The 72,089-nt window shown below is 33.2% G+C and overlaps 7 protein-coding genes across 7 annotated transcripts; 2 read left to right on the top strand and 5 right to left on the bottom strand.

The window, feature by feature from the left end:
• Positions 1-14,553: 14,553 nt before the first annotated feature.
• Positions 14,554-20,247, bottom strand: LOC133297977 (probable beta-D-xylosidase 2). Its single transcript, XM_061497215.1, has 7 exons — positions 19,840-20,247; positions 17,753-18,031; positions 16,547-16,716; positions 16,337-16,434; positions 15,817-16,167; positions 15,275-15,688; positions 14,554-15,177 (listed from the first exon to the last, which is right to left on the bottom strand). The coding sequence occupies exons 1-7, from the start codon at positions 20,245-20,247 to the stop codon at positions 14,567-14,569; spliced, it is 2,331 nt and encodes a 776-aa protein (XP_061353199.1). The 3' UTR covers positions 14,554-14,566.
• A 7,778-nt stretch (positions 20,248-28,025) lies between these two features.
• LOC133297970 (uncharacterized) lies at positions 28,026-28,631 on the bottom strand. Its single transcript, XM_061497208.1, has one exon. It carries the CDS (start codon positions 28,629-28,631, stop codon positions 28,026-28,028), a length of 606 nt encoding a protein of 201 aa, XP_061353192.1.
• Positions 28,632-30,668: 2,037 nt separating this feature from the next.
• LOC133297988 (uncharacterized) lies at positions 30,669-31,615 on the bottom strand. The gene has a single exon (XM_061497228.1). The coding sequence runs from the start codon at positions 31,434-31,436 to the stop codon at positions 30,927-30,929; it is 510 nt and encodes a 169-aa protein (XP_061353212.1). The 5' UTR covers positions 31,437-31,615; the 3' UTR covers positions 30,669-30,926.
• A 6,731-nt stretch (positions 31,616-38,346) lies between these two features.
• On the bottom strand, positions 38,347-39,379 carry LOC133297986 (universal stress protein A-like protein). Its single transcript, XM_061497226.1, has 4 exons — positions 39,156-39,379; positions 38,928-39,037; positions 38,729-38,847; positions 38,347-38,608 (listed from the first exon to the last, which is right to left on the bottom strand). Exons 1-4 carry the CDS (start codon positions 39,325-39,327, stop codon positions 38,533-38,535), a joined length of 477 nt encoding a protein of 158 aa, XP_061353210.1. The 5' UTR covers positions 39,328-39,379; the 3' UTR covers positions 38,347-38,532.
• Positions 39,380-46,739: 7,360 nt separating this feature from the next.
• Positions 46,740-48,946, top strand: LOC133297985 (uncharacterized). The gene is made up of 6 exons (XM_061497224.1): positions 46,740-46,975; positions 47,097-47,168; positions 47,565-47,632; positions 47,804-47,933; positions 48,363-48,443; positions 48,534-48,946. The coding sequence occupies exons 1-6, from the start codon at positions 46,841-46,843 to the stop codon at positions 48,708-48,710; spliced, it is 663 nt and encodes a 220-aa protein (XP_061353208.1). The 5' UTR covers positions 46,740-46,840; the 3' UTR covers positions 48,711-48,946.
• Positions 48,947-49,333: 387 nt separating this feature from the next.
• LOC133297984 (DNA mismatch repair protein MSH6) lies at positions 49,334-58,535 on the bottom strand. The gene is made up of 22 exons (XM_061497223.1): positions 57,708-58,535; positions 57,094-57,190; positions 56,786-56,888; positions 56,650-56,703; positions 56,491-56,565; positions 56,315-56,383; positions 56,115-56,198; positions 55,710-55,904; positions 54,800-55,302; positions 54,541-54,707; positions 53,989-54,036; positions 53,822-53,924; positions 53,542-53,720; positions 53,260-53,462; positions 53,064-53,165; positions 52,584-52,746; positions 51,811-52,100; positions 51,056-51,193; positions 50,496-50,575; positions 50,268-50,367; positions 49,870-49,999; positions 49,334-49,578 (listed from the first exon to the last, which is right to left on the bottom strand). Exons 1-22 carry the CDS (start codon positions 58,507-58,509, stop codon positions 49,334-49,336), a joined length of 3,930 nt encoding a protein of 1,309 aa, XP_061353207.1. The 5' UTR covers positions 58,510-58,535.
• Positions 58,536-65,407: 6,872 nt separating this feature from the next.
• LOC133297971 (histidine kinase CKI1-like) lies at positions 65,408-71,688 on the top strand. Its single transcript, XM_061497209.1, has 7 exons — positions 65,408-65,443; positions 65,936-66,163; positions 66,259-66,921; positions 68,173-68,497; positions 69,148-69,710; positions 69,933-71,003; positions 71,479-71,688. The coding sequence occupies exons 1-7, from the start codon at positions 65,408-65,410 to the stop codon at positions 71,686-71,688; spliced, it is 3,096 nt and encodes a 1,031-aa protein (XP_061353193.1).
• Positions 71,689-72,089: the final 401 nt, after the last annotated feature.

Here is a 72,089-nt window from a genome sequence, read left to right as displayed (position 1 = left end):
ATCATATAAAGGAGCCACACGGAAAAAATAAAGGGAAAAATAAATAAATTAGACCTTCACATGAGTAAAACAAATTCAAGATCAAAATTTTTAATTTGAATCGTCATCTCCAACAAAGGGTATAAGGCAAAAATCACTAAAAAAGTGACACAAATAAAATATACCAAAAAACAATAATTTAACAAGAGTAACCTTGAAAATTTTTAACTTGAAAATAATCATTAATTCAACACACATACTCAAAAAATCCCAAAATCTAAAATAAGCGTTGAATACGGAAAAGAACACGAAAATGATCAAGTTCAACATAAAGGGTGGGTTATGTTGTGCAAGAGTTGACGTTTGGAGGGAAAGAAGACAAAAAGGTCGTTAAAAACATAAACACAAAGGATGGAAATCACAGAACCACAAGCTTCAGAAAATAGAGATACACATCTAAATCTACAAAATCCAATACAAATACAATGCTTACAAATGTTTCTCCTCCTCCTATTTTCGGAGCTGTGTAGTGTTGTGTTTTGCGTTCTCTCTCTTCCTTTACAACGATAAAGAAAAAGGCTACGACGCATCAGATGAAGACAAGGCGACGCAAGTCGTAGCCACGGGACATTAAGAGTTCCTCGATGTTATTTTTTTTGTTTTAATTTATGGGTAGTTAAGGTAATCTTTTTTTAAAAAAAAGACAAGCAGTAATAAGCAAATATTAATATCTGCACATAGTATATAACAAGACGATTAGAAAAATGAGCATAAAATATGGAAGATCAAAACTCAAGTAGTAATTAACATTGTCGTAGTGAGCATGAATCACACATTTGCAAAATAAGCTTAGGGGAAACTCCAACGCTCAAATTAGCATAGGATTCAAAAATTGATCAAAAGCATAAATCGCAAATACACTTTAACAATTAGGACGACTCAATAGTTCAATAGGTTTAGCTAACAGATCTACTCTATCATCTGGATTAGGAATCTCTTTCCACACGAGTTTCTTTTTCAACCATTGGCTAACATTTTTTGACAATTTGCATCGAGTTTATCGAATCAAGTGGTATAGTATACTAGACACAAAAAAAGGAGGGAAGAACCAGATAGTGATCTTCGATTGTGATTTTCAAGTGGTTATTACAACAATATTTTTTATATTAGGATTGTATTATATTTTAAGTACTTTTATTTATAATATAATACTTTTTATTTTCGCCCCTCCCCTCTTTCACCTAAATTCCTGGCTCTGTCCCTGGTTAAAAGAGAATTTTTTTATCCTTTTAAAAAAAAGATAGGATATTGTTACTACCGATTAATGTTACTACCAATGTCACTACTAATTTATTTCACCGTTAGATTGATTATGTGGATCTAACGGTTCTGGTTTAACTTTCTAAAAACCTTATTTCTTCTCCCTATATTTAATATTTAATATTTTTTTATTTTTGTATGGTTATGATTCCACATATTTAATGTTTTTAAATTAAATATGGGGAATTATAACCATACAAAGGTTGAAGTATATATATTCGTTGGATCAACATAATCAATCTAACGAAGAAGCAAACTAATAGTGGCATTGGTAATAACACTAATTAGTAGTAAGAATATTCTATCTCTTTAAAAAGTTAAGGGTTTAATATTTTTCCTTTAAATAGGAGATAATTTTATCTTTTGTACGTGAATGGACGTTACTTTTTTTTCTTTTTCTATTCTCCTCACAAAATTCACCTACTTACATATATATGTAGAAGATGAAATTATCTATGTTTATAGTAAAAACATTGAACGCTTAAATTAAATTATATTCTTTTATAAAGACTCAATCTCTCAATATATTATTATTTAAAGAATAGCCCATGTTATTTTATATTTATTTCATTTTAAACTCTGAATTCAAATTTTTAAAAATTTATTATGCATATCTCCTTCATAATTTTAAATAATTTTTCTATTAATAATGTTTTTTAAATTTACCTAAATTTTAAAAAATCCACGGCAGAATACTTACTAATTATACTTATTTACTTGATAAATTCACACTATTCATGAAAATGAGTTAATTTGACCCCGAAAAGGATAAAATACAAAATATTTCCTATAAACTTTGGAATTATTGATGTACTCTTCTTAAAATGATTAATAAACAATTTTTTTAAAAGAATGATTAATATATATATATATATATATATATATATATATATATATATATATATATTATTTTGTATGTGCTCGTGACGCTGTTTTGTAGTAAAAAATATTTGTGTTGAGGTGTAAAAATTAAGATACATATAAATTTTCTATTGACACTACAATAATTTAAAGAATTAATCTAACTTTTATCCATTAACATTTGAGTTTATTAGTTAAAGGAAAAAAGATGGTTTAAAAATATGTGGATAAGCTTTTACATTCATCATTTGCTACAGTAATTTGTTTCATCCATTTACTTTTTATCAATGTCATTATTCTATTTGTGCATCTGCAGTGTTTGTGTGTATCCCGAAACAACTCATTAATTAAATTTATCATATTGTATCTACTTAATTAATTTAGACTACCATCTTAAAAAATAAAAATGAAAAGACAAGATAAAAAAAAAGTTGAGAGTTCTCCTATTTTGCTCCAATTTAATGCCAAAGAATCTTTGTGTAGCTCACTCGTAGGAGTCTGTCTATGTTGCACCGACACTGATATGAGATACGATACGACACTTCGACATGTTAATTCTAAAAAATATTAGATTTTGACACGTTAGGACACGTTTTGATATTAAATAATATTTTTAATTTATGTAGTGTATATTATATTTAATATTTAATATTTTAATAAAAAATAAATCTAAATTATAATACCTAGCAATTTTGCAAAGAAATATAAGATATCTCATATACTTATATTAAACTCAATAAAATAGTAATCGTAAATCAACTAATCTAATAGTTTGAACTAAAAACGCAACGTAACGCAAATTTTGAACCCTTTTTTTAGTCTATACAATGCGTGTTAGAGTGTCGAAAAGTTTTAGACACGATACGTCAGAGTTTTAGAAGTGTTGGTACATTACAAATAGGAATAGCACAGTGTCTATTGGGTCCTAAATTGTATAATGTACAACATTATTAAATCAAATAAAACTCTAAAATTAAAACCTATAAGGTTTGAGGAACTTTGAAGTATAAGACTAATCTTAACTTTGTTAGCATATCATTGATCAGCTATATTTTATTTACTTAATAATAATAATTTTTTCCTTATTTACATGTGACAATAACACTCTTAAATTTTTATCCCGACATTGCTGTTTTTTTAATTCATGATTAACTTGTCTCGTATCGATGCTAATTGCTAAGTCTCCAAACCAGAAAGTTATTTTTTCATTTAATATTTTTCTTTTTTCTTTTAAACCAATTTTTATGGTAAAAAAAATTCACTGTTTTTTTTCCTCTCACCTTAAAAAAAAATTTAAAAATCAAATGTTTTTCTTCTCACCTTAACAAAATTGTAAAAATCAAATCGATACTAGTTTTTGGTGTAAGATATTCGATTGCGACCCAATGAGTGCAGCTCAGTTGGTTCCTTGGCGCTGAGTTAGTGGGGTTGGACATGTGTTCGATTCTCGCTGAATGCATTCTTGGGGAGGGGGCTGAACCTTTAGTCATCGCTGACCCCCGCACTCCGGATTAGTTCCATAGCCGGCTCAAAGAGTCGAAGCTTGTGGGGATACCGGAGGGAGCCAACTCGCCTCAAAGAGGTAATTAGGGTTGGGTAACTCCAAAAAAAAAAAAAAAATATTGGATTGCGGGCATTGCTTGTTGAACATGATGCCCGCCTTCAAGTGAACGATCGTAACACCAACTACTAAGTCAAAACACCTTCTAAATTATAATGCAACTTTTAATAAATTTATTATATTTTTTATGATTTCTTTTTTTCTCATGTTGTAGAATATTTTTTTCTATTATTATAGACATAAGATGTGGTGGATTCCATCACCCATTAAAAAAAGGATTATTACATATAATTCGATGTCTCACTAGTAGAAAAAAGAATTAATTCTCCTATAATACGAGAATATTTTCCCTTTATTTTTTTATATATATTTAGTTCAATTGGTGTAACTAAGACTTTGGCTGAGTCAATGACCGCTGAAGTTAAATAATACGGTTCTTGTTATCAAAAATAAAATAAGATAATATTACAGTTCTAAACTAAAATACGAAATGAATAGTTATAGAAAAATTTGTGTGTCCTTTTAAAGGATAAACACTGTTACACTTATATCCTTTTAAGAAAGACAAAGGAATAAAACATGGGAGGAAAAGTGGAGGAAAATATTTTTAATTTAAATTTCAAAAAAAAGATACACTACTTTAATTTAAAAGACCATCTTTTTAAATGATACACATTTTTCCTATAGTTATATATGTCAAAACTCTTAATAGTAACACAACTTATTTACTTACGTTAATTAACACGACATAGCATAAATAATCCACCAATAATATGATCACAAATAGCCCAAATACCAACCCCAAGGTGTAGGTCACTTGATAAGTGAGTTGTATCTCAAGGGTCGGGCTCTTGTGACTGATGAAGTCATGAGTTCGATTACTAGGAGAAGCACTTTGGATCAGTGGTGAAAAATTTCGCACTCTAAGCCACAAAGTGATTAATCTCATTCTTCAGGTGGAGACACTCTGAGTTTACTCAAAAAAAAAAAAAAAAAAGTCCAAATACCAACATATATCATATTCGGATCAGGTTAATTAGTGTGACATATGCATGTTGAATTTTCATGAGTCTCCGGAAATTCTATTGCAAGGGATCAAACTTAGAACATGAGGTTTGACACATGCAATACTTATGACTGTATTAATTTTATTTTTATGTCATAATATTTCTAATTTTATATTTATTATATATTATTATATAAATTTATTTCAATCAGTTCAACTAATTAATAATCCACTTATTGATCCAATATATCGACGGAATAGATGTACAGTCAAAGTTTAATAAAAGTGAACTAAAGTAATAATATTTTATATTATTGAAGGATTAAATTAATAAAAAACTTTTTAAGGATCTCAATCATCCGTTTTCTTTTCTTTTTTAATAACAATAGGTCTTTTTTTTTTTTTTTTTTGGAGGTTACAAGGAATTGAACACAACACCCTACACTACACTACACACACTCCTAACACACACACCCCACACCACTAGGCTAACCCTAGTGGTAACAATAGGTCTTCTACACCCGTAGATACCCGGACTCAGTGTTTTTTTTTGACAAAAATGGGTGTTGGACACCCACACGTTTCGACACGTTCCGACACACGTCTGTTATGCGGTCAATATTTTGAGATACGTGGTTAACTCTCCGACACGTTTTTCCGACACGCGATCAGCGTTTCGACACGCTCCAATACGTTTTTTTTAGTCTTAATTTTATTTTATTAACTAAAAATAAAAAAATCATTTATAAATCAATTTTTTTCTTTTATGAAATTTGACATGAAAAATTAACAACGTACAATTTTTTTTTTTTTATATTTATGTTATGAAATTTGAATATTTGATTGGTTATATGACTTATTATGAGATGTTATATGTATTAAATATAAATTATTATATATATTAAAAATATTATTTAATATCAAAACGTGTCCCAATGTATTAACATATGTCATTTTTTAGAATTAACGTGTCGGCGTGTCGTGTCGTATTGTGTCTCGTATCAGTGACCGCGCGTCATGTAGCATTTGTATTACCGTTGTTCACTCGGGCTCGGAATTGAGATCACTTAAGCGAAAATATTTTGGGTAGATGTACCGAATATTTGTACATTTTTTATTAAATATGAAAAAAGTAATATATTTACACTATTTCTATTTACATGATTATATATTTCCTTTCATAACCTTTTTTCCTTTTTGGGACCAAAATTGTGCTCCACTTGAGCCCCCAAGGTCAAGGACATGGGTCTACAAAGTTTTGTTTCTTCCATACATGGCTGCAACTCTGCTACGCTGGAACAGCTAAGGGGATCAAGGTTGTGTAAGGAAACTGGGGACCCTTCTTTTTGATGGGGACGATCCATTTTATTGGTAAAAGTCATCAATGGAGGAAAATAAGGCATGGCAATGAGAGGGTCCACTTGTTTTATGTGATACAAACCCCCTTGAAGCCCTATATCACAAAAATCAATTTTATGTATTATACTCCTACCCATCCTTGGTGTGTGTTATTGAATACCTCCTTTCTATATATGTCCCCCTCGTTCCTCTCTATCATATAGCAATAATTTATTTTTATTTTTCGAGTTAATTTAACCCTAATCTGAAACGCGTGGCGGATAAGAAATGAAGATATTTAAATTCCTCTCAAAAGTGATATGTGAGGATCGAACCAATATCTTTTTATTTTCACGTACTCAGTTCCTTTGTTAACAACACCATTTAGTCATGGAAAGAAATAGTTAATTCCAACTTGAAAGGGTCCTTTCCTTTTTCCGCTTCTTTTTCTCTATTTCCGTTAGGAGAGAAGGTGCGAGGGAGACATTAATATAAGAGGGATATTTGTAATTTCCTCGTTAGGCCTTACGAAGTCCCTGTTTGTTTGTTTGTATGAAACTGGGAGCAAGGCATTATTCAAAAGACTTTTTTAGATCACAGGCTAGCAAACATATCAAGCACTCATTTATGTTTAGTTCTGCATACAACACATGCAGTGTCTGAATTTCCTTATATTAATGAAAAGATTGGTTATACAAAGTGGCATCTAGATAACTACCCAACGCCGAGTATAGGCCCTTCTTTTTGGACAATGTTTCATTGGCGCAGTCATAATTTATCCTTTTTTCTTTATCATTGGACCTACCCTTATTTCATTGTCATTCTCCCGTTTTTGCCAAGTATTTTCATCCACAATTCCGCAGGGAAGGTCCATGGCCCTTAATTTGGATGCAACTTTCTGAGTGCCTAAAATTGGTCTTTGAATTCTCATTTTCTCTTTTTATCATTTTCTTTCTCACTCTTTTATTTTTTTTCAAATATGCATACGGTTATAATGACCCACTATGTTAATATAGGTGATCCAAATAATAGGTGAATATGTTCGGTTCAAACAAACAAGAAAATGTAAATTGAAGGTTTCTACCGTTTTATTATTATTATTAGGAAAAAATAGCTATCATTATAAAGGATATAAGTTTGTGTTATTTTAAGTAAAACTAGATGTTTTAATGATTTTTTATCTTCTCTTTCATTCACAATACTTTCACTTTCTCTCTTCTTCTAGAAGAGAAAATATAGAAAAAGTGATTAATGTTTTTCATATTATATGAGATAATATTATCTCTTACATACACATAAATGTACGTATTACATACACATAAAAGTACGTAGGGCCCATGTGAAAAAAAATAAAAAATAAAATAAAACATAAGCTCACATACTTTTATCTATGAGTAGGAGATAATTTTATTTCCTACAATGTGAGAAACACTAATCCCAATAAAATAACTAAATATGGATCAAAACACATTAATTTCACTTAAAATAACACAAACTAATGTCTTTTAAAATGACAAATATTTGTTTCATTTTATTATTATTATTATTATTATTATTATTATTTTGTGTGTGTACGCTTAGAATTTAAATTTAAGGAGAGAAGACACTCACTTATCAAGTGCTCATATATATATATAATAGAGTTATACCAAATTGTGGTAACTCAGTTGGTAGCAGTAACTTGAGTAAGAGAAAATGAAAGAGTTTCAATTTGATCCTCACATGTCATCTTTGGGAGGAATTTAAATATCTTCATCTCTGACCCGCTCAAGTACATTTGTCCCATAGCCGGCTCAAAGATCAAAGCTTATGGCGATACTGGGGAAACCAACTCACCTCAAAGAGATAATTAGAGTTAAATTAACTCAAAATAAAATAAAATAGAGTTATTCCGAATTTTTAGAGGAAGTCTTTTTCTTCCTCAAAGACTACATCAGTTAGTGAATATCTGTGTTTTACGTTATTTTTGGGTCTCATGCAAACATTTATGATTTTAGAAGAAGAAAAAATCTTACTGAAAGAGCATATCAAAATTTCTTCACCAAAGAGAATGGATGCAGAGTATGGGCATATGCCCCCACTCAATTTTCAATTTTTTATTAATATATTATTGATTTTTCATTTTTGCTCTCAATGTCTACTAAAATTTGTCCCGTCAAATTTGTCAATCGCTCAGAAGTCCAAATTTTTCCGCATTATCAGTGGACTAATTAATTTTGGCTAGCCATATCTACTTTTAATGCCAAATTGTAAAATTCTCTCATTGTCTATTATCTCAAACTGATAAAATTGCCCTTCTCCCCATTACTTAAGTGTTTTGGGTTTATTGCTCCTCACCCCCATTTCTTAATTGTTTTGAGTATGTCACTTATCAAGTGGATGACCATCACGTCAGAGACTTTACAGTGGTAGATGTTGTTCGGCAATTAAATCTTTTAATTTAAAAGGAGTATACTTTAAAGAATATAATGTAAAGTTAATAACTATAAATGAAATAATTAATAATCTAAAAAATTTATAATAAAGATACATAATGATATCAGGTCGTGGGTATGCGAGAATCAACTTTTTTTTTCTTTTTATCTGATATAATTGTGTTGATGTTAAAGGGTTTTAAGGGGGACCATTTTCTGTTATTGATGGAGTACTACTATGGTTGTGGTACCTAACTGCATGCATGCTATATTAGAATTGTAGGAATCCCTCAATATTTATTGGTGAAATGAAGACAGCTTTAATTTAGTTGTAATTCTAACAATCGCCAAACATTCCTCTTGTTAATTAGCGAAAATAACATGAAAACCTAACTACTTAATTATTGCGTAACTGCACCACAAGATTCGCCCAATAACTGAAACCAATTAATATTTTAGAACCTAATTCGCTCCAGAATATTGGATGTTAAAGCTCTCTTTCTATATATCATAGTGGAAACTTAGGATTCTCATAAAAGTGTCCCTTTGCAAGGGTGGACATTAATTAAATATTTCTTATAAAATAAGCTCTTAATACATATAAATATAACCAATGAAGGAGTCGTACCCTTGGCAATCTTAGTAGTTGAAGAGTAATTAATATATATATATATTGATTAAACAATTAACTTGGGATTAAAAAATTAGATAGGGTTCACGGGAAACGCTTCCATTATCTAAGACATGTTTATACACAAGGAAGCAAAGCGTGACGTGAAGCCCTAAAGATTCTCTAATTAAAACCGCCTTTCATGGATAAGGTTTTTTCTATACTGCACGATGCACATTTGCATATGCTCTTTCCTTTGGCGGCACAATACGTCAGTGACTCTAATATTTTAACTTCATAGTAATATTTTTTCATTATTTTGAGTTATAACTCATATATGCAGCTATTTCATTTGCCTATCGTTTTCGCCACATTTTTTCATATGTTGTTATCTTATCAAAGCTTCTGTGCAAAAGTTAAGGACACCTCTGTGGGATGCACGTGCTTTGTGGATGGAATTTCACGATGACATGGTGACCCATGTGCAGCTTTGGCTTGCGAACTAATAGTAATCCGGTTTTGTGCGGGTTGAATGAAATTATGCCAGCAAGGCCAGCTTGATCAGGGTGTTGTCTGCTCATAACTCAGGTGCTTAGCTGAAAAGTTTGACAATAATGCATCTCACTCATCAAATTCAAATTTTAGCATGCACAAACTGCTGTGTAATTTAATTTTGGTTTCAGATTATATACGTTCCAAGATATTTTTGAGTAATGTGATCCCAAGCTCAAGTATATGGGTGGAGCTAATTAATAATAATCTGTTGGCAAAAGGACTGAACAATTATTCACAGGAAGTTGACAAACTAGAGAAGAATCAATCAATGAAGCGTTTTCTGTAAAAATTGATGAATAAATAGTTTGTTAATCAAATCGATTGCTAAGTTAATTGTCTACATTATTATTTTTATTATTATTATATTGAAAGAAACACCTTCATATATGTAAATTGCAATCATATTCTTCTCGGAGGAACTAGGCAGGGGGTGAGGTTTTTAGAGTACATATTTATTTGGATAATTAGTAAAATAATGTTGCCGGTTAACCAATCAACCTTGACATCCAAACAAATTAGAACAAGGAGCATTAATGAAAACTTAATTGATCAATTAACCACTTCCAAGTAAATAAGACGTATTATGATGCTGATGATGAAATCAATGCATAGATTAACAAGGTGGCTAATAACATATGTCCAGAATTAAAATACCACGAATAATGAGGATTAGACTTGCAAAAGGCGGCCTAGCTATAGTTTCGCTCCAGGTCATCAAATAAAAAACGAACACATTTATAAGATTCAAAGAAGGAGAGCTGTGACCAAAAAATAGTAGCTCACTTGGCGTAAAAAACTGAGCAGATGAGATGAGAGCATATATATTCGATTATTTTCGATATTGTCTTTATCTTTGAGAAGAATTTAAAACTTTAATCTCAAAACTTGTCCTGAATTGAATTAGTCATAAAGCAATGAATTGATTGAGGGATGTGTTAAAAATATGGTATGGAGATGTTGTAATTCTGATTGGTTCGAATTTGATTAGTGAAATAATTGATGAATTGATCATTACATTAAAAAAATAAAATAAGACGCGGGCAGCCAGGATGTAAAAGTGAAGTCAACCAAGAAAACTAAAGCAAAGCACTTGCCATAACATTAATTGCATATGTACTACAATGTATGTAAAAGGAACAGAGGCACACCATCCTGTGTGCATGCGGTTTGATATTCTCTCATAGGCCAAAGCCAAAGTCAAAACTCAAGATGATTGATGGCAGCAGGCCAACCGAGTCAACTCATTTTTCAGAGCCATTGACAACTCACTTGGCAATCTTAACTGTGTTTGAACTTTTAATTACGGTCAATAAAATAACTTCCAAAATGTTGTTGGTCGTACTTGTTCCATAACTGAAATAAACATAAAAAGGGAAAAGCAAAGAAGTATCCCATGTTCCCAATAATTGGAAACATGCAGTGGAAAAAGTAGGCGTGAAGATTAAGAGAGTGATGCGGTGCTTCATGGGCTGTACTACCATGTCCATGAGAACCTTCTCTTTTTTTCCATAATTTATTTTGGGTATTTTCAAACCTACCCATTAAGTCAGCCTTTGCCCTTTGAATAGTGAATAATAGTGGCACGGAAAAAAGAAAAGCTCTTTCTCACACCTACCTAGTTTGCTTGCTCTGTTTATTCTTTTTGTTTACGGGAAAGAAAGATACTCTCCCTCTTAAAGCCATCGCCACTACCACCAATGACGGATCGATGGAGCTTGAAGTATAGGGGTGTTGAAAAAGAGAAACTTGAATTCAAAGTCAAGCATCCGTTTCAATATTTGATTAAGTAAACATTCTGCTGGCCAATCCATGACATGATAGTAATGCACTTGTGCCCTGCCCTGCATGGTTCAGAATTCAGATGAGAATATTTTTCCAAAAGCAAAAGTAAAACGTAATACATACAGATTAATTAGTGCGCTATGTTTCAAACTTTCAATTCATAATATGTATGGCGTTTGCTAATTGCTAATATATATATTGCAGATACTTCAGTCGGCAGCAATTCAAACGTGCAAGTTCATTTTTCGGCTACAATCCAACTATTACTCCAGACTATTCCTTTTATTTTATTTTAAATCCCATTTCTATTCCTTTTTCACCATTACTCCAGCTGAATTATACGATCGAGTGTGGAATTTGTGAATCCATATTGTGAAACATGGGCACATTGATGCTTTACTGTGGTTGATTTATAAAAGCCCATCAACCATTCTTGTCAATGCACCATCATATACTATCTATATGTCCACGTTAAGGACATTTACAGTTCACAAAGCCTTCTTGGGTTTAATGTCTTTTATGTTATAGAAGATAAAATTATCTTCTTCACACATATAAAAATATGTGAGACCCGTATTTTCTCTTTATTTCTCTTCCTCTCATATAATCCCATATACTTTTTTGTACATATAGAGAAGATAAAATTCAAACCGTTTGTTTTTATTTGGTTGTATTTTTGTTGGGTGATGTCTTTTATTGGCCCAGCACATGTAAGCTTCGGTCATAAGATGGATCATTGTAGCACGTGAATGCCTTCATAGCTCATCCCTCTAATGTCCAAAAAACACATAAAACTATTGGAGGCTCACCTTCTTGTTTTTTACGAAGCCCAAGTCCTGGCACCCTCATTTCTCTTCTGGTTATCCGTTCTCGATTTGGAAAAACTACTAACTAGAAAGCTGGTCCATGAATCATGATTCGTTAACGTGTACTTATACATACATCAATTTATTTCATTTTTCTTAATTAACTGTTAAATATATTCAACTAGAAATTTACTTATATTTAATCATTAATTTAAAAGGCGCGAGAATTGTGATTAACTGTGGGTAGCTAAGTATTTAAATATAAGTAAGATTAAATAAATTTGGTAGTTGTATAATAAAATTGATATAAGTTTATACGTGTGTGAGTGTATGTGAGCAAGATTATTATAAATAATTTTCAACGCACCCCGGTTTATATATTAAAATTTAATTTTAAATTCAGTCAAATATAATAATTTCGTCTAATAATATGTTTTTCTGCTTTCTTGCACTGTGTTCATAAGGGGATGATATTTTAATAAATTCTATCGTTTCACTTGTAAAAAAAGTTAGTATTGCTAAAAGCATAATTTTATCATTTTATCAGTAATTGTATGTCTATATTTACAAATAAAAAAGTACGAGAATGATATTAGATTTATCAAGATATTTAACCTACAATGAAAACTTTAACATACTTAATTTTAAATAAGTTGTATCTTTTTTATAAATAATTTGGAAGAAAATATTTTATTTCATAAACTTTTTATTATAAAAAGCAAAATTTCTTTTTAGTGTCTTAAACATATCAAAATGAAAAAAAAAAAAAAAAAAACTCTAACAGTGTTATATTTTTTATTTTTTGGTGCTTTAGGTCTCATCTAGTCCTTCAACTCAGGAGATGACATTGGACAAAAAAGAATTTTTTTTAATAATTATATGATTTTAATTGATCCGACCATTGAGTTAATGGTGATTGGGACCGAAATTCTTCTCTCCTCTAGAGAATTCGAGCAACGTAATTATAACTCCAAATGTTATGAGGAACCGTGAAGATTGGTTATTTATAATCATTACCAACGTGGTTTCGCTATTGTAGGAAATCATAACAATCCCGCACCTTTACTGACGTGGGCTATCTCTGTTGTGCATATATAATTACAAGAGCGTGTTAGGGTTTATCATATTTGTTCTCACATTCCACGTTTTCCTAATAGCTTGGGCCAAATTGGAAGCTGAAATATAATAACTGTAGCTATACAAGTCAATTCCATACTTGGATTGCGACATGGGTTGTTTATTTAAATTTTTATAAAAGTCGGAGCCGAAGGGCGAAGGCCCAAAAACAGGGGGAAATTGCAAGGAATTAAAGCTGGGATTAGAGACTTCCATGGTTTTATGACGTCTGTTGATTTAAATTTTGCGCCACGCAAAAATCAATTTCACCAATATGAAATTATTGAGTTGACCCCTTATGTCTTTAGTTTTATTCAAGCATACTCTCAAGCCCAAAAAAAAAAATATATATTCTCTCTTTTTCCCAGTAGGAACTACTAATACATGAGGAAAACAAATCAACAAGTAATTGACCAACGTAATCTAAGTATGGGTTTGAATATTATAAGTAACGATGTATAGAAATAATGCATGAGAAACTCCCAACCAAAAGGGGAAAAAAAGCAATGGTAAGAAAAAGTATTGATATCTGATAAGAGATTATTTTAACTTAAGAGTGGTTTCGAGTTTAAGAAGTTGTATTAAAAATTTGATAAAGATTGTTTTGCCGCCCTTTGGTCCTTTTACTTGGCTCGATCGGATTAATTGATTAATAAATGAACCAGTTGACAAATCTTAAAAAAAAAAAAAAAAGTATTAATATGTAGGGAGAAGAAGCAAGACAAGACCCATGTAAGTTATTCTTGGAGTAAGTTGCCGGCACAGTCATATTAAAAGGGAGGAAAAAGCGAAAAAGAAATAAACAAAAACAGATAGTGATGGTCATGGATGTAAGCCCAATCTTATTACCAATCTCGTACAAATGATAAAAAGGAGGAGCTACAATTACAATTACGTTTCCTTAATCTCCTCTCACAAATTGCAATGAAACCTATTATGTTATTTGACTATGATAGATGAATCAATCTAACATGTCTTGTCTTTAAGCCATAAATATCAACAATTTGCGCTTTGAATAGATGGTTCCTTTGAACAAATGCATGTAGTTGAAAGTTATAAAATTTCAAATCTTCCTGGCATACTAATATATACTTTGCTCCCTTAGATGTTGTTTATCAGAACCTCCACGTTGGTTTTGGGGCAGGAAAAGGTAGGGACACAGAGGCCATGAACTTGAGTAAAAGGCACATAGATATTCCCCCACCTTGGATTAAAAATTCAGGACTTGATAATCCCAAGTGTTGCTGCTTGAAGTGATACGGAGTGTTTAACATCGCCAATGTGAAGACTGTGATCCCCCATTGGGATTCTCCTAATCCCAGACCTGTCCACTACACTTAGGAGCTTGCAGACATGAATATTGACTCTGACTCTCTGCTGAGCCTTTGCAGGAACATGAACTTTCTCAAAAGCCACCAGTTGCTTCTGTAGTCCCCATTGGCCACCCCCTGCAGGCGGAGCAGAGAACACTAACAATGTGTGAGTGCCGTCTTTGGAGCCCACATTTTTAACGTCTACCTGAAGGGTTATGGAGAGCTTTCCACATCGTGCATGTGTCACTCTAATTGCCTTGTTTGAAAAGTTGGTGCTATTGGTACGGCGGTGGCCATTCAAGGGAACTGACACCACTGTGGGCGCAGTAGCTAATGTATGAACAAAATGGGTGTAAGTTAATCCGTGTCCAAATGGATACACCACTGGACCCTTATAGAATCGATACGTTCTTCCTGGGTACCCTGCTGCTGATCCGCTTGGTCGCATTGCCATATTTGTCATTGGCAGGTTTTTTAGGTACTCTTGTGGGTACCATGTCACAGGTAGTTTCCCTCCTGATAGTAAAACATACTAATGCATCGTATTAATTTATCTTATGAGACCATTTAGGAGTTGAGAAGAAGTGGGAAATTTAATGATAAAGAGACAAACCTGGGTTTGTGGTTCCAAACAGTATATCTGCAATGGCAGCACCACCTTCTTGGCCCGGATAACCAGCCCACAAGATGCCAACAACTCGATTATTATTCTTTGCAAACGTAATATCCATAGGCCCACCAGACATCAAGACCAAAATAGTTGGTCCCCTTGAGGAAGCTGCCACCTTTGAAACAAGATCTTGTTGACGCCCAGGTAAAAGCAAGCCAACCCTGTCCACAGTTTCAGCTTCGATAGATTGGTCCAACCCCATCACTAGAATGGTTGCATCTGCTTGACGGGCTGCATCTACAGCAGGCCCAAAATCCTTGTCATCAGCACAAGCTACATTTTCACAGCCCCGCTGATGAATAATCCTGGCATATCTTCCTATTCCTTGTAATGGGGTGGTATATCCACAAGCAATACCTACAAGCAAGTAAAGAGACAATTAGAGGCCGTTTTTTTTTTGTTTTTTTTTTATAACAAGAGGCCGTTTTTAGTCATAAAGAAAGAACTTCAAGTATACAATTTGTTTGAACATGGGGCTTCCTTACCTGCATAGTTTCCAATCATTGTAACAGTGACATCAGAATTGGGCCCAATAACAGCCACGGTGCGGTGACGCTGTGGGGAGAGAGGCAAATTGGGACCACTGTTCTTAAGGAGCACTATTCCTTGTCTGGCAGCTTCAAGGGCGAGCTCTTTGTGAGCCGGTTTGCATACATCTCTTGGACCCAAGTTGCCATATGCATGAGCTGATGGTTCTCCATCAAACATCCCTAACCTCATTTGGACTGCTAGTGTATTCACCAAAGCACCATTCACATCAGCTTCGCTTAACAAGCCTTTTTTGACCGCATCCTGCGTGTGCAATCCAAGAAAAGGCCCACAGTCTAAATCCAAACCTGAAACATGATAAAAATATATAAATATAAATTACATTGTGTCTAAACATTCATCAATTGTTCCTCAACACCAAAATAACAACTTATTGGTCTCCAATTTCTCTTTTAATAATATTAATGTATTAATGGTGAAGGAATCAACCAATTTGGTTCTATGTCAGTGACTAGCCTGCTTTAATGGCATCGGCAGCAGCTGCTTCTGGCGTTGATGTATAATGTTGGTTACTGTAAAACACCCCTACAGAGTCACAGTCTGCTACAATGTACCTAAACCACAGTAAAACAAAAGATACAAAAATGTTTAGTTTGACATGATTCTTTCGGAAAGAAGGTGACAATCTAGTTAATGAACATTTGGTAATAGTATTTGTAAGCTTACCCATCAAGACCCCACACCCCACGTACTGTTCTCTTTAGGAGGTTGGGGTCCGCACAGGTAGGGACCCCATTGACCTGATTGTACGAACACATTACACTCGCTACTTTACCTTCCATCACACACATCCTGAATGGCACATCGAATGTGTCCTCTACGTCCTGCTTACTAACCTGCGCATTAAGCTCAAAGTGAGGTTTTACTCAAAAGAATACTAACTAATACAATGATATTAGGGGGACGCTTTGTCTTGTTTGGATAAGGGCCACGGAAAGTTGTCAACAAAAGGCATCCATGGCCTACAACATCATAAATCCTCTGTAAAAATATGATGCAACAACACTCCAAATTAGCAAAGCCAGCTCCCATTAATTAAAGAGCTATAATTTGATGAACTGTCACCCTGCCAAGGTTGTGCTATCCATTTTTCTCCCATCATGTTCTGTTTCCCACAATTAAATACTCTACTTCTTATGTAAGTAGAAAATAATAAAGAAATTATACATTAAGAATTTTAAGTATTTAATACGTCAAGCATGTTTGTTTATTTTTGAGGATACAATTGAACTCGTACAATGTGTAGGACACATTTGATCAAACCTATACCATTTTGCTTTCCAAACTCCGCATAATTAAGTTGATGAGGCCAGAATTGAGTCACGTGAATTCATTACACTATGGTTAGCATTTAAAAGATGATTAAGCTCTAAGCAAGAGCATTTAAAAACAAACAATATTATTATCCTTTAAATTTATTTAAAGTATCCAAAGACGCAAAACAATTAAGAAAAAGGTATACATAGAGGACCCACAAATCCTATATTAGGATTGGTTTAATAGTGAAGGGTTTGATAGTTTAAACACCCAATTGTATCAAATAAAATAAAATCCTACGAGTCATCTTGAGAACTTTCAACAAGCAGGTATATAACTCGTGAATGACTGGCACCATTAATAAGATTTCCAATTTCCCAATAACAAAAATTTTAATTTTCAAATGTTCTATAAATCACCGATCAAAACCTATAATCAAAGTCACGTGCATTCGCTTTAAGGTACGGAGGCGCCCTTTTTTTTTTTTTTTTAGGAAACATGGAGGCGCCCTTTTCATGTCATAAAAGATTCAATAAAATTTTACAGTGAGCACTGAGCAGCGCCACGCTCCATATAAATAATATAATAGTTCAAATTAAATTAAATAAGGCGCACCTGTGCGTTAAAGTGGAAGCGATCCACGCCGTTCCAATTATCGAGGTCATAAGCGGTAAAGTGTTTGCAACAAGCAGCCACCTTCAACCGGTTACCGTCCGTTCCCTGTAGCCCCTTCACGTAACTAGCAGCATATCTACCGGCTAGCACAGGATCCTCACCGGGAGTTTCCTGTCCACGGCCCCACCGTGGGTCCCTGAAAATGTTCACGTTTGGGCTCCAATAAGTTAGCCCAGCTGTTCCTCCGTTGTACATTGCCCTCGCTTCATCCGATACAACCTGCACATTAAATGTTCTCTTTCTTTTTGTTATAAAAAAGAACCAAGAGTTCGCAACTCCATACTTCACAAACTTCGTAAATGTTTTTTTTCGGTGATTCTCATATTTGGAAAATTGTGACTGGCATGATGTGCAAGTTGCATAGAAAAGGGAGCAATAAACAGTCTCCACTGACAATGATAATGCAAGTTGACAAGTGAACCAATCAGGAAGCAAAACAAAATCAAAAGAAAGAAAGAAATGAACTAATCATGATTTGCTTTAAGATAATTAAGTTTGTTAGATAAGTTCTAAAAAGATATATTTAAAGGGGAAGAATTCATTTATCAACTTTTTTTTATTTTTTATAAACTTACAAATTATGACCGATAATACTCTACTCAATAATGTATTATAAGTCAGATATAATATAATTTATAAAAATTTGAAAACAAAATTTTTGTAAATATAACCTTCTTCATATTTATATGACATTTTTTTTCCAAAAATAATTTTTATTAACTTCAAAAGAAAAGCTAACTTTTTTTTTTTAGATATTTAGCTTTTCTAAAAAAAATTATCTAATTATAATAAATTTTTGAAAATATTTTTAAAAATGCAAACAAATGGATTCTTCTTGGTTTCAAAAGAAAAAGATAAAAGTCAACCTTGTGTATGGGATAATTGGATGCCCCCGGTCTAATAAATCTACTAGTTCTTCTTTTCAATTTTATATTTTCTTGAGAATCATTTTTAGAGCCATTGATTTACAAAGATTCTTTCCACCCCCAGTCCATGAGCAGAAAAGTCAGGCTCCATAAACATAATTGAATGAATGGCTCCTCCCCGTGCACAATAATTGAATGAATGGCTACATAAACATAATTGAATGAAATGTGCGGTGATCATAACTAGGTATTAGTGCAAGCGCTGCCCAGTTAGTTGTAGATACTTTCAATAACATTATATTTCTATTACATTTAATTAAATGATAGGTTAATAAAAGACTGTTAACGAATATCGAATGGCAAACATATACTTTTTATTGTTAAAAAATATGTGGTTACGTAACTAACATGATAAATGATAATAACTAATAATTAATTCATCAATAACCAAATATAAATTAACTATGCCTTTCAATTATTTTATTTGAAATATGCTCTAAGTGTAAATTTTCTCACTTATAAATTGCTAAATAGTTAGCAGTGTTACAAAGCGGACTGAGTTGATAACACAAGCAAACAAAACTCCAGCAAAAAGAAAATCAAATCTTAACATAAAGAGACAAAAATAAAAGGGAAGCACTAGTTGGGGAGATAACATAAAAAGATGAAGATTGCAATGCATTTTATATTTCCATTTTGACATTAGCTTTAACTTAATTACATGTTTAACCTCTAAAGCATTTCAGATAATGATGAGAAATTTGTATGATAAAAATCACTTATTTAATTTAATACTATTTTCTTAAAAGATGCATCATATATATATGAAGCGATTGTGAGAGGATAAATATTTTTTCTATTTACCAAATTTTTTCTGTTTTGATTTATGAGTAAATATCTTTTTTGTTTCTCGTTAGATTTTACGATGTACACTTTAATTTTTAGTAAATAAAAAAGTTATTACATATTTAGTTGATTTGTGATCCTCACAAATTCAAAAAAGACTCACATTAATCTCTTAAAAATATTAAAATAAATTTACTTTGAATTTTTTAAGAACCACATATAAACTTTTATTTGTTAGGGACTAAAGCGGACATAGTAAAATTTGGTGAGAGCATATTTATCCTTGATTTATTTGTAGGCAAGAGAAAATCTCACCCGTCCGATTGCCTCCCACAAAGTTACATTGAAGGTAGCAGCGGTTGTGATGACTTGAGGGAAGCTAGTAGCGCCAGGAAACTGGGGTCCAAACTTGGTTCCAGGGCCCACATTTGAAACCCCATGGAGTGCCTCAGACCACCACTCATAGCCTTTGATCCCAAGCCTTGGAACCGCCGCGGCACTATTCACTAGCATGTTAACCTTCTCTTGTAGTGTCAACCTTCCAATGAGGTCCTTCACCCTCTCCGGTATCGCCAATGACACCTTGCAAAATGGCATGTTCTTTGCGGTGCTATCTTTTGGGTCACATGCGAATGGGTCACGTGCCTCCCCGGTGTGCCGGACGACACCCAAAAGGATGAGGAAGAGGAAGACAGTAATGAGGGGTGAGAATGTGGAAGCCATTTAGGAAAAAGAGAAAATAAACGTATGCTGCTTTGAAAAGTTAAGGAATGAGGGAACATTTTATATAGAAAAGGAGATGTCCAAATGACACTGTTCGATGATGATGATGACGACGTAATAGAGCGAGATATCTAGGTAGCTGGCCCTTTTATTGATTGGACTTTTCAAATATTTTTTTTTTGTTGCTTAACTAATTTAAGGAAATGAAGCAACTTGGCCTGGCTGGTGGTGAGATAAGATTTCAATAAAGTTGGTGACTAACAAATAAGATCACCCATTGCTGATAATTTAACAAATTAAAAATCATGGAATTGATGTGACATTATTTGTTTTAGTTTTAATTTTTTTTATTCATAACAAGTGCACCTTCATAATCTTTCATAAGATTCACATTAAGTAATTCTTAGGTTTTAAATGATCGTCTCTTTTATTTAGTTCGCCATGTTTCTCATAATATATTTCGTTAAAAAAAATATAGGGACATTTTAGCATTTTCTTTTTATCATATGTGTGCTTAAAAGTTAGATTTTGCACACTACTCATATGTTTGTGTGAGCCTTCAGTAATTTTTAATCTTTGATTATTCATATTAATCCAACAGTTTTAATCCTTTCGTTGGCGTCTTAGTTGATCCAGCATTTGGGAGGGGAACATTGGTGGTTCTGTTTTCACATATCGTTGGTCCTACTTATTAAACATATTAGGATATATGGATTATATTGGATACATCAGATTGACTTTCCTTGCTTTGGAGGTAATATTTTTTGGTTGCTTGTCTGGTCTTATTGTTATATGCCTGTCTAGCACAAATTTTTTTGCCTAAGAAAATGATTAGGTGACACAAAGTTCAATGATAATGCTTTAGAGGTCGAAAGGTGGCCCAAGAAAAGAAAAAAAAGAGTCCAATGGAGCAGCATTTATCACCTAAGCTAATGTTTATTGAAAGTGTTATTAACCGAATCATTTATTTCTTGAGGATTGTTATTAGTGGAAATTACATGAAATTAATCCAAGAATATGTTAGTAATATTTTTTTTCTATGCCAAATATCTCGAATTTGGAAAGAACAATTTCAACATCTTGCTGAAATTCCATCAAATGTAACAAAGTGTGAGTCAAGTCATTGTTAAGCTAGTTACCTAGATTCAGCTGCTTGATAGTTTTACCCTTTAAGTTAAGATGTTAAAGTTGTGCGAAGCTTTTGTAAAATGGGTTGAGTACAGCACACATTATTATTCACGGGAGTTAACTTAAAAAATCAGATACAAAAAATAAAAATAAAAATGGAGTCACTGGTCGATAGTAACGGAGATTATAGATCAAGAAAGCAATGATTGAATTAGGAAAAGTTAAATAGAGACCAATAAAGCACTGGTTGAATTATAGAAGTTACTGGCCCCTCCCCAATTTTAGATATCTGCATTAGTGCTCGCTGGTTGAGAGTAGCTTCACTTAGAAGTGAGGTTAGGGATAGAGCTTTTCTGGCTAAGATATTCAAACCCAGAGCTATATAGCCAGGGTGTAAATATAACATCTGGATGGTGAAAACTCAATATAACGACATAGGCAAAAGATAGAAAAAGGAAAGCGTTATTTACGAAAACACAAGATAGGCATTAGCACTAATGAACCTCGTTCTTTCTTTCTTACTTTTTATGAATAAATATTGGCCTGGTAAGCTAAGAATGTAGAAACAGAGGAGGACATTACCATTATCACCTTTCGTCGTTGGCGACAAATAAGAATCTCCCTTGGATAGGTAAAGGCCAATTTCTATTAAAATACAATGTCTCTAATAGTTGATCATAGCCTCCTAGGTCGAATTGATTCCTATAATTTTTCTAGGTGTTCATAAAATTTTTACTGTCATACTTATAGATTGATATCAATAGGTATTTACTCAATCCGACCAGAGATTTTTTATTTACGGCATCATTTTTGTTGTTTTTAAATTTTCCAATTGTGTAGGGGTATCAAAGTTCAAGATGAATGTTGTGTTATAGTCCGCACGTGTTGTGATGGCTTGACAGAGAAAGAGAAGAAATTAAGAAACCATCCACTTGTGTGTTTGTGGTTAGTTTCTGACAAAGGAGCATTAATGAAAAGCTTTGTTAGGTTTTGTTTGCAAGTCGCCCATAATGTATAGCAGAAGTTTTGTCTGCTTTCTTCTGCCATAGGACTCATTTTTCATGCTTTTAAACTTTTGTTCCGAATCTAACAATTCTTTCATCTGATCTTTAATATAGAATATGATCGAATCCTGTTTTGGGTTATTAAATCTAACACAACAACATAAAGAAATGATTTATGAAGCTTTTTGCCACATTCTGAAAGAATGATCTCACAATATATGTGTAAGGAATATTTTGCTGTGGTTCAAGTGGTCCACAACTACAACACATTTTTATATTGATTGCATTTGACTGCCTCTGCCTCGGTTCACTGCACCTATGTTAAAGGTGACACAAGTCGCTCTGTATCAATGTTTTACATAAGGGTTTATTATTTGTCATTATACCGTAAATAAATTTTATTTTCTATACATATATTTTTGAATCTATATTTTTATATTTTCTTTTCTTCTCATATTGACTTATACGGATATTACACACTTTTATGTGCGTACAAGAGATAAATTATCTAACAAGAAAAACATTAATCCCTTTAGTTAACTCTTCTCATACAAAACCTAACTGTGACCAATTGGAAGTGAAAAAGAAAATAATACAAAAAGAGAAACTCCGGAAATCAAAGACCACTACATCATGGTTCAGGGTCAGGTTCAACAGGGCTAATTATTGGCCTGGTGGACCAATTCCTTAAGAATGGGCTAGTTTAGTTAAGGTCATATACCTTTAATTTAAATGATATAGAAATACGTGCACAATTTGGTAGTATTGTGTGTGTTAATTTTTACTAACTAGTGACCTACAAGTATACCTGACGATCTTTTCTGGGACACCAAATAGAGATCAAGTAAAATAAAATAAAAAATTACCAAGAATTTCATCATATTGGTATAAATAAATGCCAGAGATTTTGAACAAAACTTCATAATTGAAATGATGGTTAATGAATCGCAATATAATTAAGGGCTACGTTTTTTTTTTTTTGATTGTTCCACTGGTTTCTGGGGCTTCGTCCCGACTATGTCCAGTCCGACCCAGGTAGGTATTGGCAGGTGAGTCTCCCAGCGAGAATTTTCTGCATACACAAGATCTCGAACTCGAGTCCTTGCTTAAGCGATTAAGGGCTACGTTTAACCGGACACTTAACAGATCATGCTTGTAAAGATGCCTGCGCAATCATGGCTATATGTACCAATAAGAGCTTATCCTTTTTTTTTTTTTTTTTTATTTTATTTTTTTGACGTTCACCAACAAGACTTGTAAATGTAATCAACCAGCATCGTTTGTTATATATAAATGGAGAAAGGTGTTTATCATTTTAAATGACATAAAATTATGTCATTTTAAGAGAGAGATAGACACAAAATTATTTTTTATTTAAAATTTAAATTTAAAAAACCATTTACTTTCCCCCATGATCTTCACTTATTGTGTCTATCTCTCTCCTAAAATGACATAATTTATGTCATTTAAAATGATAAACATCAAACCCAATAAATGAATTATGAATAAGAAGGTGAAAGAGTGTCTTTTCGTTTCTGAAAATTCATATCTCTTCATTTGCGAAAAGTCTCATTTCTATATTATCAAAAAAAAAAAGTCTCATTTCTTTGTTTTCGAAAAGTCGCGCCTTTTCGCAATTGAAGAGTCATGTCTCTTTATTTCTTAATAGTCATAATTTTTCTCCTATATGTATATATATGTTCAGTGAATTAAAAAATATAAAAATTGACTCCTTTCAAAAACTTCGTCAAAATTAATCCCCACATATTGACTTTATTTGCGATTGGTCAATATTTGTTGTGTTCGCCGGTGCTCTTTCTTCTGATAGTGTCACCATCGTCGTTCTATTCTGCAAAGCATTTGTCCACAAACACGGTTGAGGAGGCAAAATTGTCATAAGGATGTCTGATTGCAAATTTTGTGTAAACATTTAATATTTGGTAATTTAAAGCCAAATTTGAGAAAAAAAAATAAATAGGCTCAAGGGATCACATTCTTGCTTTCATTTCTTTTAGGGCTATGATTATGGCGTATATTCCATATTGACTTCCATTGTTGATAGAATGGAAGACGCAAAATAACTCATTTTTTTCTCGTCTTTATGCTCTAAACCTCCACAGCATTATTAAATTAGAAATCCAAACGTACATGCTTTCGTCACTCTAAATTTTACGTTGAAGTGCATTACGGACATGTGTTTCATTGGTTTGCGGTTCTAATATTTGGCTTTTGACTAGGATAGTGGAATTCCAGTAGTAAATAGGGGTTGCTGATGGTTTAGAAAATGATGAGGTCAATTAACGACCAATTATGGGGGGTATATATGATAAGTTGTTCATGTGGGAGAACCTTGTACCTAATTGTATTATGATGGATGTGAACTTTTATTCTTGAGTAAAAATGAAGCAGAGTTAATGGTTCCCCTTCCCTACTGCTTTTGGGATGGGAAAGGCAGTTTGCACTTGCAGAGAAAAGTCCACACAAGATGAATATCTTTTGAATCGTCGTTTTTAATTTGTCCATGATGACTAACTTACCAAGAACATTATCAAGTGCCAACAATTTTTTTGGGTGTTCTGTCTCTTATATTTGTTGGTAAAAATAAGAGAGATTTTCTACTAGGGTGGATTGTTTTTCCTCATGTTGGATAGTTTCAAAAATCATGTTGACGTACCCATTAGGCCATTCTGTTTGGGTGTTATTATCTCGAGGCTCATCATTCTTCCATTAAATGATAAAGCTTTGTGGGCCGTTAAAAATGTTAGTGGATCGGTCCAGATTATGATCATGCATAGACTTCTCTAGGCATTTTTTTATACTATAAAAACGGGTATTGTCAAAGTCATCTAAACCCGGAAGCTTATCCCTATAATTTGCTTGATCTAGGACAGATCGTGTTGGACCAAAAATAGTAACAATAAACAATAAATGCTTCCAAAAAATTTAAGTTGCTTTTTGCAATTGTTCTGGATCCATCTTATAACCCAGATCTCAATAATCTAACTGAGCAGCAACAACAGATAAGATACTTATCCCATCTTTTTCAACGGTACCACTCGCACCAAGACTCTACTATAGCTATAGGTAATTCATTTATATATAAAGGATTCAGCCTATCAAATGCATATTTTTGGCTCATTTGCTCTTTAGCTTGTACTCTGCACACATTTCACGCTCTCGCTACATTGTCTCTATTCATGCACAGTAAAATGCGATTCTTTGTTATTTCTCTTCTGTAGACTTCCGTTGTACCGGTTGTGTAACGCTCGGCCGCTTCAATAATCAACGACTATTTCCACATACTAACACGAGACGAGACTTTTCAAGGTACTTTTTCTTCACTCGCACACTTTTCGGGAAAACTTCCCAGGAGGTCACCCATCCCAGAATTGCTCCAAGTCAAGCACGCTTATCTGTGGAGTTCTTCCGATCCGCGCTACCGAAAAGCAGATGAATCTTGTTAGTATAGGTAATACCAATTAATTCTTATAAGCTATTCCCAAACTATGCAGTCTCATACATATACAGTCTTTGGAATCCCTCTCTTTCGGGTGTCGATTCGATTCATTCATACATGTAACCCCACGCTGGAAAGCCTGTCAGGAGCCGCTCCTTGTCCGTGCCTCTTTGCACCGGCGATCACTCCCCGCCCTCATCAGCGCTCGGGATGTTACAGATTGAAGATACAAATATCAACCCTCTGGTTGGATAATCTCTATCCTCGCGAATCGATCAGAAATATAATTTTTTATAAAGTGAATTCAATAGAATAAGTATCAATTATTCATTCTATCCTTTCTTTAAGACAAGTGACTCTTCCCTATTCTCACAAGCTTTAATTTTTTAAACTGATTATGAGACTAATCCAGAATGTAGGGTGGATCAAGATGAAGATATTTAAACTCCTCCCAAAGGTGATATGTGAGAATTGAACTGAGGTCTTTTCATTTCCGTTTACTCAGTTCCTTTACTACCAACTGAGGCACCATCATTTGATATTGATATTATGCATCTAAAAATGATTTGAAGAGGATATGATTTATTGATGCAATTTTAGATATAGATACATGACTAAATAAGTTTAGGGACATTAATTAGGGTAGAGTTATGTTTTCAAAATTTTTATTTATAAACTCTTATAAATCATATTATGTACTCCAGAGAGTACACTCAGTTATGAATGTACTCTCAAGAGTAAATAGTATAATATGTAAATAAAAAATTTGTAAATATAACTTATTCTCATTAATTATATATAATTTATTTATTTAAAAAAAAACACATTAATCATACATAATTTAAACATATAAAATTTCATCAAGTTTTGATTCAACGCAGATGAGATACAAGTTATCCTTAATGACAGCAATGAAGAATTACACAACTCAAAACATAAGTTGTAACAAAAAAGCAAGAGGTAATACACAATACAAGGTAGGAGAGAGCTACAAGATAGGACGACCCAACAGCTAATCAAAAACATATTCCTATTTGAATATCACTCCCCAAAACAGGACAAAAATATTGATGATTTCTGTTCTCAATTGAATAAAACCTTCCTAGGAACTCCAATCGAAAATCCGAACTGCAAAACTCTAGATACCAATGTGATAAAACGTCTTTCCAAGTTTGAGTTTCATCCAATGGTTCATTTGAGAGATGTTTCTCTCGTAACACCGTTGCTTGCTGTAGAGTTTTGCAACAAAAAATAAAAATAAAAAATAAACACGATTCAATTGTGGAATTTCTGAAACTTGTACAAATCTGTGATTAACTAATCCACCCTGCCTCTCAATTTTCGGAGCAAAAATTGGTGTGGCCTTTTCTTGGTTTTTCTCAACCATGTGGCGCTCACTTCTTGTTTACAATGGCTTCTACAAGTGTGCATTATAAGGAAACACTATATCTATACTTTTTTGGGCTGAAATTTGTAACATCTCGAGCGCTGACGAGGGCGGAGAGTGATCGTCAGTGCAAAAGGTCATGGACAAGGAGTGGCTCCTGACAGGTTTTCAGCGGAAGTTACATGAATGAATGAATCGAAGCGTCACCCGAAAGAGAGATTCCAAAGACTGTGCAGGTATGAGACTGCACAATTTGAGATAGTTTATAAGAATTAATTGGTACTACCTATACTAACAAGATGCATCTACTCTTCGATCGCCCGAAACGAAAAAACTTAATAGTTAAGCGTATTTGACTTGTAGTAATTCTGTGATTGGTGACCTCTTAGAAAGTTTTACTAGGAAATGTGAGGAAAAAGCACACTGAAAAAAGGAGTGTCGTGTTAATATGTGGGGATAGTATTGATTCTTGAAGGACTCGAACGTTACAAAATTTTAATTTTTTTTTTTACGATAAAAACCGAGTACATGCCCTTAGAAATCGCTTGTTTTATGATGTCTTATATAAAAACAGTGCCGGTAAAAACTTTTGATTTTGCTAAATTCAATGACATCAAACACAAGAACTGGCTTCATGACATTCTTTCACTTTGGCAGCTTTACTCCCTGTAAGATAAGTTCTAACAAAAAAAACAAACAATCATCTTAGACCTAAGATATCATACATAAGACACGCCTCAACTCTCCTACACACAAAATTAAATACCTATGCAAAGCAACATTTTCACTAATTTGACCATATCTAAATTTTTGTACCGCTAAAACTTCTGAGGAACAACCAGTGAGATAGTTTTCTCTTAACCTTCTTCTCTTTAATGGTGTCCAAGCTAGGCTTCCACCCCTTCCCTGACAATTGCCTACTTAGATATTCTGGCCTCCCTTCTATCACTTCTTCCAAAAGCTCAGAAAAATCATACCTCTCTTCCGTATTCTCCATGTCTTCCTTTCTCTGCAACATTTTAGCCTCTCCAATTGTAGTGTTACGGTTCTGCCATAACCGGGCAAGCCAAGGAAGAAAACCTGTAGAACGCATGAGATACTTTGAATTCAGAGCAGAATTAACGATGAAAAGAATGCGTCGACTATCTTCGCCGCTCAATCCTACGGGCTTCCCTCGCTTCACCGGAAGCATTACATATATCTTTCTCATCTCGAGTTTTTTGTCAGCTGGCAATGGAGTTGGCTTTCTCTGGTTCATAGCTGAATGGAACTCAACAACCACCTTTTGTGGGTTCTCCAACATGAGCTCTGCCACCGTTATTGGCTGGTCAAACTCTTGAACGGAGCCATCCCAGTGAACAACTTTCCCAGTGGCATCTGCGGCATGAAGTGATATATGGTTTCCCATGAGAGGCTATTAGGTTTCAATTCAAGTTATTATTGTTCACGAAGAAACAGATGGGGAAGATTAGTTGTGAAGTTCTGGCGACGGAGGATGTGAATTGAGTTATATTAGTACTTGGGTAATGTACGTATTGGGAATTGATGTTTGTTAAACAGCTCCATGTTGAGAAGGTTACGATGGTGGACTTGGTAGTTTGATTTGGCTGGGTCGTTAGCTTTGGGGTGAGTTACAAGTACATTAGTTCATAATTTTGACTTAGGAATTGGACTGTCTCCCACATTTATTAATTCATTTCCTTAAAAAAATAATATCCTCTAAAATTTTAGATATGTTGTAATCTTTATTTAGAGTGGGTTTGATCTGGAATGGGCTTGAGTTAGATTCGTGGTGACCGCATTAGAATGTTCTTAATCATGCCAAGTCCATTTACCTAACAGGAACTTGAATTCAAGGAACCGTTCAACTACAACTTTATTAACTAATTTGATTAGATTATTATTGGTGGTATGTGATGCAGTACAATTATATTGAACTCTCCAATTTGTCTGTCTTTTTCCTGTATTTCCCTTCCTCTGTTGCTAATGATGGCCCAACTCAATTTATAGTAAATTTAGGTTGCTTGTAAGCCACTAGGTTGGTCTAGTAGTGAGAAATTTAGGTAATTTGTATTAGCTAGATTATATGTTCAATTTTCATATATGCATTAAAAAAAAAATTAGGTTGCTTGTCGGTAGTATATTTTTAACTTCATGACCTTTTCTCTGGGGTGGTTGTAATCAAAAGAAAGAAAGAAAAATGGAGGGGGAACAGAAAGTACGTTCATTCACAGCTTGGACACCCTCCATTGAACGGTATCATTAATCTGATGTACCATAATGTGAGCAATGTGACTTATGAGGAGTTGATTTGTTCACCTTGGCTTCATGGAAGGGAGAACGATTTGTATGGCATAATTCATTGGAATTTTATGCTCTAACAATGGATAATAGTAAGATGTAAAAGGGCATAAAGATTTAGCTTGATATTTAGGTTCCATTCTCAAAAGAAGAAAAAGCATTATCAAAGTACGCTTCAGAAAATTTGAAAAAAAATAAAATAATCATCTTTATTTTTTCTATCCATCAAATTACTCGCTTTTCTTCCATTTTTCAGAGAGAAACTTTTGCTTTAGAAAAAATTTATTTAAAAGAAAAACTATGTGATGTGATTCAGTTGATAAATAATCTTGATATTAATTAATAAACTTTACTTACAATGAAATCCATTTAAAATACCTTGTTATCAAGGTCAAGTTAACATATGAATAAAAATTAATCCCACACTCAAAATAATATATGGGTATCTTGTGATTTTATTAAAAGAATTATTAAAAAAGAAGAAATGTTACTAAATATTATTGTCGTATATGCTTCAAACATTATAAAATAAGAAATTGTTTTCCTAAACAAAAAGGGTGGGGGACAAGATGATGTATATTGTTTTTATTAGGCTTTGGGGTCAAATGAAGCAACTGAAGAATGATGATAATCATTGCAAAATGACGGCCATAAGGACATGCCACAATATAATAATTCCAGTTTTGTTAGATCATTCGATTGATATAATTAAGAATAAAACTATTAGAAACGGGGAAATAAACCCAAAGGAATTTTTTATTAGTCTATTTGGATACATTAAATAACATGTACAGATTAACTTATATTTCTCTACAAACTTAATGCACCAAATTAGATATGAACAAAAAAAATTAGTAACAAAACTATTCTTAAAGAGTATGATTGTAAATAATTAATTCCTTATTTATAAAATAAATATTTAATAAAAAATTCAATTTTCATTAGCAGAGATAAATATCTTTTAATGATTATTAAGTGTGTGTCTCGCTATTATTTAGATGCTGGTACGGTGAGATTTTTTATGATGGAAATTACATCTAGTATGGGCCGGAAACTGATGTGATTGGTAATTGCTGGAGTCGTACAAGTTAACCCAAAAATGACAATAGGGCTTTTCTCAAGCTTTGTGTAATATTTTGGGCCGTTGAGGTGAATTCTCAACTCAATTTTCTTAAATACATATATATTCTGCCCCAATACATCTTTAATTGGCATAGGGTTTATGAACTTCAACCAGCTTGAGACTCCTTGAATACACTTACCCGCGACAATTTAAAAATATTAAACTCGATCCATCATCCATGTATCTGTTTCAGTGTAAAAAGTTAAAATAACAATATAAATGAACACGATCTAGGTGTGTGATGATTTTAAGGTTAAAATTGTTGGTCAAATTGTGAACTCAGGAGAATTCGGAAATAGGTTCCAGAACAGGATTCCATCGTCCTTGGTTCCCCCGCTTTCGACAGACAGTGAAAATGGCAACCTCGTTTTCTTCGTCGCTTTCCCTTAACCTCGAAGCCGGTGACGGTGAAACCTTCGCCGTGTTATTTCCACTCGGTCTCTTTCTTTGGCCATTCTCTTTCTCAGCAATCGCCATCTCAAACTCCGAAGCCTTGGAATGGACCCTACTCGCAGGCACCAGCAGGTAAACCTTCCCCGCCACAAGCTCCTCATCGGCCCGTAAGGCCGAAATCCGTCGTGTTCTCCAGAGTTCGTCCACCGGAGTGATGACGTGGCCGATTTCTTCGATCATGAGCTCCGCGGATTTCACGGGTAGCTTGATCTCCCGAATGTTCCCACCAGTGTCAACGAGCATCGCTGTTTTAGTACCCTTTCCTCTCTTTTTCAAAAACCCAATACTAACAGCAATACTATTAGAGACATAAGAACAAGAAGTACAGTTCCCCATAGAGTGTGTTACTTTATAACAACTATAATAATTATGGGACGATGAAGAAGCTCGCTCTTGTGTAGGCTGTGCGGTGGAGAATGGGAATGTTGTGTTTATATATATAGGTTTTTAGGTTGGGTCAAAGAAAGGAAGGGATCCCTCTATGCAAACCACGCAATTGTTTGGGTGCAAACTAGTGTCAAAAACGCGGACCTTTCTTGTCTTGCTGGTTTATTAGGGACTCTGTGAATCTATCATGGTTCTATAACTAATGAATTATTGAATTCCTGATTTTGTCAGTGAGTGGTGAGGTGACTATGTGGGACCTTTCTTGGTTTCCACTATGGTTTACGCGTCAGATTCCAATTTCCAACGAATACCGACTTGTGGTTACTAAAATTCAGAATGACGCCAAAATTCACCAATTAATCTTATGTAGCCTTTTGATTTGGTCACTAGTGCGCTTTACAGTAACATTGGAGTGGCCTTTTGCTCTGCCCGCCACTTGAAGGATTAGATTAGACGCCTAAACAATGAAATTACAACTGGAAGAATCTATTATGTCTCAAAGGTGGACTTAAGTGAATTTGCTTTAAAGAAAAGCTAAACTTCTTGCCATTATACTCATGACTCGTGAGAAGATAATTAAAGATTCTTGATTTTATTTGGAATCAGTTTTATAGCGCTTTGCTAATTTTCTCATTGAGAAAACTTTGTTTTGCTCTCAAATATATGTTATATTTGTGGACAATCCCTTTTACTGATCTTTTAAACTTCAGCATCCATTTGTCTTTCTGTCTAGTGGATATTAACAGTAAATTTTCCTTCGACCTTCTTCATTGTCTCCGTTAAAAAATGGATAGTGATTTTGCATGGTAAGTTTTTGTAGAAATAGAACTCTAAATTACTTAGTCACAAAGCTATGATATCATATCAAATAATTAGCTTTCCCAAAAGTTTAGGTAAAGGTATATGAATAATTTTATATTTATATTATATTTCTAACAAAATTTAGGTTACTGTGCTTTCTAATCTTGCTATCTGTTGTCTTTCTTAGGGGTGGCAAAAACGAGCCAACCCGCCGGGTTGGGTTGGCATAAATGAGGGATACTGACCAAAATGCCACTGTTCACCAACTTTTTTACTTAAATGCCACGCGAACAGTGTTATTTCCCAATCTGCCACGGAGGCAAGTTCGCTTCTGACACAAGCGACCTCGGTTTGCTGACGTGTCACATTTTTAGTGGATAACAAGTATTAAATTTAAAAAAAAAAAATAAAAAAAAATGAAGTTCGCCTACCATGTAGGCGAACTTGATTAAAATATTGTTGGAACCGAGGTCGCCTGTGTCAGAAGCGAACTCTGACACCACTAGGGAGTTGACACGTCAGCAAACCGAGGTCGCTTGTGTCAGAAGCGAACTTGCCTCCGTGGCAGATTGGGAAATAACACTGTTCGCGTGGCATTTAGGTAAAAAAGTTGGTGAACAGTGGCACAATGGTCACTGTTCCCATAAATGAGCTGCCAACCCGACCCGACTCAACCCGAACAAAAATGAGCCAGCTTGCCGGTCAAACGAGCCAGTTCGCGGGTTGGAATTTTTTATTATTATTTAAAATAGTAATATAAAAAACTGCCCTAGTACGCGTACCCATTGTTCTCACTTTCTTTTCTTTCATCGTACCCATCCATCTCTTTTTTCTTCGCTCGTCTTCGCTGCCATATTCTTCGCTCGTCTTCGTACTCAGAGTGCCGGCAGGTAAACGACTTTTCCCTACCATGCTATTTCTTTTCTTTGCTTGTCTTCTGTCTTCTGACTTCTGATTTCTTCTTCTTGGGGCCCGTTTGGATGAGATTTTTTTTTAAAAGCTGTTTTTTTTCAAGAAAAAAAGCACTTCTCGTTTTTAGTTCATTAAAAAAAGCAGAAGTCACAAAAAAAGTCAAAAACCTACTTTTTCCAGAAGCTAAAAATTTTAACTTCTAAGAAAAGCAAAAGTCAAAAGCCAAATATTTTTATAAAAATATAAATAGCTTTAACTTTTATAAAAAGCACTTCTAAAATAAGGAAGAGATAAAAGTTACTTTTTTAGAAGGCGAAACAAACGGGCTCTTGGTAATCACTGTCGTCAGTTTCTATTATGTACTCTTTAGTTTAACTTAAGATCCATTCATGCTATAATACAATTGTTAAGGTAAAGGGAACATAACCCATTAAAAATTGATTATTTTAAGAGGAGAGATATTCTTACTACTAAAATCTTCTACTACCAGCTCACTACCTATCTAATCACCATTGGATCAACATTTTCTCTTTTTCAAAAACTTTTTAGCATTCTCTCTCTTTGATTCAATTGTGATTAGATAGGTAGTAAGTTAGTAGTAGAAAATTTTGGTAGTAAAAATATTCTACCTTTTATTTTAAATAGTCAAATATCAATACAATTAGTCCTCTGTGACTGGCCCATTAGATGTTCCTATTCGTTCACTCACAAAATGGTTATTTAAAAAAAACAAAAGGTAAAAAGTTAAATCACTTTTGATTTCGTCACGCAATGCCACCTGGATGTCCTGAAAGATTTAAAAAACAAAAACGAAGTTAAAGTACATTACAAAATTACAACATTCAAGCTCTTAACAAGTACTGAATATACACGCTAAAAGGTAATATTTCGAGCCAACCCGCAAACCTATGAGTTTTTTTTGAGTAAACTCATGAGTTTTTTTTCGAGCCAACCCGCGAGTTTATTTCCGAGCCAACCCTAACCCGGCTCGGGTCGAGCTGGGTTGGATTTTTTGGCTCGTTTTATTTTTCGAGTCAACCCTAACCTGACTCGTTTTTTACAGGTTGAACACGGGTTGGATCGGGTCGAGCCGGATTGGCCCGTTTTGCCAACCCTAGTCTTTCTGTCATTCTCCCGTGGGTTCCAAACTGCTTATGACTTTTCTAGACACCCAAGCATTTGTATCCTAGAAAAATTGTTTGCAACTACATGCCATAGTCGACGTATTACCTTCCTCTGGATTTCGTTTGTAATGCCATCTAGTTTTCACCTATGTTTAATAGCAGTATAAATTTCATATATACAGATATGAAGGAAAGCCTGATGGGGTGTGGAGCTGGTGCCACCAGGCATTTGGAGATCCCTTATATAACAAATAGTATAAAATGATAAACTCATGTATTAAATGGGCTAAAATGTAATTAACCTTCAAAAATTGCTTAAAGCATGAAAATTTAGACTAAATTGGTTAAAATGTCATAATCATGTCCCTCTAACTTATATGAGTAATCTTTGCTAATTTTGTAAGAAAATTGAAATGAATTGAAATCAGGATGAATCCAAAAGATTTAGAGAACCAAATGGAGAACAACAAAACTAATGGGAACACGTGCTAAGAGCGTCCATCAGCATGCAAATACAATAAAGAAGAGCAATATCAAAACGTACTATCATATATATTCAAAAGCTCTTTGGAAGAGCGCGCTCCAATATCCAATTTTACAATGTTTCAATGCGCTTTAGCACCCTATTTGAGAGCAAAAAGGCCTAAAACGGCATGAGGATCCAAATTAGGGCCCTCCCTATATATAAGAAGTGCCTAGGGCTTAGAAAACACTCTTTCTGGATATTTTTGGTGTAACACCCCGTCTGCAGCCGGTTAATTAATATTCATATGATACTTAGCGCAGTAAAAATTAACTTAACAAATGCAGAAGTTAATTGGTTAACTTTTTATTTTTCCTTATGTATTACAAACTTTATCACTTTCATGACCAAAATAAAATGGACAACATTTTGTCTGTATTTTGGACCACTGGGGACATTTCTCACCTTGATAACTTTCACCTGATTAATAGTTTAAACATATCCCAATCACAACACAACATAGATGAAACATATTGCTCAGTCATCCTTGGCCTGGGTTATCTCATAACCATCGGATCTCAAAATAATGTTCATGATGTTACTCTTGGCATTCTGGGATCACGAGTTGCCAATGTTTCATGTTTTTGAGAGCCGGAGACGCTTTAGAGGCAAGATTAAATTGGAATTTATAGAGATTCACCATGCACCTCATTGAGATGGAGTTTGGGGAAGCATCTATGTTTTATTTTGTTTTTGTTATTGCCATGTCTAGCTAAATTCTTATATGGTTAGGGTTAGATGAAACCTAATCAGATCTATATGTTTTCGAGTTAATCTTTTAATGCAACTTTCTCTTTTTATATTATATGAATATGGCTATTGTTCATGTGTCTATAAGTTCTTCCTCTTGTAGATTGATCTAGGGTTCATGTATGACAATAGGGGCATGGGTATGTGAATCGGGATTGATAAATTCGTCATCGATTTGTATGAATATAGGAATAGACATATGAATCGTGCAATCTTTATAATTCTTATTTTTAATGCTTTAAGTCCTTTTAAGAAACACCAAGGAATTAATTTTCTTTTAAAGGCATAAAGGGTTAGAATACCAAAAGGTTGTGTTTTAACTAAATTAGGGGAATTGGTTGACAATATAAAAAGGACAATTAATTAGGGTTTAACTTAGGGCATATAATGAATATTAGGAGAAATCGAATCTGTAATGTCCCACATCGGTTGGAGAGGGGAACGAAGCATGCCTTAAATAAGGGTGTGGATACCTTTCCTTGTAGGAGGCCTTTTGGGGGTAACCCGAAACGTAAAACCGTGAGCTCGACGGTGCTTGTGTGCGGGGCAAAGCGGACAATATCCTGCTACAGGGTTTAGGGCTGTTACATTTGGTATCAGAGCCTGGCCCTGGACCGGTGTGTACAGCGGGGACCCAGTGGGGGAGGATGTAATGTCCCACATCGGTTGGAGAGGGGAACAAAGCATGCCTTAAATAAGGGTGTGGATACCTTTCCTTGTAGGAGGCCTTTTGGGGGTAACCCGAAACGTAAAACCGTGAGCTCGATGGTGCTTGTGCGCGGGGCAAACCGGACAATATCCTGCTACAGGGTTTGGGGCTGTTACAGAATCCCTAGTTACGCTTTTTTTGATTGCGTATATCCTTTTTATTGTGTTATTTGTTATTGTTTTTATTTAAATTGTTCTTTAATTCTTGTTTAAATCCTTCATTCGAATTGTCCAACTTAAGCGATATAGTGAACTAGTTCTTAAAATATTAATCTTTATGGGAATGATATTCTATTCATCACTTTATTACTTGTATGGTTTATTGTGGGGGGGGTTTAGTTTATTTTAACATAGTAATAGTTACATATACTTTTAATTGAATTTTTATTTTCGGTTATTTTAGTTTAGTTTTTATTTTAGTTTATTTTATTCCAATAATTAAATCACACTCTTATATAAGAAATGAGAGTGCATCCTCTCATGTTAAAATTTCACATGACCTGGTTATATAAATTTTTTGTATCTATCTCTCTTTTCACATGTATTAAATAATGAGGTCTAATTATCGTTAATGAAAAAAAAGATAGACAAAAAAATTTCACATGATCAATTCATATAAAATTTTATTTCCATAAGAAATAGTACAAAACTAACATTATCTAATTAGATAGGCATATTGTAATTGAACTAATAACTGGGATTATTCCAATGAATTATTGAAGTTTTGTTGTCAAAGTTGTTCTAGAAGTTTGATAAATTTATATGCTCTGATGAAGCATGCTGAAAGAAACATGCCAGTTAGGATTATGTTTGTTGATAGTGTATCTCTCTTCCCGGTTCTGAAACAAGTGATTAATGAACATGGAAAATACTGCTCGCAAGTTGCTTGATTGAAGTTATTATATTATTACTTAACGCATTAAATACACTGGTCCTGAAGGCCTCTTCTTCTCTCCTTTCTTGGTTAGGTGAGCAAGTGTTTCCAATTACTGAAAATTTATCCCCTTTATCGGTGGCTCCCTCTCTTGTCTCTATCCGCTTCATACGATTGGTACTGATCAAGCAAATCTAGTTTTAATCCGTATTAAGATGCGGATTATTTTAGTGGTTTCTACTTTCCAGTCAGAATGTTCAGCGACTTCTTTGTGCTACATGATGCGCTGTTGGTTCTTTTAGGACCTGGAATTTTGCTGCTTTCGGGGTGAACATAGTTGATTGTTTCATTTTGAAAATATCTAAATCTCATATTCTTTTATGTGTTAAATAATATGACTAAGTCCTCAATATATAAATAGTGATGATTATATAATTTTTTATTTTAATATTTTGTTACTTTCATGTCTTATTGTAATTAATTCACCATTATACGATCACAATAGTTGTTCTGACATTTCATCCGAGTACCATCAATGATTTAGCAATGTTCAGGCCTTGAGAATGCCGGTGAAGGTATCTGTTAGTTGACATTGTCACATTGACTCGTAGTTCTGATTTCTAAGTAAATATGGCCGGTACTATCTAGGAAAGGACATAAATTTAGATCCTAGTAAAAATGAAAAAAATAATACCTATATCTTTATTTTTTTCGTTTTCATTTTTTTCAATGAAATCCACACTTTTTTATGTTTATCTTTATCTTAAAAGGACAAAAATTTATATCTTTTAAAAATACACATACATTACCCATCCAATCTAGGATAATTCATTATATCACAGACCATAAGCAGAATATAATCACGGAAGTTTGAGTTCAGTCTAATTGGTGTTCATCAATTGCCCGGGGTTCGATCAGAATCTGTGTCCCCTAACTAATGGCTAGTACTTGCAAACTGTTGGTGACTCAGGGAATCAACCCATGACCCTGTTCCCGTTTTGATCAATTTTCTTGCACATGTGAAGTATTAGTTCACTTACTAGTTCATACAAATTTTTTTTTTCTTTACACATGTCTCAACTGCTGAAATTTAGTTAAGGCGCCTCTGAAAGTGTGAATCAGTAAGAGTTGCTGCTATTTCATAACTTCAAATGAAACACAGGTCATTTCCCCTAATAAAAGGACTAAGAATTCCAACACATCTTTCCCTTTCACACAAAAAACAAACTGTCCAATTTGTACGGAAAAACAGAGTTAATGCTTAGTAGCTAAAGATATGCCCTAAAACCTGCTTCCCGTGAAGCCAAAAACAAAGAAGATAAGAAGAAAAAAATAAAAATAAAATAAAATCGTTTATGGGTGCTTCACGATTACAACAGCACAGCTGGCATGCTTGGCACAATAATCACTGACACTTCCAAGGAGCGCCCTGCAAGTTGGCAAGACACCAAAGTTATTTTTAATGATATTATTACGTCTTTTACTTAAATTATATAATAAAGGTGCCCACAAGCTCCATAAGTCTGAAGAATATGTCAGCGATCGATACCTCTTAAAGAATCCATAGCCATGGGTTCCCATAACCAAGGTATCAGCCTCTAGTTTCTGCACTGCACTGCATATCACATCCTTGGCATCTCCACTCCCAACTAGTCTCTCCAAATTGATCTGCATAAACCCTTTATGAGCGGGTGTAACGTTGAGATAGACACTTGAATAGAAGAGAAGAGAAAAATAAGGAGGCTTACATTGGTGTTCAACCTATTGCAAATTGCTTCAGCTCCTTCCATTATTGAATTAGCCAAATCCTTGCCATACTTTTCCATAGCAAAAATAGCATCACTGGAAAATATGCATCCTGTAAAACATCAAATCACAACAATACTGGAATTAGCCAAACTTGGAAACAAACCTCAAATAATTACAATAACAAATCAACGAGTGTTTCATATTTGGAATTGGGAAGAAAGTAAAACCTGAAGCATCGAAGGAGTAGACAGCAAGAGGTGGCTTGACATAGAGCAGCACTAGTTTAACGTTGGTGGTGTCAGAAATAAGGTTGGTGATGCACCACGACAGTGCATACATGCTCTCTTCACCCTCATCCACAGCCACTATAATCTTTCGCTCTTTTTTCTCCGTTATCATTGGTCCAAATGAACCTGCTATTTTCTTTCAACTTCTACGCTTGTCTTGAGTAATCCTCTGGCCTTAAAACGCAGATATCGGTAGCAAATGAGTTTGGAATATATACTCTTTATTTCTATTAAAAAAAAAGAAAATATTAATGTGCAAATAACACCAGCATTTAAGATTCCAGCTGTATCAACTGTCCATTCTAATGACAGTGACTGATATCTACTTGAAAAGGGAAATCATGAAGTCCATTTAAATTACTAAATAAAATTTGTGATAATGTATTTATCAAAAAAAATTAATCGTTTTCCATAAAATCAGTACATAGTACATACTTTGTGCACATAATATAATAATCACGGTGTGTTTATTCGTTGGCTGTATTTTAATTAAGAAATATTTTAAGCAATTTTTTTTTTCAGAAATAGGATCTTTTCATATCAATGTCAAATTTATAATTTGACACTTCATATGAGAGTCAATAGATCAAAAAAGATCAATAATTCTGATTTGTAAGCATGTGATACTATTGATCTTTTTTGATCTAAGAACTCTCAGGTGAAGTGTCAAATTTCAAATTTAATACTGATATTAAAGAATCTTACCTCATTTTCTCAGTACCTTTTTAGCACTCTATCTCCCTCCCTAATCTTAAGTCTTCTTGTTTTTTAATATACTAAGTTACTACAATAATCTCAACTTATAATTTTATTTAAATATGTATTTTTTAATTAAGTGAATTATACATAGTATTATAGACTCATATACGAGACTCATGTTCTATCTCGAATTTACAATTGAAGCGATAAGAATTAATATGAGAAAAACAAACTTGATTTATTTAGAGTCAAAACATAAGAAATGATGTAATGACTAAGAACTGAGGTTAACAAAGAATGCAGTAGAGATTATGGATTGATAATCTGTTTAGCCTATAGTAATCCGGATTAGGGAAAACTTATGATAAGAAATATTCTCATTGATTATAACTTGAATTGAAAGAAATATAAATATAATATGAACTATTTTTCTGGTAAGATTGACACATTCAATTTTTCCGGATAGGAAACATATGAATTATTTCTTGGAATTAATGTGATACAATAAATTCAGGTAAATCTTAAAGAAAATTTGAATCATTTTTAAGATTATGAACTTATATATACTCCAGCAGCCCGAATATCTAGATTATCTGACTAAAGGGCAACTGTTATGGACTTACATGTGAGGTCCATTTAGTATATGGCCCCACTAAGAGATAATTCAAATAAGAATATGATATAATTAAAGAAAAATATTAATCTAAGATATTAATTCTAATATGACAAAATTATATTTGGACTTGGATTTCTAGAGGAGGCACAAAGGATCCAAAATTCTTATACACACATATAAATTCTATAAATAAAAGACAAAAACTACAAATATGATTCATTCTCTCTTATTGGCGAAAGATGTTTTTCTTATTACTTATATACAGTAATCTATGATATTAAAGAAATTTCATGTATAAATATCTTAAAGAGAACACTTAATCTACTGAACGAGACTCCTCTGACACGTACAAAATAAAAGGTAAAAGATAAGATTTGATGTTCGATCATTGTGCTAAGGTGACAAATGTTATAAAAACAGAACTGGTGAGTTTCATATAAGATAAGAAGAGAAATAAAATATTATTGCGAGTTTCATATTATTTCAGTTTGTCCATTATATAGTATTTTAAATAAAATATTAAAATAATTTGAAACTTTTAATGAAACTAAACAAATAAAAAGCAATTTCTTATTTTTTTTATTGGATAGTATTGAATAAAGAAGTTGTAATCCTTACCTTTTTTTTCTTTCATGATAGTAATCAGACGCTGACAGATATGCATTCCGATCAGGTGTAGTTTTCTAGTCCGCACTTCTTCGTTTATCCTTAATTGTCCATGTTTACTTTTAATATTTTATTATAAAACAAAATATTTTGCAAGGGTTAGCCATTAGCATCTTGAAGTGACATCTACTATCTTTCATGTAGGGCCGCAACATAATTTAAATTTTAAGGGAGAGCGTCATTCGAGAGAACATTATCACCGTAGAATTTAATTATTAATAAGAAAACAACCAAAAGATGACGAATTCTTTTGTATCAATGCCTCTTAAAATGATATTTTTGGTAGGAGATTTCTTTTAGATATCCATAAAAGTGAGGATGAGTTTTCAATATGTTTAATATTATATTTCAAAAAAATTATCGGAAAAAATAATTTATTTGAGAATTCGTTTTGTGTATAAATTATAAATGAAAAGTTGATCCAAGAATACCATTCAAAGAAAGGTATTCATAAATAGAAAAAAGTATGAAAAAAAGTTGACAACAAGGGGGTGATAGGAGGTGGAAAAAAAATTCTTAGAAAAATGAGATGGAAAAAATTATTTGTCTATATTTGATAGAAAGTGAAGTAAAAATATGACTGAGAAAATTATTTTCCCTTCATTTGTTTTATTACGTAAAATAGTTGAGGAAAATTATCATTAAAAAGGTGGAATTGTTTTCATGTGGTGGAAAAATCAATTCAACATTCCCGGAATAGTAACTTACCCAGAAAAAAAAATTCCCATCATTTTCCCGAAAATTATTTTTTCTCGGTAAAAAAAATCCCATCTACCAAACATCCTCTAATAGGAAACTTATGTAATATTTTCAGTATTATTTCTTATTTATCAAATAATTTTTTGGTAATATTCTCAAAAAATTCACTTTCTTATCATATTCTTAGGAATCATGATTTTCATATAAAATTATTTTTTCCTCTACCAAACGCCTTGAACCAATGTTATTAAAACCGACTCAGTCATTGACCCGGTCGAGGTACTGGGTCACTGATTCAACCAATGGATCACTAGTTGAACTGTATAACTCGGTGATTATATATAAATCTATAATTTATATTAAAAAAATTATAAACATACTCAAATAGCTACAAATATTTAAAAAATGGAAAATTTGAAAAAAAAAATATGTAAAATTACTTCATATTACTTAAAATTTTCATATATGTAATTACTTAGTTGCTTGATAAATATATTGATTGATTGATACTTATATTAATCATATGAATCTGTTCGAATAATATTACAAAGCATGTGGATTGATAACAGAATTAAAGTCAGAAGAAACTGGCCCAGGCCTGATTTGTTGTTCATAGGAATCAAACTGATCCGTAAACCTAAATGTTATTTTAAAATTTTAAATATTTTGATAAAAATTAATTTTAAGCTTTTTAATACGAGTTAATTAAATGTTTATTTAAAATTAACATATTTAACTTTAATTGCATAAGATTGGGTTGGGTTAACAATTTATCTGTCTAGTATGCTAGGCTTGTTAGGGATCTACCTGCATTTAGCCCATTCCACAGTGAGGTGGTCTGAATGGGCCAGGTTAGCTCAAATTGACTCTTATATGATGTGGTGTGAATTTTTTCTTGATATTTGCAATGTTATATTATAATGTGTAAGTGTATACCTAAACATGGAATTGCTACTGGTCAAATGCCATAAAATTAGGGTGGAGGAAAAGCGAGTTCGAAGGAAAGAATTTTCTTGAATCCAATGTTCTTTACATCCATCTCCTAGCCTCGTAGGTATGTCTGGTATGCCAATTATAAGTGGAAAATAAAGAAAAGGCCGAAGAATTGAACTTATTCCTTATTTTGAATGTAGAAAATATTATAAAAAGACTTGGATGTATGCATTTTCTGTGGGCCCGCATAGTTGTGGGACGAGAAGCATCTATTCTTTTCCATTCAAAGATATCAAACAAGGGAAGTGGTATTCCTTTTTTTCATATCTCTCATATGATACCAAACAACCCTTCAGGTTTGTTTGTTATGAAGTTTTTGAGAAAAAAGAAAAAGGAAAGGAACCAAAAGATTACATCCATCCCTTGTTTATTATGCGTTTGTGGATGCAAATAAAATGATTTAAAGGAGTGACATTTCCATGGGTCTCACTATTTTTTTCATCCTTCCCTTATTGGATGGAAACGAAAGGAAGAGAAAAAATTTGTGATCCATCATCATACATTTCTCTCTTACTTTATTTTATTTTATTTTCTATCATACTCATTTCCTTTGCTTTCCCTCCATGATACGAAACAGACCTTTATGGGAAACATTGGGAGGAAAAGAAAAATGTTTTTGTGGATCTCACTTTTTTTTCTCACTTAATCCATTTTATGTCTTTCATGTAAACTAATCTTATTAGATAACAAATAATAAAGTAACTTAATATTTTTCTGCACATATTTTCATTCTTTTCCTTATGAAACCAAACAAGGAAAAGAAAGCATCCACACTGACTCCCCCACTTCCCTCTTCCATTATTTTCTCTTATTTTCTATGGTATTTTTCTTTTCTTTTCTTTTCTCCTGTGTGCTAACATAGAACTTAAATTTTTTATTTTGGAATGTGGTTTAATTAGATTTAAGTAAAAAAAAAATTTGTAGAAGGAGGGTAGGGTGAGACTGAGAAATTGGTCAATGCATGATGTGAAATGAGATTTGGGATGGAACTGTAGGGTAGGGAAATTGAGTGAGGGAATATCACCTTGACACCTTTGAATCAATAAACCGAACGAGACCTACCCCAAACATATATAGCTGCTTCTAATTTGTGGGGAATGGAGAGGGATGGTACTAAATAACATAGCCCAGACAGCAATGAGCCAACAGAACTTTGATATTGGCCCATATTCTCCTTTGCTCTTAAAGGGAATAAATTATTAAGTGTTATTCTAAAGAGCTTTTGTTTATGGGCCATTTTATCTCAAAAGCTCTATCTTTCCCATATCTATCGTACATGACCTCAGTCTGAATGATATTTATCCATACAAATGCATGAACTTTGAAGCTAAGACATCAGCATTCAACAACTAAGGACACCTTTCTAGTTTGCACTCCTTATCAAAAGAGTTAAATTTGCAAACTTTGGGTAAGTGATTGCTTTGCTCCCTCCTTTATTTAGTTCATTGGAGGACATTTTAAAGTTATACTACAAAAAAGTTAGCTTAAACCGAACTCAACAGTGACAGCATTTGTTTGATCTAACAGAAAAAACGTCCTTATCAAACCACAACCACATGTCTCCAACCTTTTATAAATATAATTAATAATTAGCATGGAAGTTAATTTACCCTTTTTTATTTTTAATAAGTTGGGTTCTCTTACGCGGATGTGGGTACTTAACTAGTAGCTAATAGAAGGATTGTTAGGTGCCAAATTAGATTTTTAGGATCGATGGGTGAGGTCCACTTTTCTCAATGTTAGGCTAGTGTCCCCACATATGCAAGTTAGTGCCTACCACTTGCTACAGAAAAGCTCCCATAAAGAAGTGCAAATTCAATCTATATTTCTTGTGAGTTGTGATTTGTGATTCGATAGAGGTTACTCATAATTGTTGGATAAAACCAGAAAAAATTGAGATAGACGATAAGAACAAATGAGAAAGGATAAGCACATGCGTCAGCTTCTCATATATAATACAAATAAATTGTGTTGCTTTCTTTTCTTCTCACAGCAGACAATTTTGAAATTGATTTTTGTGGAGTAATTGCATACAAACATATCCAAAAGAATATTAATAATAAGATGTGATTTGTCGTATAACTTATAGATGTTTTATTTACATGTCTTCATGTATTTTTTATGAATTACATAAATGGAAATTTTCAAGAATTTTTTTTTTAAATATTCCAATCAGTTTATCATTTCGCTACTAATTCAATTCAAAACAGATCTAGAATTAAAACTTTAAACTCTTTCAAAAAAAAAAATCGTAGAATATGTTTATTAATGTATCATTCGTTACCTAAGAGATCCAATGATTTTTAAACGTGAACGCGAACAGCTTGGCGTGTGAAGGAGCACTAAACATGGTACGGTGAGCGCGTTTCTCATTAATCTAATAATTTAGCGGGGCCCATAATTTCAAATTTCAGTTTGTTTTGGATGTTTGTTACCGTTGGTGAAGGATCTAGGGCCCAGATTTAAGCTTGGAAAGGGAAATTTCGAACTATATGCGGAGGGACACAAGAAAAAAAAGGTATCTCCGTTTCATAAATATCGGTTTGATAGATTCAATAATTTGCAATCGTGCACCCAACCAAAAATAAATAAATTAAAAGGTGCACAGGATGTTTCATCCCGTTTGTTTCTACAGTTATTCTTTTTATTAAATTAAAAATCATTCATATATTTCTTTATCTTTTTTTTTTTATAAATAATATTTCTTTATCTTTTTAAGCATAGATAGATGTGAATTCGTTAACAAATCAGATAAAATTGAGTTACTAATTTGGCAGTAGCATCCATTATATGTAGAACATTTTCTCATATGTTATTTTCTTTGTTTTTTGCAACTAGAAATGTGGGTGGGGGGAAGAAGTGATGAACGGACAACCGGTGTGCACATTGTAATTATTTGTCAACGCAAGTACATTTGACCAAAAAACAGGAGAATTTTAAAAATCACCTCATAAATGAAACATATTATAAGATGTCAGTGGATATTTATATATATTGTGATAGGGTTTTATTAATATTACGTTACATAACTTAAGTTTTGTTTCCAACACACACAATAAACGGGAGAGAGAAAATACAATGATGAAAGAGAAAGAAAAATATAATCTCACATCTTTAATGTGTGTAGGAAAGTGAAGTTGTGTTATGCTATATAATAAACATAAAATCCATTGTGATATGATAAATCTCTTTTTCACCTTGTCACTGACTGTTATTTTATATATAGGCAAGAAATCTGAGAAGAAAAGTTATTGTAATCCAGGTGCAAGTGCACCTTTTTCAAAAGTAAAAAAAATCACTACATGAAAGGAAATAAACAAAATGATAAGAATAAAAATATCATAAAAAAAAATTATTTTAGGAAAATAGAACACCTAATAATGGTGCACCCGATCCATAATAACTTTTCTCAAATCTGAGAGTAAAATTACTCTGTTAGTTTAACAAACATTCCTACTTCAAGACTAAAGGAAGGTTAAACAATCTTTAAAAAAAAAAAGGAAGGTTAAACAAAGTTTTTATTTAATACCGCATTGCAAGCGACTATTTTTTGCAAATTTATAATGGGGTTTACTTTTGTTATTTAACATGATCACAAAATTTTATTTATACACACAATATTTTGTGGGAATCATTGAAGAAAAAAAAAATTACGGCACGCAGAATAAATTTCTATAACATAACACAATCATTTTTTCTACAACATAATATGATGATTAGGTTGTTCTGAAAATGGTTCATATTAATATATTTTTTCCCTGAAAAATCATACAGGGGTAATATTGGAACTTCGAGAGTTGTTTCTTTTTATATATAAAGTCCAGAGATCCCTGAGAAAAGGGGGAGAGAGAGAAAGACATAGCATTGAAAGAAAAGAAAAACAGAGCACAGGACAGAATTTGAAAACAAAGGCTCAAGTTTTAAGAAGCAAAGATCATCGGGTGTGAGAAATATGGTAGAGGTTGTCTTGCTAGTCGATGATTTGAAATTACTTTCTGGGATATCTCGCTGTAGAATATGTCACGAAGAAGAGTTTGAGAGCTCAAAAAGCTTGGAAGCACCTTGTGCTTGTTCTGGGACCGTTAAGGTGAATACATAATATCTTAAGCAGCTATTGTAAGCTTCTTTTTTTTTTTTTTTTTTTTTTTCTATTTTGGTTTCGGGAGTTTTCTCAATTCTCTTTAGTAACTGCGTTTTTTATTGTTCAGTTTGCTCATAGAGATTGCATACAGAGATGGTGCAACGAGAAAGGAAATACAATCTGTGAAATATGTCTCCAGGTATGAACTTCGATCATCCATTTTCTTTCTTGGTTTTGCACTCTGCATAACGTTTTTTTCGTTTTGTTTTAAGATGTTATAGTCAAATTTTGTTCTTTTTTATTTTTTATTTATTTATTTTTAGTAGGAAAGAGTTATTCGTGTGTACTTATCTTTGGCTGTCGTTATTATGCAATTGGGTGGGCTTCCCTATCTGATTTTGACTTATGGAAACGATGATGGTTTCCTTTCCTCTTTGTTTATTTCGGATTGTGGACTGGTGGGTACTTCTGTATTTGTCTTTAGCTTAGCTTTGCTCAATATTAAAGTCTGTCGGTATTATCATACTATATCTATATCAATGCTTATTTATGAACACAAATTGATAGGTTCTTTTCTTCTTCTTTTTGTTTCCAGAAATATGAACCTGGATTTACAGCAAGCCCAAAGAAGGCTCAGATAATTGATGAAGCAATGTCCATTAGGTAGTTTCCCATAAAATATATATATATGCCGCGTTCAATTCAATAAAAGTGGACTTACAACTAATTATTTAATCAATTATTTATGTGAAGTCTTGACAACGTTGGAGCGACTAATGATATATATATTATTCAGAAAAGCTGACGATATTAAAATTGATAATGTTTTTTAAGGAGAGAGCAAGAAGCGTCAAACGCAAGAATAGAGGCTGTGGTTGAAGGAGTTGCAATAGAAAGAGATTACTCTGAATGCAGCTCTGCCACTGACAGAAACGCGTCTTGCTGTCGATCACTGGCATTAGCTGTAAGCATTATGCATATTTACTTCTTCTTCTTTTTCCCCCATTTTGCGCTGCGATTCTTAAACAAATTCATATTATTTTTAATGGTAGTGAAGGCAACTGGTAGTGTGGTCGGTACAAACATGCCTTTTGTTGAGAATAACGAGTCAAAGTCGACTCAGGTTGAATGCCATTATTGCCCATTGGATTGCCAGTTGCGTTCAATGGGGGTGCCAAACACTATATTTCCCTTTAACCTATTGAGTAGGAAGACTTTTCTTTTGAGTGCTATTTTCAACTGCGGTTGCGGATTTCTCCCAACCTATAATGAATTCGCCACTCGTTCGATGGTTGGCAGATATTGAACTTGAGCACTCTTGAAGTAGTTAAATTCAAATTGTATGTGATCATATAGAGATGTCGAAAAATAACGAGCTACTTTACTTCTGCAGTTTACAGTTGTATTACTTGTAAGACATCTTTTCGCAGCGCTTACAAATGGAACGGAAGATTACCCGTTTACACTTCTTACAGTAAGAACTTATTTTACAATTTTAAAACATTACATAATCTTTGCCTTCGACCAACCGAGCTAATGGAACTTCATATACTAATTGATGCAGGTCATTATACTAAAGGCTAGCGGAATTATTATACCCATGTACATAATTATCAGGACGATCGCAGCCATTCAGAACAGTGTTCGGCGCCACTATCAGGATTCTGGCCACGACACATCAATGTCTGATGAAGATGACGATAGTGAGACAGTGCATAATGCAAATTTGAGACATTCATAGGTTATTTGCTTCAATGGGTATCAGAGCATTATGATGATACTCGTCAAATTCCAACATTTTGCGGCAAACATGAAAATGGAAATCAGATCGAAATACATCTTCCCCGACCGCCGACCCGCCCAAGAATGACAGATTAAATCTTCAGTCTAAGAATCAGCTTCACCCATATATTTCAGAAGAATCAATATTCACTCTCTTGAAATAATTACATATTTTGTAAATTCTCTCCTAAAAAATCAAACATTTAAATTTTAAATTTAAATTCCTTAATGTTATTCATTTTTTTTAAAATATAATCGGACTTTTTCTTTTAACTATTTCTCTCTTTTAATTTACATATAACTTGCAAAACAAGTATTCCACAACCTGCTAAATGAGTACAGCGGGCCAGCATTCAATTTGTTAGTTGAACTCATACCAACACATTCACTTAACTTATTTACAAGCACAGGGACAACAAAACAGATGTGTTGGACAACAAAACAGATGTGTTGGACAACCAACAAAGAAAGCAAGACACGGCCATATCCTATCAGGATTTGATATCAACTTTGAATATGGCCATAAAAGTAATCTTGCTTTCTGAAAAAATGAAATACCATTTCTATGGATTCTCAATTAGTTTAACATCGCTGCAGTAGTTCTCTTGCTTTACTCTGAAGCTCACTTAGGGAACTAATGTAAATGGTTTCCTCGCAACTCGAATTTGTAGCGGCATTATTCAATTTTTGTATGATCACTTTTATCTCATCAACCCAATTTTGATTGGGAGAGTTTGTTTCAGAAGACGCCTTTCTGCATTTACCATAAGTGACCTCAAATTCTCTGGACTTGGCAGCAGCCTTCTGAAGCACAGAAGTTGGAAGTCCTGAAACAAAATTATTTTGCTTTATTACAATAATATTTGGCTAATAATGGATTTGCATGAAACATGGCAACCCATATTGATATATATTTTGCGAGATTGTCAGCCTCAAGTTTAAGCTTTCAATATAGCATGGCTGGAAAAAGACTCAAATATATAGAAAGCATCAAGTTTAAGGTCCTAGAGTTCAACATTCAATAAACCAAAAATTAATGTAATCCACAGATGTATGGATGTTGGTGAACATGTTGACTGTCAATGTTTGTGATAGTTTAAAACGACAAAGAAACATACCTGCTAACCGAGCAACATTAACACCATAGCTCTTGGGGCAAGCACCACGGGTCAGCCTGTAAAGAAAGGTGACTTCGTCCAAACCTGCAGTTCCACCACCGACTTGACATCCCATGTGGCAGAGACAGACCTTTACAACAAAATGCATGAAAAGCTAACTCAGAAATATAATTAAGTTTCTTGAAATTGAAACACTAACCAAAATGGCAGGTAGAAGAAATTACAACACTAGAATGTAAACTTTCTATAGTATATCATATCTAAATAGGTCGTGACTGGTGATCTGGTAGGCCATCAAGTATAGCAACAAATATGAGCTAAAAATGTTTTTTACAAGCATCAGAGGATGAATTCAGCATACCACTGATAATTATCCTGGATAAAAATGTTGGGTATACCTTGGGATCTTTGAGATAATCTATAGCTAATCGATGATAGTGTGTAGAAAACAATCCACGACACTGCACCTTCCGCACAAGATGTTCTAATACTGATTCCCTGACAAATATTTGAAATACACAAAGCAGAATCTGAGAAGGACTGACCAGACGTTGGAAAATCAATCATGAATACTGAAACCATTGGGGACAAAAGCATGTCCAACTAATCCCAAAACAAACACTTACGCAATGGCTTGCCCATCAGAAGTTGAGGTCCCACGCCCAAGCTCATCCAGAGCCACCAATGAATTACGAGTGGCTGACGACTGCATTTACAGTCAAAAGTACATATTCAGATGGAACACTATACAAGCAAAAAAGTGTTCATATACATCTATAATGCATAACAAACAAAATAAAGGGGGTTTAAACAGCTGCATGATACAAAGACATGAAACACACAACCATCGCATTACAGATGGAACACTATACAACTGAGTAAGCTCTAAAGAAAAAAAGATCAAGCCAAAAGTTTTCTTCCACCATGTTGTGGCGTTGCTGGTTATGTTTTCGAGAAAAGATGTTTATCATAAACCACACAGAATCCAATCATGTTCAACAGAAGAAACAGACCATGAAATATAACTTTTTTTTCAGTTTCTGTTAGTAATTTATTAAGCAGCCTATAATAAATGGACAAATTGATTTAAATCAATAAAGATAAGATCCTAAATCTGTCTATTGTTATATGCCTACTTAACCCAAATTACATGTTATACAGATTGATACTCAAAGAGGCATCTTACCAGCATTGTTGCAGTTTCTGAGAGCTCGGTTAAAAATGTACTTTGGCCAGCCATGATATTATCTTTGGCACCCATTCGAACAAAGATTCGGTCCACAGGTGACAAATCAAAACTTTCTGCTGGGACATCAGCCCCTACCTGCATAAGAAATTAAATGAGTAACTCCAAAGGTAAAACTTAAAAGAAAAGCTCACTTAAGACAAGTCTCCGAGGGCTGAGGCCAACCCATCTTCCACACAACTGCCCAATACTAGAGGTGTCAAAACGGGTCGACACGACACGAATTCGACACGACACGAATACATCAACACTAACACGACACGAATTTTTATTCGTGTCAAAATCTTCAACACTGACACGACATGAATTTTTTACGGGTTGACACGGCACGACACGAATAACACGCAAAATAGGGGTCAAAATGATAGTTGACAAAAAATTTAAAAAAATGGATCGATATTAAAAAAAATTAAAATAATAATAATAAAAAATTAAAAATAAAATAATTTAAAAAAATACGGGTCGACACGAACACGAATACATCAACACGAACACGACACGAATTTTTTACGTGTCATTTTTCCAAACACGAACACGACACGAATTTTTTTGCGGTTCAACCCAAACACGAATTTTTGTGTCGTGTCGCGGGTCGACCCGCGTGTCAAAACCTATATTGACACCCCTACCCAGTACCCCTCAGCCAAAGAATATATAAACAATGAGAAAAGTAAGCAACGTGACTTAAGCTTCACCTGGGCCAAAATCACAGCCAAGCAAACTTGGCGAAGAAGAGTTGACTTCCCACCCATGTTAGGACCTGTTAGAAGAATAAAGCCAGCATCATGTGGACCACCAATAGTTATATCATTGGGTACAAATGCACCCTTGCCCAAGGAATCACTCCTAAGGACTGGGTGTCCCAAACTTTTAGCATGGAGGAATGGAGCTTCTTTTGAACATAATGTGCCTACAAAACTTGGTCTGCATGTTGATCCTTCATAGTAGTCACTGGCAATAGCTAAACTGATCAAAACATCCAGTTCTGCAACATGTGAATGTGTCATCCAGTTGAAGCCATATAAAAGAAAAGCTTTTGATTTTCAATTTAAATGCAGGAAAAATTCATCTTGTAAAAATTCGTAAGGAAACACGTATTGAATCAAGGTAAAAGGCCAAAAAAAGAGAAATTGATTTCAGCTGAAGAAATATAGTTTGTTAACAACAGGCATTATACAAGAGTAAAAGGAGAGCATACACTGCTGACAAGCATCTTCCCCAATTATGCATTTTTTCTTTTAATCTGGTAGTTACCTTAATATTGAGTAGAAGATACTTGGTTGAAGTTTATGTATATTAGATTCCCTTCATGGGCAACTGGAAAATCATTATTTTGAAAATAAGGTTTTACTATATTTCAATTTATACATTTGATTGCAATACAATACATCAACGATCTTAATAACCACTTATGAGTTTTAGGGGAAGTATTAGTAAGTAGTAACTGGCTAATTGCACAGGCATGTACCAGCAGTTGCAGCCACCAACTGCTTCCATTTAGTGTGATGTTCACAAAAGCGCCCAATTAATCTCTGCAATGTACTTTTCAATAAGGACTCTTTTTCAGATTCGGCTTGGGAGAGCTCTCTCAAAAACTTTTTAATATCTGGAGTCCAGTACCTAAAGAAGCCCTGCATGTGGCAGATGGGAAAAATGAGAAAAAATCACAAATGTTGACAGACATAATTGCTGACAATAATGTATCACGGACTAACTAAAAATTTCACAGGGATTAATTTTTTAATAGTTAACAACATAACATATTTGTATACACTAATGTACAAAAATAGCTTGGGATGAAAAATATGCAGGACTACTTAAAGTAGAAGCCAACAAACAACGTAATATTACTGAAGACTCAATCACAGAAATATAGGAACCAAATTAAATAATACTGCATAGTTGTGTATTTAATTCACATAAATTTTTCAGACCATTATCTTCTTACTTTTCTGGATGAACGCAGCTCATAATCCCGAGGAATATTCCCAGACAAATTTTCTGGCACTTCCAATAGGTATGCCTCCTTTCCAATATTAACGTAAGTGATCTGTAATAGACAAATAAGAACATTCAAAAACTGATTTTCTGCACTATAAACAAAATTAAACTCCAATTGTTTCCATTATAGGTCTTAGTCTTACTGATGTGTCTCCAAGTAATTTCCTTTGTTCCTTGAGATGCTTTAATAGACTGGACTCAATCTCTTTTACAGCCTTACTGGCTGAGTCATATTCTACGTCGACTCCTTCATGAGGTATTATACGCCCAGAGTCATTGGCTTCCACCCAATCAAAGGCATCCTTGAAATGATTAAGATCCGTGCAAACATCAGGAAAACCTTTACCTACAGTTGACAGCATTCAATACATCAAACAGTAGCTCCAGAGTAACTTTATAACATATGTTCATTGAGATAATCATACCAGGTGTTAACAGATAATTAAGTAGTCTAGATTTAACATTATTCAAAATGACACCAAGTGAAGAGCATGCATGTGCCATTAGCTCACAACCACGCAGAGCTGAAATAAACTCTTGTAGTTGTTTCTTTGCTGCATCCTCATAAAGTACCACTTTATTAGCGTTCCTTCCACTAACTTCACTACAATCATGAAAATCAAGGCGCATAAATACTTTAGAAGAAGATGATGATCAGTATGGTCTGTATAAACATCATACATAGTTGTTGCACAAACACTTTACCTAGTAGAGAAGATACGTGCAAGCAACCGCTCCATGTCAGGTAGTTTTGATAGTGCTTTTCGAAATTCTAGTGCAGAAGGTAGATTAACTCCCTGAAAAGAAATCATATATCAACAAATAATATTATGTACTGATTTTGTATCTGATGATTATGATCAGTTCAATCTAGCCAAGGTATCGTTTAGTAGATGTCAAACTGTACATCACAGGCAACTCTTTTATCTATGTCGAAAAGCAACGTAAATAGAAAAGCAGATTCCTGATTATGAGCTTAAAAGAAATACTCCATATTATATTACTGAACAAGCAAATCAAGAAAAATGCTACGCCTGGGATCTACGTAGAATGAGAGGGATAGGGTTGGTGGGGTTCCCAGAGAAAGAAAAGGTTAGCAATTGATAATGCCATAAACATAAAATAAATATGATAATGGCGATCAGTGTTTTACAGATTTATTTCAAATGAGAATAATTTCCCATGACTGGTGTTAGTTATACATGTCCAAAAAGAGATACAAAAAGTTAATTGAGCATTCAAAAGGGGGACAAAACGAAAGATAATATCTAAGGAAAATACAGAAGAGAACAAATAAGTATAGCTAACATAAAAAATCAAACATTTAAGTATTGAACAGTTTTAGAGCCCTGATAGATTTACCTAGTGTATGACATTAAAAAAAGAGACCTCTAAAAAGATTCATTGTGTCTTAAAGGATTCACCAGAATCAGAAGCAAAATGCATGGTCAATAAACCTACCTTCAAACCAGCAACAGCTTCCTGGCGTTCCTTAATTGACTCCACATGAGATAATGGTCTTGCAAGCCATGTCTTTAGCAATCTCTTTCCAAATGCAGTAACACATTGGTTTAATTGAGCATAGAGTGTGCTACAAGATAATAATCATTTCATTAAAATATAATAAATTACCCATCTTGTCTAAAAATAGAAAGAGTGAAGATAATCAAATGACAAACATACCCTGAAGAATCTCCATTTCTGCTATTCTCAAATATCTCAAGATTCTCCAGGGCTGCTGCATCAAGAACCATGTATGGTTTTGAAGCAAGATCACAGAAACCAGAACATGGAAGTAACTCAAATTGTGCATATCTAAGCAACCTCTCATCTAGGAAAGCCTGTTTCAGATAATAGAGAGCACCGCCTAACGCAGAAAGTGCAGTTCTACTGTCATCACATGTTTTCACCAGCTCCAGTAAAACACCTGGCAGGCAATCTAACCCATTATCTTCAACACTAACATCATTAGTGTGCCTGTAAATTCTCTTCAACTGATCAACAGTTTTGTCAGCATCCCAAAATTCCAGAATTGGAACTAATTCATTCACCAGAGGATTTCTGGTATGCTTCAGCAGTACTCTCTCTGTTTCAGCACTGAGCAGTTTAGCAGGTTTAATAATTTCAACTGGCCTGATCTCAGACAAGATACAACACAAGGCACTGCACTCCAAGTCGTCCTTAAACTGCCATACAGAGAAGCCAACTCTATTTTTTAACATAAGTGATAACAAAAACAATTAGCAGATCAATTAGGTAAATGTTTGCTGGATTGCATATTATGCTCACTTTCCAATTAAATTCATGAAAAATTATAAATGATAGCAAATCCCCAAAGCAATCGGAGGAATGACGCAAGCAAATGAATATTGAATATTTGAGCAGACATATTACAAATATAAAGTTACCAGCACAAATCCTTGAAATACCAATCCCCAACCCCCACCCGGCTAAATCTCCTCTCTTCATTCCCAATACAGGTAAAGGAATTAGATACTTCACAGCTTGATGACATTTGCAGATCTCATCCAAGATTTGGAAGAAGTTTATGAATGTGCAAATTTTGACAGAGAATCAGAATGCATAGTCACACCTGTCCAAGAATGACTCTGCTTGTGGCAACATCAACTACACAAACACCGTAGATATGCTCTGAAATTTCATTTTGATGGTTTTCGTGGTGCTCAGTCAGTGCCATTAAATATGCAGCTTCAGGGTTTGCTGACAGTAACTCCCCATCCATTAATGTGCCTTTTGTAACCACTGCACATATTTCACGTCTCACAACCTAGAAGAAAATTAGATGTCAAGATTAGAGATCACTGTTCCTCTATCAACACGCAGAACCATCAAGAGCAATCTCAAGCTAGAAAGAAAAAAAAAAATTGTAAAATAAAAAAGATACAAAACAGGATTCAAAACGGACTAGAAGGCACAATATAAAATACAAAGAACAAAAACAATGACTTTTCTGGTGAATGTGAGGTCTTATTCAGACCTTGTCTTTAGAGCCCTTCTGCTTGCGACGAAGCTCCAGCTGTTCAGGTGTTTCAGTCTGCTCTACAACAAGAACTCGATAACCCTGCCCAGCCATGACAATTGAGTAAGTTCCTTCCCAGTTGCAATTGGCTTGTTGGACATGTTCATTAGTCCAGTAGCAGAAATAAAATAAGAAAATAAGTCATTTATGAGGCAAACCTTCCTAGCCAGTTTCTCCGCATTCATTGAGAAATTCTTCTCTGGAAATCCACAATGAGGTTGCTCTCCCTAAAAGAGTCACACGTAAACCAATAAATATGTATGATTCAGGGTAAGCAAATGGATAATCTTCAGATTCTAAAAAAAATTCACAACTCTACAGTACTCATACTAGCCTTCATATACTGCAAGTCAAGCTCTTTCACCCCTACATGTGCATCCATCTCAAAAAGCTCATAAAATTTACCCATCTGCTCCAACAAAAGAAACAAAAAGGTTTCATTTGTTTGTCAGGGAAGGGCTAATGGAACCAACAGAACTTAGACAACTTAAACCTTGAAAAACAAAACTTTGTCCATATGCTTTGACTTGAATTCCCACCATTGTTTCTGCATTCATCAAATAACTAAATTAATTGAATGCACCATAAAAAATTTGAGAGTTCCTCCCTACTACTTTAGCAGGAATTACCTGGCCATCTGACAAACTCCTTAAGAAATCGGGAGGCAAGTAGAGAGTTCTTGAATCATAATTTTCATCTCCTGGACGCCTTCGCTTGGCATCCCTGCGATCTCTGTACCAAAGACCATATGCATACAAAGCACCATAAGATTATAATATAAACCAACAAATTAAATGCCAGAAAAAAAAAATGACATAACAGCTAATAACTGCATACACACAAAATGGTGTGCCATCTTGATCCTTTTTAGAAATAAGAAAGGAATTTTGGCATAGAAAGACAAGCAGAAAATCCACATCCCTATAGTTGCACTCACTCTCTTAGGAAACGGAATTTCTGAGCTTCGCGAACTGCAAATCTTTGAGAGACATCATCAGTTGCAACATTGTCAACGCCAATAGATGTCTTTTTAACTGCAAAGTGCAAAGACGTGATTTAAATTATAAATAGCAATATATATTGATCTCTGCATTTCAGTTGGCTAGTGACATCGTCGGATGGAATAAGAAGGAGCATCTTGCAGTAATGCCAGAGAAGTAAAGACAAAAAATTGCATAAATTAAAGATTCCGAATTTAGCATGTGAGTCCTAAATATCGTTGGAGAAACAATTACTAGAGTGGCTTCTTGCATCTAATTTCTCCAATCTAACTATCTTTGCTTTTCCTTTTTTGGTTTTCTCTTTTCGTTATGAAATCTTCCTCATCATCATACTGTGTTTTTGTCCATTTCATTCTTTATTTGACAAACAACATAGGCTATTTACTTCTAAATTTGAAAACTCCCAGATTTAACGCCCACACTCCCCACCGCCAACAAAAAATAAAATAAGAGGAGCAATATTTGAATGTCAAAATTAATCTCAGAAATTTCAAAAAGGGTTTCAAAAGACAGAGATTTAAAAAGAGGGGGAATTATCCAGGGCACTTACTCTCCAAATTACATGTAGGCTCCAATACTGAGAGCTTGAAACCTCCCTTACCACCTTCGGCTCCGTCCTTGCTCCTTTTTGAAGGCTCTAGTTTCCCTGTTCCAATTAATTTCCGCTTTTTGGGCTCAACCTTCCCGCTAGGCTTTCCTTTATCCCTCTCTGCTACATGGCCTTCGTCCTCTAATTCCATATCTTCTTCTTCACCATTACCAGAATCTTCAAATACAGCATTCTTCCCCCAATCTTCATCGCTGGAATCATCATCTTCTTCTTTGCGACTCTCTTCTACCTCATCGTCCTCAATCACCATCTGCCTAATAGATGGAACACCACGACGCAGCCGTTTAAGCTTCTTCGAAGAGGACTCCTGAATCCACTCGATCTTCTCCTTAGAAAGGTCGAGGGATTCCTCTTCGTCATCGTCATACTGAACCGAATGCTTGGAGGAAACGTTATCGAAAGATTTGACAAAACCTTCGTACCAGGCTTTGTCCAAAGGCCAATAAACCTTGATCCTCCTGCCAACGACCTCTTGACCGAAGAGAGAAGACGGAGTGGATGGTGAAGAAGAAGCGCCGATGAGAAGAAGTGGCTTATGCGGTTTGGGATTGCAAGGGGAAGGTGTGGTAGGGCTAGGGCTAGTGCTAGGGCTAGGGTCTGGAATGGGATTAGGGTTTAGTTTTTGTTTGGTGTTGGAGAGAATGGGAGAAGGTGAAGTGGATTTGGAGAAGAAGGAAGTGATTTGACGCTGTGGATTGACGAGCGGTGATCGACCATTGCTATTGCGACGCGAGGAAGCCATTGCTGTGTGTTGCAGAAACAGTGAGAAAATGAGTCAGGGACAGGGAATTGTAATTATAAAAGGTGGCGGGAAATGCTTCTCGCGCGTGGCGGGAATTCACTACTATATAGCTTCTGTTGCCATTCCTCATTGACTTAATGAGCATTGAGCGTCAAAAAAAAAAAAAGTATACTATACATTTTTATTTTTATTTTTGTGTTAATCTTATAATTGCTCCAAATTTTGCTTGAATGATAGCGCTTATTAATGTGTAGAAATATTATAAGGTATGTGCGAGAAACAAATGTTTACGCTGTGTTATTCAACCTATGTTACACCGACACAGACACGGGACACATGATACGATACGATACTCTGATACGTTAATTTTAAAAAATGTTAAATTTTGACATGTTAGGACACGTTTTGATATTATATAATATTTTTAATTTATGTAGTGTATATTATATTTAGTATTCAATAATTTAACAAAAAATAAAGTTAAACTTTTAATTTTGCAAAGAAACATAATATATCCCAAATATTTATATTAAACTCAATAAAATTATAATTGTAATCTAACGATTTTAATAGTTGAAACTCAAAATACAATGCAACATAACATTTGAATCTTTTTTAAGTATTTACAATAAATATTGAAGTGTCGAAAAGTATCACCGTATCGATGTATGTCAGACACGACACGTCAGAATTTTTAAAGTGTCGATGCTTTATAGTATTCAATTATGTAAACATTAATGTTTACACTTCCATGACTCCTTGGATCTTGTTGAGGCCTGGCCCATAACGTTCAGCTCCGTCCAAAACGCAATACAGCACATAGCAGGAGTTCGCTTATGGGCTTAAGGCAACTTCAGAATTGATTAATTGGAGGGAGAATATTATATTTATAAAATTTTTTCTATAAACTTTTATAAATTATATTATGTCTGATCGGTAATACATTCTTGAGTAGAGTATTACTGGTCAGGTATAGTGTGATTTGTTTATAAGTTTATAAAAAAAAAGTTTGTCAACATAACTCTACTGTAATTGGAGATCTGATTTTGTTTGTAACACACATTTTTTTTTTTTAATAATGACGGCACTTCCTAGCATAGTTATTAAAACCGGACCGATTCGGCCGGAAACTGGTAAACCAGTCATATAACCGGTCCGGTTAAAGCAACAGACCGGCCATGTATGCGACCCGGTCTGACCCGGTTGATTTTCATAAAAAATTGGTGACCCGGCCCGGTCCAAAAATTTTTTTTCCAAAAAAAATCATAATGGACTTATTTGAATATTTTTTGTTTATTTACTTACATAAGTTATGTACATACAACACTAATATTATCTCAATTATGTACTATGCAGAAAATTTTGAATTAATCTATAGTTAGATATGTACCTTTCTGAACCTAAAGTCCCGTATTGCAATCATTATATTATTATTTGATCTTTTATTGAATAATAATATGTGATTTATTAATTTTTATATCAAAATATTTGAATTTTTTATCATTTTTTTAGATATTTAAATATATTTATAATTTTTTAATATAAATTATAAATTACCGGATTATGCGATTGAACTAGTAATTCAGTATCTCGACAAAGTGAATAAGCGGGTCGATTTTAATAAGATTCATTCCTAGTATTATACTTATGACTTGGATCAGGGAGAATGTAGTTATGACTTGGATCAGGGAGAATGTTTTCAGAAAATTCTTTTAGAACATAGTACACTCACTGAAAATAGAAACACACGATAAGAAAATGGATATAAATGGAATATAAATTGATTTTTCAATCTATTTGTATCAACCTTCTTAAAATTATCAATCAGTATTAATGTAGTATCTATATTGTTAAATTTAAATAATGATCAAGATCTCGTGTCAATATTCATTTTATTTTTGCAGTATTATTTTCTTAATTTTTTAGAAATATTTATTTTCTTTCTCAAGACAATATTTCAGATTACACTTGTCGCAGCGTAACTACCGAGTTTGGGCAAGATTTCAAAGTTGGGAAAATTTTATTTGAAACAGTGTGCCGGTTTTCTGACAAGAAACGCGTGTTTCGCCAAGACCATTAAATGTTATTCAACAGATGTAATAGGAAAGTTGCTACGTGACCAATGACCATGCAATAAGCTTAATTATTTTTTTAGTAGAATAAATATATAGAAAGATTATAGTTCTGGATGGCATGAAAAGAAGCATATTTTCATTGAGCCTGGGATTCAGCAGTACAAAACTGACGGTGATTGGAGTACGAACAGGAGATTACACAGTGCACGGTCGAGGATTGACTATTATTTCAATTTCAGGTTTTGCGCTCCTCTCTGTCTTTCTCTACATAATAATGTTTTATTTTCTCTTCGAGGACAAATCGTTCTCGGACTGAAGCGTCATCAAACTAGTTGCAACACCAACACTACCAAGAAAAATGAACAAACAAAAATTCTTTCATGTATGAGGTGCCATAATTGCATATTCAGTTTTTATGCCTACATACACCTTCAAGAATAGATAAATATCCGTAATTGTGAAACTGGATTTTGATTATTGTACGGCTCTTTGATTTTTCTCATTTTTTTAATTTTCCCTTCAATTAATTCTTTGTTTATAATTATTTACTTTCTATCTCTCTGAATTTTTGATTTTGAGAATATTAAGTACCATTCAGACTTTTCCTTTTAAAAAAACAAACAAACAATTGAAGAGTTTAGAGAGAGAGAGAAAAATAAAAGCTACCCCCGCCCATTTACATTTTAAAGTTAGAGTATCTTTTAAAAAATTCTCTTGATTAACTTTGCTTGTTGTACGATCATGAGTTTAAAAATAGTCAAAACACCCTAAGTTTACTAAATTTGTTAAAAACCCTTGAGTTCTCCAAACGTGTGAAAGAAATAAATTTCATTAGCAAAAATATGCCCCCTAACAATATCACTCGAAATCACGATTTTTTTTTTTTTTTTTTTTTTTTGTGAAACCACTGTTTCTGTTTAGCCTTTGTATTATTTTGGTTTAGATATGAAATTCAAGATCAATTTTTTTACATTTTTATATATTTGTGTCATAATTTTAAATTTTAATCTAATATTTAGAATTTTGATGATTTCAATTATCAAGGATCTTGTGTTAGATAAGTATAAAACTATTAATGGAGTCTCACCCAACAATTTAAGCTTTTAGATATAATTGATTTTCTATATAATATTAAAACCTCAATATCAATACTATTAATGTAGTGTCACCCAACCCCTTCAATTTTTTGAGTTGAATTTATTCTTTACCTCTTATTTTTTGGTAAGTGTGATATTTCCATAAATGAAGTTCATATTTAATGAAGGGAAGTTTATTCATTTGTGTTTCTTCTTATTCTTCTTCTTTTTGGCATATTTACTAAATATCAAGGTTTTTTCAATTTTTCTTTTAGACTTAGTCAATTGCACTTTGCACGGATAGGATATTGTAACAACCAATTAGTGTTACTACTAATGTTACTAACAATCAATTTCATCGTTAGATCGATTATGTTGATCCAACGGTTATATTTATTTCTATTTTTGTATGGTTATGATTCCCCATATTTAATGTGAAAGCATTAAATATGAGAAATCATAACCATACAAAGGTAAAAATAAATATAAAGTATTAAATATGATGAATCATAACTGTACAAAGATGGAAATAAATATAACTGTTGGATCAACATATACAATCTAACGGTGAAATTGATTGGTAGTAACACTAGTTGGTTGTTACAATATCCTTCCCCATAAATTTAACAGTGAATCTTTACATTTTATCATTAATCTTAGAGGTAGGATATTGTAACAACTAATTAGGATTACTACCAATGTTACTACCAATCAATTTCACCGTTAGATCGATTATGTTAATTCAACAATTATATTGTTTTCATCTTTGTTTGGTTATAATTCTTCATATTTAACATTTTATATTTATTTTCACCTTTGTATATTATGATTTTTCATATTAAATATGGAAATCATAACCATACAAAGATGGAAATAAATATAACCGTTAGATCAAAATAATCAATCTAACGGTAAAATTAATTGATAATAATCCTAATTGATTGTTACATTATTTTATCCCCTTAATTTTAATGCTATAAATCAAAGAAAATATTAGGATATGAGTATGAAAATTAAAGAGAAAACTGTACCCAAAAAACAGTAGTAACAGTCATCACTTAAATCAACAATAATATATTGTTAAAAAAATTAACCACCCTATATTGTTAAAAAAGATTATAAAAGAATTTTTTTTTTTTTTTGGTTAAAAGAAGAGGAAAGTTTTTCATTGAATTTGGAGAGACTGAAGTAACAGAGAAGAATACGCTCACAGCTGGTTATCAAATTGGTCAAAAGTCAAAAACCAAATTAATGACATTCAATTACTATCTTTATATTGTTATAATAACAGCAGCATAATTAATAGATACATTAAACGTTATTTATTAGTAAACCATGTTTTGTCGACAAAGTAATAACAGCTATTTATTGAAGACGGTTATACTTACTATTATTTTAGATTTATTGTTCTTATTATTTTATTGATTATCTTTGAATCAATTTGAAATTAACTATTGAAAAATAAAAAAAATTAATCTTCCTTGATTTTAAATTAATCCAACGCAAATCAATCAGGTAATATATAACAATAATAAACTTAAAATAGCAGTAAATATAATATTTTCCTTATTTATATTTCCTGCATTTATAATATTATAGGCTAGCTGCCCTTATTGACTTTTTGACTATTTTGCCCCTCATTAATTAATTAATAACCATTTTACCTCTCACTCAAAATTATCCACCAACATGCCTTTCTTTAATTGATTAACTCATATTTAATCGTTAAATGCTCAAAACAAGCAAAAATGATCGACCCGAGGTTTAATCGATTAAATATCCCGAAATGAGAATAGTTGAAATGAGATCGAGAAATGTAAATATAGGATTTCTGTCGAGGTTTAATCGATTACATATAACTTTTAATCTATTAAATATCCTGAAATTTAATCGATTAAATCTCGGGTCAATCATTTTTGCATATTTTGACAATTTAATCGATTAAATATTTAAGTTAATCGATTAAAGAGGGACAGATTGGTGGATAATTTTGGATGAAAAGTAAAATAATTATTAATTAATTAATAAAGGACAAAATGATCAAAAAGCCGCCCTTATTTATCATAGACATATATGATTAGGATATATAGATTGCCATGTCATATGTTTTAGAATGAATGAGAGGGAAGTTGTTAGTATGATAAAGGGTTAAATCCATTTTATTTTTTTGGGTAAATGGGTTAAATCCATTTTTATTTCTATGTTACATATGTTTTCTTTTTAAATATTTTTTCCTATCTCCCCTTTATTTCTTTCTTTATATTTTTCTTATCTTATTTATTATTTTCTCTTTTTTTCTTTTTTCTTTTTTACTTTTATTTATATATTTTTTATTTTATTATTTTATTATTTTTTTCTCATCAATTTTTTGTAATTTTAATTGTGGTTCAACTACCACCAATGATGGAGTCAAGATTTTTTGTGAGAGGGGGCAAAATTGCATTTATCTTAAAAATCATAATTAAAATAAAAATTATATAATTATTCTCATAATATATAAATCATACCGCATGAATCACAATACAATGTAACATAATATAAATAAAAATACTTAGATAAATTCCATTGGCTATAAAATGAAATATATTTTTTTGTTATATATTGATATTGATATTTCGATAGATATCAAATATCTTCGAAATTGACTGCAAAATGAAATAAATTTTATCATATTTAAATTTACTTTATATCCAATTTTCAAATCCTGATTTTATTCTTCTTATCTTACTTATTTATTATATTTTGATAATTTGATATGTATCAAATCTATTTGAGATTGAGTAGAAAATAAAATCATTTTTGTCATATTTAAATCTATTTTTGTAATCCAAAATCTGAATTCAATTATTCTTATCTTATATATTGATATTTATGCAGACATCAAATATATAGAGATTAACTAGGAAATAAATTTAGGATACCAAAAAAAAAAAAACTAGGAAATAAAATTTACTTTATTATGTTTAAATCTAATTTCTACAAGTTGGCTTCTACTATATATATCTTTACAATATATTTCATATTATTATTGTACTATAAAAATATGACATTTATTATGATTAGTATTATGCATAATTTACCGCTTTTGATGGAGAGAGATTAATTTAGATCATAATAAGACATATTTTTATACTATTCAATAATTTTTTATAAAATGTAAATTTTATCGATCTAACTATTAAATTATAACTATTCGTTACTTTAATTATTATTCATGTAAAAGTATAAAAAAATGAATAAGAATAAAAATGTAATTGAATTTTATTTTATTTTATTTCAAAATGTATATTACGTTAAATTTTTCCTATTTTAATAATAAAGTATTAAATATTTTATATTAACTACTCGTTTTTTTGTTCACACCCTTCCTCCTCCCACGTGTACCCAGTACCCACACACATAAACGGTAAAAAGTTGGCACTTAATTATTGGCACATCTTAATAGTTGATAACTGCTAATTATATGATTTAGATCAACATTGAAAGAGAAAAATAATTATTTTTGGTATCTGCTGGTGGTGAGCAAGATTGAGTTTCCAATAATAAAATATTTGCTGTTAAAAAAGCACCAAATTTACTTAAGATAGAAATTTTCTCTTAAAGTTATACGTACATGATTCTCTGTATATGTTTATTAATTGTTCAATTTTTACATGAAACAAATGAGCATAAATATGTGATTTTTTGATTACGCAGAAACATCAGCTGTGCTTGTTGCTCACAAGATCAATGAGTCTGTACTCGTCAATGGTTTTGTGGCCTTCATCTTTCGTCATCGTGCTGGTATTTATAAAATCATATCATTCTTATTCACATGTTTTCTTATTATCAATCTACGGCGCTAACTTCTTTCTCAATTCAAGAAGATGGTTTGCACTATTGAATTCAAAAAAAGAATCTACCATTTTGATTTGGAACATAAAGAAACCATTTTCACGTTTCTAACGTTATCGATGAAGATTTTTAACTTGTATGTCTATGATTTTATTTTATTTTATTTGCAAGTTAAGCTTATTTGGGATTTCAAAACCCCCCCCCCCCCCCCCCCCCCCCCCAAAACAACAAAAAAAACGATCTTAAGGCTATACTTGACACAGAGAATTAATTACCTAAGAATTGAAGTAGTTGTATGAAAACCGAACACACTGACCAAATTCACTTGGGATATGGTGCCTAAGATTAGTATTCTTAATCAAGTAGACGCAGAGCTCTACAAATATGTTTATTTTTATTTTGACATACCTATTTTTCTGTGTGTTAAAACATTTGTTATAGGCATACATTGTTCTTTTCATATTGCCGCCATGCTGGTATGTCATGGTGACACGTATCGAGCAGCATGTGAATTTGAATTCAAAAAATGTTCTTTCACAATTTCAATCAGAAATTGAGCATTCAGCTACACTGATACACCCTATGAATTCGTCCTCAACAAATTTTGCAAGATTTATGAGTTCAACCCTCAAAACTACTAACATCTCATTCTCTGAGATTGAGACCAAGGTTAGTACATATTACACTGCTTATTCTTAATTCCCATATAATGAGACAATTGAGTTTTGTTTGATTTATTTTATTTTATTATTTTGGGGTTGCAGGTGGCTCCGTTATTATTTCAAGCATTTGAGACGGTTCCTCACTTAGCCCAAATCTCTTACATTGGGATGGATGGTCATTTTTTCTCATATTACACTGATCATGATCAAGCTATGGCAATGTACTCAAACGCATCATCATCTTCGAATTCTACTTGGGGTACCTTAAATACAACCGTATATTACATCCAGCCTGTAAATCGTGACACAGGAGAGTTATATGGGGAAGCCATAAAATCTAATTCCTCTATCAATGCAAGTGGGGTTGCGGAAGCAATTAATAGTTCTTATGGGTATGCTTCTTTGGGAACCAAGTGGAACAATGGTCATGATCTTCTATTCATTAGTTCAGCCAGAATCACAAGAACAGGAGTGATCTCTCTAGGTTTTCCAGCAAAATCAATAACTAATTTTTTAACTCCTATTGGTCATCTAGGTGCCAGCTTGTATTTGGCTACCAAAGATGGCCAAGTGCTTGTAGAAGGGATCCACGATACTCGTATGATCATTTCAAATGATACGGTTTCCTTTCAATCAGTGAATGCAAATGATGATCAAACAAGCACTGTTTCATGCAAAGGTGGAGTGGTTGCTTCAATTTTGAATATTCGGGATGTTGAGTATTTAATTCACTGCTCCCCCATTGATATAATGGGAATAAAATCGGTACGTATTTATCCTTTTACATACATATATATATATATTCATTGAATCTTTCAATAAACGCCCCCAACGTACAGCACATTTACAATTTCTTATATTTTCCCAGAATGCTATTTGTTTTTGCACAATTATATAATTAAATAATATATTCTACACTTTTGGAATACATTTTGACCTAAGCATAAGATACATAGAGTATGGTGTGGCGCGGGGGGGGGGGGGGGGGGGGGGGGGGGGGACAAGAATTTAAAATAAAAATAAAAAAAATAAAAGAGTAATGTCATGCTTAAACGTAATGTGTGTTGTTATTTATCTGAATGCATTATATATACTAGAATTCTAAAGAGTCTTTAGCCTTGAACAAATTAATTAAGTACGAGTCTACAAAATTTACACAAAAGTATATATTTCAAAATTATGTATTAAAGAATAATATAAACCATTAGAAGACCTTCATCCAATACCTTAAGGAAGTGGCGGACCCAAAAAAATTTCTTTATGTTTGCACACTCAGGGCGGGGGTTCGGGGGTGCCGCCCCCGTTTTTTTTTAAAGATCATAATCATGATCTAATTTTTGCTTCCACTTTAAAAATAAAACTTTGGTGAATCAACCAAAGTTTTAAGGAAATAATCGATAATGATAATTAAAAAATAAATAAACACCACAAAAAGACATTTGTAAAATATATTATAATTGTAGGGGTTAATAGATCAAAAACCCACCTTTGTCGATGTCTATTTGATCCAAAGTTGACAAGTTTTGTTTCATAAAAAAACATGAAAAATCCCGTGTGATTCTCCTACACTCTTTACCTTTTTCCTTTTAATCTTCCTATTTTTTTTACTCTACTTGAATCACACACCCTATGTAAAAAAAAAAAAAAAAATCCTCAATTTTATGTCTGCAAGTGCAGACAATGGAACCAACTTAGGTTCGCCATTGTCTTAAGATTTTGGGTTAAATCGATTCTTTACATGGTATGAGAGTTTCAGGGTAAACCAAAAAATGGGTGTGTGAGTTGAAATAGTTCTTTACATGGTATTAGAGTTTCAGGACCATAAGGTCACGAGTACGAGTTCGGTCTTCACTACTCCACGTTTCAAGTCCAAAGAACTCTTATGTGAGGAGGTGTTATAGAGAATTATATAAACTATTAAAAAGATATTCACTCAACCTTAAAATTTTGTGTTGAATTGATTCTTTACACTACTTTTGGAAATGTCTGCTTAGCCTTGATATGGTTATGTTTCAGGTGTATGTTTTGGCTATTCCACAAAATGCATTGGTCCGCTTTGTTCTCAACATTAAGAAAATTGCATTGGCACTATTGACTGTGATGATGGTAACGACATTCATTGCCATAGTCTGTTTTCTATTTATAAATACTAGATCTGCTAGGCGTGAAATGCAGAGTATGAATAAGAGTCTTGCTCTTGCTAAGGCTAGCCATGACATTCGCGCTGGGCTTGCTGTCCTTACTGGTTTGATAGATCAGATGTCATATGAGGAAGTTGTCTCTGGTTCAGAATTACAGACCAACTTAAAACAAATGGATTCTTGTACAAAAGATTTACTAGGTAACATTATTGATTCATCTGACCCAAAATTCTAGTTTTAATATTTTCATTAGCCATTTTTTTTTGTCTTACAACACTTACATTCTAATATGTTGTTGTTTATTATTTTATTATTCCATTTTTTTCTTTTAAGAAAGTGGCATAATGTTTATTTAGTATTTGCTTATGTATTAAAAACAAATTCTTGTAACTTCACTTTTATATATGCTATTTCTATTAATTGGTTTTTTTTGGCCAACCTTGACACAATAATATTGTTGTCTTTTATAATTTTGTTATTCTATTACTTTCTTTTAAAAATTATCATGATGATAATCTTATAATATTTAATGTATTATTTTAATTTAAAATTATTTAAAATTCTCATGACAATTTTATTATTTGTTATCACTATATAACATGCATGATAAGTAATATCTGTCTTACCTACACTTCCACATTTTCGTTTTTTATTTAATTTTATTATTTAAAAATGTATCTTATGGAGAGCGTTTTTAATGCAACAGTCGCGCTGAGTACTGCTACGGTTGTGCTAAAATTATTTCCGTATCTTATGGTTTATATCTCTCATCCATGGATTTCATCACTTAATTTTTTCTGTATTTACTTAACGGGGCATTACTCTAATTTACTTTCTTCTATACATTTAGGACTCTTGAATAATATACTTGATGCAAGCAAAATTGAAGCAGGGAAAATGCGTCTTGAGGAAGAGGAATTTGATATATTCCAACTCCTAGAAGAAGTAGTTGATTTATACCATCCCGTGGCTATGAAGAAAGGAGTAGATCTCGTATTAGACCCTTGTAATGGTTCTCTACTGAGATATTCACGTGTGAAAGGCGACAGAGGAAAACTCAAACAAGTTTTTTCCAATTTACTGAGCAATGCTATCAAATTTACTGATGAGGGGTACATAGCAGTTCGGGCATGGGCTCAAAAGAGCTCAATAATCACTACTAACAGAAACAGCTTCAGGAGACATTTGTCACGCTTATTTTATAGGAAAAATGAGGCACATCGTAACCAAGAATCCATGAATTCAATGCAACAAGATCCGAGTTATATGAATTTTACTTTTGAAGTGGATGATACAGGCAAAGGAATTCCTAAAGAGAAGTACAAATCTATATTTGAGAATTATGTCCAAGTCAAAGAAACTGCTCTTGGTCAAGGAGGAACTGGCTTAGGACTTGGTATTGTGCAGTCCTTGGTACGTTGGGGAAGGATTCGGTTACAATTTTTTTTTACGAAATTACACTTACCAGTCACAGACATAGTGTAGTTTGTAAGAGTTTATAAATAAAAAGTTTGTAAATATAATATTTTCAATAATTATAGATAGGTTTACAAATTAATTGTGAATTATAAGTTCACTTTGCCACAAATTAACTCCCTTAATAAATTAATAACTGATCTAATTTTCTCTCTATAGGTACGTTTGATGCATGGAGATGTTGGAATAGTGGACAAGGATATTGGTGAAAAAGGGACATGCTTTAGGTTCAATGTGGTCCTTACTGCATGTGAGACAGGGACGGAAGGTAGCACAAGAGAAGGCCAATTTGTATCAGGTGACAGAACCATTCACACTAATAGTTCTACTTCAAGCACTTACTCCATGACTACTCCTAGGTTACTTAATCGCAGCCCTAGTCCTAGACCCGAGGCTTCTAGAGTTGTTCTTTTGATTCAAGGCGAGGAGCGCCAAAGGACTACACAAAGGTTCATGGAGAGTTTAGGGATCAAAGTTAAGGTTGTGATACATTTGGAAGATCTTTCTGACACTCTCATGAATATCAAACAAAAGGGGAAGGGGAACCATTCCAATAGCCAAAGTTGTTCTCCGTTTGCATCTCATAACTCTACTAGCAGAGCCGCCAGAGGAGTCTCTTCCAGTGCCATTGATGGAATTGACTATATAAATTCAATCTTCAAGAAGACAGATGTCGAAGCTACCCCTGGTTTTGTCCTTATTGTGATTGATGCAAATGCAGGACCATTTTCAGAACTTTCCAGAATGGTATCTGACTTCAGAAGTGGTCTCCGCAATCCTTGTAGGGTTGTTTGGTTAGAGGAGCCTCATATGCGTGGCGTTAATTTCGAAACCATTATTGATGAGGATGTTAGTAATTCAAATGATGTCCCGTTATATAAACCGTTTCATGGTAGTCGTTTATTCCAAGTTATTAGGTTTCTTCCCGAGTATGGTGGTGCATGGAAACACAGTTCTAGTGGAGCAAAGAGAGAAAGAGGAAATGAATTATGTGGAGAAATACAAGAATGTGGAGACTCAAGCAATAATGACAAACCCTTGAGTGGTATGAAATTTTTGGTTGTTGAGGACACTAGAGTTTTGCGCACGATAACTAGGACTATTTTAGAACGGCTTGGTGCTTCTATCGAGGAATGCGAGAATGGTGAACAAGCTCTACGGCTAGTTGAAGAGGGTCTAACTCGGGGTTTTCAAATTCCTCCATATGATTACATCTTAATGGACTGCGAGGTACATAGTAGTAATAATGTTGTTCATTATGATTTCAACTTCTTTCATATTTGGTTATCTCATGGTCTTGTCGGTAATTTCCATTCTTATCATATACGATTTTACTCATTAATCTTATTGCAATTAGTAGTTCATAGTTGATACACTTGGTTCCTTCTTTCATCAGGACTTGTTACTTGTGACATTTTAGTTTATTTAGTTTCCCATTAATAAGATTATAAAAAGAATTGAATTTCCATCTCCTTTTGCTACTTTGCTTTCTGCCGATCATTCATATTTTAAAATGAGACGATATTGTTGAGATTATTATAAACTCTTTTCTCTCATAGCATAACTTGTTGAATATACCTATTTATAAAACTGTATGTTTATGTAAATATAAAAACTGCATGCGTGCTTGATTTGATGTAAGTAACTATTAGATAACTAATACTTCGTGCTACAAACTTGATTAATATTAGCGGTGATTCAACAGATGCCGGTAATGGATGGATACGAGGCAACAAGGCAGATAAGAGAGATGGAGAAGCCCTATGATGTTCATTTTCCTATCATTGCATTAACTGCTAATACAGAGGAATCGACAAAAATATCCATAGAAGCTGGAATGGACCATCACTTGGTCAAACCCATCATTAAAGAGGTGTTACTTGAAGCCATCAGAAGCATACATAGAAAAGAGTGAGAAATATATATATAGGTCTTTCTGTTAATGCCCTATATATATGATCTGTATAAAACCAAATTTAATAGTAGGAGCTATATGATTTTAAGTAGGATTATATAGAGAGTTCCAAAGATATTGGGTGTATATATATAGTTCATTTAGCTAACTTAATTTATTGCAGTGCGCTCGTATTAATTGCATAATTTTGAAGAAGTTGAAACTTGCCTCGAGTGGCAGATATAGGAACAATATGAAACAGAAATGGAGTAAGTCGGTTTGAACTTCTTTTTCCTTCCTATCATATTACTTTGTAAATGATCATATAATTAAAGACATTGGAAACTCTATGAAACAGCCTAAATAATGCAAAATATTGTAGAAAGGATAGAGAAGTTCAAACTGACTGACTTCACTTGCTG

The sequence above is a fragment of the Gastrolobium bilobum genome, unplaced genomic scaffold (genome assembly GCF_033153095.1).
Source record: "Gastrolobium bilobum isolate Gb01-03AN ecotype WA unplaced genomic scaffold, APGP_CSIRO_Gbil_v1 utg26078, whole genome shotgun sequence".
Lineage (NCBI taxonomy): Eukaryota > Viridiplantae > Streptophyta > Magnoliopsida > Fabales > Fabaceae > Gastrolobium > Gastrolobium bilobum.
Note: the sequence above shows the minus strand (reverse complement) of the source record. Positions and strands in the feature narration are given on the sequence as shown.

Coding starts and splice junctions, on each gene's coding strand:
- LOC133297977 (XM_061497215.1), bottom strand. CDS start 20,247: ATGGCTTCCACATTCTCACCCCTCATTACTGTCTTCCTCTTCCTCATC. Junction 16,717..17,752: donor GCTTCCACTTTAACGCACAG/GTGCGCCTTATT, acceptor CTTAATGCGCAG/GTTAGTAAGCAGGACGTAGA. Junction 16,435..16,546: donor GGGGTGTGGGGTCTTGATGG/GTAAGCTTACAA, acceptor ACTGTGGTTTAG/GTACATTGTAGCAGACTGTG.
- LOC133297970 (XM_061497208.1), bottom strand. CDS start 28,631: ATGGGAAACCATATATCACTTCATGCCGCAGATGCCACTGGGAAAGTT.
- LOC133297988 (XM_061497228.1), bottom strand. CDS start 31,436: ATGGGGAACTGTACTTCTTGTTCTTATGTCTCTAATAGTATTGCTGTT.
- LOC133297986 (XM_061497226.1), bottom strand. CDS start 39,327: ATGATAACGGAGAAAAAAGAGCGAAAGATTATAGTGGCTGTGGATGAG. Junction 39,038..39,155: donor CTACTCCTTCGATGCTTCAG/GTTTTACTTTCT, acceptor GATGTTTTACAG/GATGCATATTTTCCAGTGAT. Junction 38,848..38,927: donor GCAATAGGTTGAACACCAAT/GTAAGCCTCCTT, acceptor GGGTTTATGCAG/ATCAATTTGGAGAGACTAGT.
- LOC133297985 (XM_061497224.1), top strand. CDS start 46,841: ATGGTAGAGGTTGTCTTGCTAGTCGATGATTTGAAATTACTTTCTGGG. Junction 47,169..47,564: donor TCTGTGAAATATGTCTCCAG/GTATGAACTTCG, acceptor TTTTGTTTCCAG/AAATATGAACCTGGATTTAC. Junction 47,934..48,362: donor GTCGATCACTGGCATTAGCT/GTAAGCATTATG, acceptor TTACTTCTGCAG/TTTACAGTTGTATTACTTGT.
- LOC133297984 (XM_061497223.1), bottom strand. CDS start 58,509: ATGGCTTCCTCGCGTCGCAATAGCAATGGTCGATCACCGCTCGTCAAT. Junction 56,704..56,785: donor GGAGTTTGTCAGATGGCCAG/GTAATTCCTGCT, acceptor TGATGAATGCAG/AAACAATGGTGGGAATTCAA. Junction 53,721..53,821: donor GCACGTATCTTCTCTACTAG/GTAAAGTGTTTG, acceptor TCATGATTGTAG/TGAAGTTAGTGGAAGGAACG.
- LOC133297971 (XM_061497209.1), top strand. CDS start 65,408: ATGGTTTTGTGGCCTTCATCTTTCGTCATCGTGCTG. Junction 66,164..66,258: donor TCTCTGAGATTGAGACCAAG/GTTAGTACATAT, acceptor TTGGGGTTGCAG/GTGGCTCCGTTATTATTTCA. Junction 69,711..69,932: donor TTGGTATTGTGCAGTCCTTG/GTACGTTGGGGA, acceptor TTCTCTCTATAG/GTACGTTTGATGCATGGAGA.